Raw genomic sequence first — 72,089 nt, 5'->3', positions numbered from 1 at the left:
GTGTTATGATTGCATCATGAGTAGGCTACACAATCATTTATACTTGATTCTCATGACATGCTTAAAGGCCCATTCCCACTGGGCCAGAGAACAGATAAAAAAAACTCTTTCTCCAGATATGTTTCCATTCAAAGTGGATGGTAGATACAGATAAAAAAAATATTTGCCTCAGATAAAAGTATCTGTGGTAAATATCTGTGGTAGATATTCTTTTTATCTGTATCTACCATCCACTTTGAATGGAAAAATATCTGGAGAAAGAGATTTTTTTAACTGTTATCTGGCCCAGTGGGATTGAGCCTTTAGAATGTGTCATGATTATTGTTGCGACGGTAGGTCGCAGTTTTACTATGAGAACCGTCACAGCTTGTCCGTGTCCGTACGTCTGGACGTGTACACGTTTTTACGGTCTATGGGTTTGTCGCTCTGACATCATGCTCTGATGTCACTGTGATGTCAGGGGAACCACTCTTAACAGAATGGGTTTGCTGCTCTGACATCACGCTCTGGCTTCACTGTGATGTCACACTAACAGGGTAACACCTGACACTGTGGTTCCCCTGACACATCACTGTGACATCACTGGTGACATCACAGTGATGTCAGATACTCAGATCAGGGATCTCCATATATGGGCATAAACAGGTGACATCACTCAGATACTCAGAGCAGGGATCTCCAATATGGGCATAAAAAGGATTCTGTTAGGGATCTCCAATTATCCATACAAGCTCACAACAAATAAAATGCAACCAGCAACTATCAATGTATACAAGCAACTTTTCGGAAATCAAGCCCAGAATCGCTTATATTTAGCACACATGGCAACGGCACCACACTGTCTGACCACTTGCTGCTTAACCTCGCCTACCAGGCTTTCTGGGGGAAAGCCTGGTGTTCGTTCACAACAGGCCGCTTGGTTTCCACCCAACGTGGAAACCACTTGAAGCGGCGTTGCTTTGATTGGGTTCCCTCCGTTTGTTTCCCCAATCCCTATTAAAATGCTAGTATAGTCTTGCCAGTCGCTACGAGTTGGACTAAAATATGCATATACAAACTATTTTTTCAAAAGCAAAACTACTCCGCATCTAGGAGTTTATTAGGTAGGCCCTAAAAGTATGTCCTTGAGCACAGGGGAATTATTTTGGGTTAAAACTGTTTCCGGTGGATAGTTCCGGCCAAATTGTAGTCTTTGAGTACTACAACATGGCGTGTTGTGGTTTCCAGTGTTGGGTGTAACAGCGTTATAACTAACGGCGTTAGTTTATTTGGTCTGACTGAACGTAGCCTACATTACGTCAGAAGATAGTCGGCCCTTGGGTGATTTAATATGTGGCCCCCTTTGAAAAAAGGTTTGGACAACCCTGCCTGACATGAACAATCAACTGTACTGAGGAGACATTAGATGGCATTTACCTGAGGTGATAAATGTCTGTCTTGCTGACACAAGCATCTGAGCTACAAACGCATCTTCGATTCCAGTCCTCTCCAAGTGCAGGACTGTCCTGCCAGTGAATTCATCCTCAGGTTGTATCATATTCATTGTCCCACCTGTGTAAATAAGTAACAAAGTTTTTCATTAAAAAACATGTTTCATCTTCTTGTGTCACTGGACAGCCCTGCCCTATATACACATACACCTGACTGCTTTTTATTGCGACCAAAGGTCGCATTATACCCTGAAAAACCCTGTCGCTTGTCTGTCTGATTGTCCGTCCGGCTGTACAGGAAGTGATGTCAGTGTGATGTCAGTGAGTCACAGTGATGTGGTACAGAATGAATCATATATGGGCATAAAAAGGATGTCACGTGACATCTCTTCCTGTACTGACAGTCAGACAAGCTACAAGATTTATCAGGGTATAAAAGTCCATATATGGTCATTCCCAGAAAAATACATTATTAAAGGAGTAGTTCACCCCCAAAATGACTTTCTTTCTATTGATTAGTCACGCCATGGAGAGTAGAGTTCAATAATATTTTTTGGTTTTAGTCACATTCCTAAGTCAAAAATTTGATTTGAGAAAATTTACCCCCATTGATTCCGGATGGTGACCCGTTTCGAAACGGGTCACCATCCGGAATGAATGGGGGTAAATTTATTGTTATCACATTTTTATCTTAGGAATGCGACAAAAACCAAAAAATATTATTGAACTCTACTCTCCATGGCGTGACTAATCAATAGAAAGAAAGTCATTTTGGGGGTGAACTACTCCTTTAAGGATACCAGGGCGTCTAGTCGGCGCCCTGGGCAACTCGGGAACAATGTAAATAGGGGATGAATGCCCCGCCCTTTAATGCAAACCCCATTATACCTGTTGTCATAGGATCTGTATTGACCATCTGTTTGCGTGTGTCCATGTATGCCCATATATGGGGATATCTATCTGTCTACGTCCATTTTATGTCCATATATGGAGATCTCTGTAGGACCCGTTTTGACCATCTGTTTGCCTGTGTCCATTTATGCCCATATATGGAGTTATCTGTCTGTCTGCGTCCATTTTATGCCCATATATGGAGATCTCTGTAGGACCTGTATTGACCATCTGTTTGCCTGTATCCATTTATGCTCATATATGGAGATATCTGTATCTGTCTGTCTGCATCCATTTCATGCCCATATATGGAGATCTCTGTATCTGTTTGCCTGTGTCCCTTTATGCCCGTTATGGAGATCTCTGTATCTGTCTGTGCCTCCGACTGTGTTGCAGACACAGTGCTGGTTCCCCCTTTAATGCAAACCCCATTATACCTGTTGTCATAGGACCCGTTTTGACCATCTGTTTGCCTGTGTCCATTTATGCCCATATATGGAGATATCTGTATCTGTCTTTTTGCGTCCATTTTATGCCCATATATGGAGATCTTTGACCATCTGTTTGCCTGTGTCCATTTATGCTCATATATGGAGATATCCGTATCTGTCTGTCTGCATCCATTTTATGCCCATAAATGGAGATCTATGCAGACACAGTGCCGGTTCCGGAACTGCGGCGGGGAACGCGCGTGCCAAATTTGAAATAGGGAATGAATGCCCCACCCTTTAATGCAAACCCCATTATACCTGTTGTCATAAGAGCCGTTTTGACCATATGTTTGCCTGTGTCCTTTTATGCCCATATAGGAACATCAGAATACCTAACCATGGCATTTTTTGTTGACTCATGTGGCATACGTGATCTCAGAGCCTTTTATGATGTGATGTCACAATGAGTCAGCGCTTGCGGCGATTTCCTCCGGAACAGCCTGATGTCAACAATCAGCCCTGCATAAGGAGATTCCGAACGTTTCGCGCCGGTTCGGGAAAACCACACGTCGGGTCGGGTCGAGGCCCAGCACTTCACTCCGCGCCGGGAACGCGCATGCCGAATCTGAAGCCGGTGGGACGAACGGTTCTCGAGATACGTGGATTACAGACAGACAGACAGACAGACACGCAGAGACTTCTCGCATTTATAGATAGATATCGGCATAAAAGGGATTGTATGATGCCCTGTTAGGAGAACCACAGAATCCATATATGGCCAAGACAGATGGCGAAAGGGCGAGGTCGCTTTTCACCCTTAGGTGTCTTCAGGCGCGGACGGCTCATTAAGGCGAAAAGGCGGTCGCCTTACATTTATTCTGTAGAAAATGTTAAATATAGCCCCCAAAGCACCCCCAAGCACCCAAAAAGCCCTGCTAATTTAAAGAATGTCTCTCAACCCCCCTTGCCCACTCGCTGGGGAAGGCAGCCAGCCAGTTCATTGGGATGTAAATTGAATTCTGCTCGCCTTTTCCTCGCCTTTTGTTCCAGTGCGTCTTTTGTTATAATGGTGTTACAGGGCAGGGGAGGGGATTTTGGGCCATTATCACCTCTACCTGGCTGAAAGGTGGGCTACTGTAATAGAACAGGCTCTCAGACTAGCCTTGATTCATTACTGACTGAACTCCAACATGAGACCACCAGCTAAGAAGAAGTTCACCCAGAAGACGCTCCAGTTCACCGCCGCCAGCAAAAGCAAGCCGCCTTCTGAAGACCTGCCTGCCGCCGCTTTGGAGCCGCCTTCGCCGCACGCAACTCACCGACAGCATGGGCCGAGGCGGCCTGCTTCCCGGACACAGAACCAGGCTCAAGCGGCAGCAACTCACCGACAGCAGCGGGGACCGAAGCAGCCTGCTTTCCAGAGTCCAGCAGCCCACACAAGAGACCCCTTGAACTTGAACGTGGTTGTGACACAAGGTGGAGTTCAAGAGCTAATGCTGTTACTTAAGTGCATGAACTTTATGACGTTATACTAGACCTTTTGACTAATTATGTCACGAATCTAGGTCCATCATGTGAAGAAGCAAATGCATTGTTAACTAGGATACAAACAAGGAAGTTTGTTTTCCTTCTCGTTCTCTTTAAAAACCTGTTTTCTATTTCTGATGCAGCAACCAATGGCCTGCAGTCTAAAAAGACTACTGTACCAGACGCTATAGATTTAATTGATGGTCTCAAAAGACAGCTGTCAGCGATTAGGTGTGATGAAAATAGCTTGAAAGGATATAAAAGCATCCTGACCGAAACAAATGCTTTATGTATAGAACATGCTATTGTAAAGTGGGATAGATATCATATGCAGTTACAGCTCGAAAATGCTTTGTTCCCTCTAAATTCAAGGATAGTAGGCTATCATTACCACTACCCTGGGAAAACAATCAAGAGTCCAATGTGAAAAGGATTTACGCATCATGTTAAACCAGATCGTAGACTGTCAACTTAATGAGTTGAATACCAGGTTCCAACCCGACTCTTATGGTTTCATGACGTCTGCTAGTGTATTCTTAGCAACTGATGGTCTGAATTACGATGAAGTTATCGATATTTTCAAGCTCAAGTCCCGCCATCTCCTGTTTTGAGACATGTAGGCATATTTTAAGGGACACATGTTTACTTTGAACTAATTGAGTTGTGTTGTAATCGCAAATTGAAACGTGTCACTATTTGGGCATAATGTTTGCCTTGTTTGTAATGCTGTGCTTTTTGAGAATAAACATCCATACATTGAATATACTTGAATAGTGTTTTTATTTATTTATTCGCTTTAACGTATTTAAAATGTAAAATGAGTTTTTTATGGGCGCCCCCCTCCCCTGGGGGGTGGGCTTCTCGATGGGGGGGGGGGGGGGGGGGGCTGGGGGGGGCACCTCGTTGGCATTTCGGCTGGCATTTCGCCTATCCTGACCCTCATTCCTGGGTACGCCCCTGGGTGTCTTACTGGTAGTTATGATTACATTGTGATAGCCCTGAATACAGGACGGTCATGTATGACCGTCCTGGTACCTTTAGTAGTGGGCAATCGAGCCCTTAACGGTTTGAGCTAGGAACGTCAGATTTCAAAAATAAAGTGCTTACCTAAGCCAACTTTGATAACAATTTGACGCCTCACAACGTTCATTACACGCCGCTACCGGATTGTTGAATAAAAAGCATTTTTGTCCGAAATTATTTTGCTTAACATAGGACTTCCGCCTCTAGTGGACAGTCGCGTCATCTCCGGTTGATCATTGTAGTAACCTCGCATCACCAGGCTTTCCGCTGGGGGAAAGCCTGGTCTTCGTTTACTAAACGGGCCGTTTGATCCGGTCGGGAGCGGAAGAGCTCCTACGTTTTTCTGTAGTCCAAAACGGACTACACTTTGGCCGGAAACAACGACCGGAAACAGTTTCAACCCAGTTAGCGCATGCGCAAGTAGTTAGCGCATGCGCAAGTACGGGTTAAAACCTTGTTAAAACTGTTTCCGGTCGTTGTTTCCGGCCAAAGTGTAGTCCGTTTTGGACTACAGAAAAACGTAGGAGCCCTTCCGCTCCCGACCGGATCAAAAGCCCGAAATTGGAAGCCAGCCCAGGCTATCATTGTAGTGAACGGAGATGATGCGATGACGCGACTGTCCACTAGAGGCAAAAGTCCTATGTTAAGCAAAATAATTTCGGACAAAAATGCTTTTTATTCAACAATCCGGTAGCGGCGTGTAATGAACGTTGTGCGGCGTCAAATTGTTATCAAAGTTGGCTTAGGTAAGCCCTTTATTTTTTAAATCTGACGTTCCTAGCTCAAACCGTTAAGGGCTCGATTGCCCACTACTCCTCAAGTTGAGGCGGCACCAGGACGGTCATGTATATGACCGTCCTGTATTCAGGCCAGGGCTAACATTGTGAGTGCTTTTAACTGTAGGACAATCACAGTGTAGCAGATTACAATCATTTATAGGCCTATACTTAAGTCATGAAATGCTTCAGAATCAGAATGTGTTATGATTATAAATAATTCATCATGAGTAGCCTAGGCTTATTTGTGAGTTATAATAATTATTGCAGTAGGCCTATAGCAGATTTATAAACACATGTTATGTAAAGTAACCAGTAAAGTAACCTAGTGCATTATGCACATTCGTGTATAACAAACCTTTAATTAGACACATACCTATTCTGTATAGCTTGACCACAGGGTTCAACATCGTGGCGCGTTCACGTTGATGATGCTACAGCTCTGCTGTCCAGAAGATGTTTTCCAGTCCCTCCAGGGAATACACGGCTCCGTCGCTCGTCTGTTTGTTTGGTGGGTTTATTCAGCTTTAAATGCATCACCGTCATTAAATCCACCGGCGAACTGTTCAAAACACATAATGATGATGTATAGTAGTAGTAGGCAGCAGTGACAGTCTACACAATAAGTAGGCTACGCATTCATATTCACACATTCACAGGCTATCATCATCACCCTCTACATATTACTGGCGTACCCTTGCTGCTGCACTGCACACGACCAAGATGGAAGGGTAGTCCACTTCAACAAAACGTCTTTTAAAAACAGGCAACAGGCCTATATTGCTAAATGATGAGAAGATATTTTAAAGCAAGCATAAACATATTCCCGCGGCCGTCCCGCTTCCCGTAGCTGCTTCCAAACAAAGGCAGAGGGAACAGGGACAGGGAGCACTTCTTCTTCTTCTTTAAGTTTAATGGCGGGTGACAACCGGAAGGTGTATACCGCCACCTACTTTACCGGAGTATGTAGTGCACTCCTTGCACTTAAGGAGTCATAATAGTCATTATGCAGTACTTTATGCAGTACTTTTCAAGTCCATCCATTTATAAAACCCCCCCATTGTCTTCTTCCATATTCAGTCCATTCTGTCCCCAGACCCAGCATCCTGAGTTGGAGCAAATCCTTCCCTCAGTAGCTTGTCCAGGTCCTCTCCACTTATATCCTCTATTTTCAGAAATCTCTTGCCCGCGTCTAGAATCATCTTGATTCTTTCTGTTTTCCCTTTAATTTCCATTGCACAATTCACTACCATAGCGATAAACGCCATAAACTGTTTCCTGTCCATGCAAATTGTTTGCTCTGCTCTCTTTGATCTTTCCTCATGTCTTTCTTTCGCCCTTAATTCGTTTCCTCCCTCCATTTTCTTTACTGCCTCTGCGTACGATATTCCCTTTTCAACTCTAATCTTATTGACACTTTCTTCCCTTCTTCTTTTAGGGCACACTGATGCCCCTGCATAATGATTCCCTTTGCAGTGGATACATTTCGGCTCGCTCCTCTCTGTTGTGCACTCATCTTTACATTTCTCCTCCCCACATCTTCCACATTTCCTTGTTCTTCGGCAAACGGCCGCGGCATGTCCATATTCTTGACAGCAATAACATCTTAGAGGGCCCCTCTCAAATGGTCTGACCTTGTAGGTTACATACTCAACATAAATCCTGTTCGGCAAATCTCCATTGAACTCGATGTACAGTGACTCACTATCCTCACTCTTTCCTTCTCTGAAACGTTTCATTCTCTTCACTTTGTTTACCCCCAACAGGTCAAAAAATGGTTCCAGCTCCATTGTGAGTGGCACACCACTTATAACGCCAGCTGCATTTCTTCTCCCATGCCCAAGTTCATAGCACTCAACTCTGTGGCCATCAAACTTTGTGATGCCATGTACTGCCTTCAACATTTGCCTTTCTGACTTGCATTCTATAATTACCATCCCACTTCGAGCAATTCGAACCGATTTCACCTCTCCTAGTTTCTTCCCCACAAACATTGCAACACTGTGCCTATCACTAAATATTCCATCCACTTTTTTGACAGCTCTCATTCCTGCAGCATAACTGTCTTCCGTGTCATGTCCATCACTTGCTGAGCTATATACTTTACTCCTTTTCCTTTTGTTTTCATTCCCCCTCGAGTCCTCTGCTTGAATTTCGCTCTCCGAATCCACCATGCTTCCGCTCGTACTCGCCATCCTCCGACAGGGAGCACTCGTTTTGATTCACGTGACAGTGTATTCCTATCTGCAGAGTTCCATGTGCCATGCCTGCCCTCTACTGGACAAAGTTGGAAACTATTGTTTTTCTCCAAACCAGTTGTGTACAGTAGGCTATATGTTTGTTGGCAGCTTTATTCTTCTTGAATAATAGGGTCCAACACTCGCATGACATTTGCACGTGTTCATTCGGGGCCATGCTGTGAACATGAATCTATCCTCCTCTCCACGGAACACTCATAGGACAACGAACATGGAATTTGGTTAAAGTGTCTTAATTCTATCTCTGCCAGTCAGTCTAATTACAATTCATTGTAGCTATAGTGATCACACATAGGGCCTATGCACACAAGCACACACAAGTTGTAATAGTGCTATTTTTACACATTTCTTTATTCCCATTTGACTATACATAGCCTACATTGTTTTGATTGTTTTGTTCCACTTGTTTTTCTTTGGAAATCGTGCCAATTCAATGGAGCTATATTATAGCTCCATTGAATTGAACTGAATTAAATTGAAGTGAAGTGAATTCGGTTGTGAATGGAATAGAGAGGGGGGACTTACAGTAAGCAAGTAAACACATGTACATCAAATGCATAGACACAGCGTGTAGTGCCTCAGTAATCTATAGGATCATAGGGGCCTAAAAGAAACTGGCATCAGTCTAAACAGTAGGCCTATAAGGTAAAATAAGCTGTACATTGAAACTATACAAACGGATGCCAGGTTAACAAATGAACCCATATAAATATTTTTTTCATCCGAGCCACTCCTACATTATAATTTTCACTGCATCACCTTATATTTAGAGCATATTTTAGCAATTATGTTGCGAGGAAAATGTTGAGATAATAGCCATTTTGGTTAGAACTGACCGAAAATAACTTTATACTTCAAGTTTAAAATGATTATAAATATGTTGTAAGTGTCCAAATAAACTCCAAATATTATCAAATTATCTCGCGGCACCCCTGGACTGCTGTCACGGCACCCCAGGGTGCCCCGTCACCCACTTTGAAAACCCCTGGCATAAAGCTTAGGTCAAGTGCTAGGGGCTATAAGGTTGAGTCTGGAGAGGTGAGTCTTCAGATCAGTTGATTCCTCAGTTGACCGTTTTTGGGAGCAAGAAGAGGGAATAGTCTGGGACGTTGATGTTTTAGGGAAGGCTCAGACAGCTTCCCTGTGTTAGCTGATCCGAGTGAGAGTAAGGACGATTGATTGTTTGATACTTTGATTGATTGATTGAATACTTTATTAGCAGTTCGCATATATAGGAAAAGGTTCAGATACAATGTCTACTAATAGGATTTAAACCCAAGAAAGCACAATGGCTAGTTTACATTGGGGTCCTTTTGTTCTCAATTCATAGAGAAGGAGGACACTGCAGGTTGTTTTATTATGGAGATCAGATTGGTTGCAGGAATATTTTCAAAGTCGTGGCACTGTGGACCACAAGGCGCCTGGGGAACAAACTGTATAGGACCCTGGGAACACACTGTAAGGCCCTTGGAAAAGCACACATGTAGGCCTAGGCCTGAGGTACGTGGTACATAGGGGAAACCCAGGGAACATATGATACCACCCTGGGACAGGTTCTCAAACATTTTCATGTCAAGGACCCCCAGAATGATATGTATTCGGCTATGGACCCCCATCTCAAAAATCTTTTGTTCCCGGGATCTCCAGAAGCAAAGATTTGAGTTAAAAATGTTCAAGATTAAAAAATAAAAAATAAAGCATATCTATAAGGCTCTTAGCGTGGCACAAAGTGCCCCTGTGGGTCCCCGGACCCCACGTTGAAAACCAATGGCCAAGGGACACAAACAGCTGAGTCATGGCAACTGTACCCTATACATCACAAATTCCAAGGACATGCATATAGATTGCAGAGTTGGTTTCTGTCAGTCAATCCACAAGTTTCCAGGGTCCCATGAGCCCTTGTGTGAAACGTGGGCATAACTTTCTGTTCCTCTTAGCTGTTTTATTCTGAGGCTGCCGCCACACAGGCAGCTGCAAGCATAGTAACCCCCATCCACAACAATGCATTACTGGCAGTGATGGCACGCACACACGCACGCACGCACGCACGCACGCAGGCACGCACGCAGGCACGCACGCAGGCAGGCACGCACGCACGCACGCACACACACACACACACACACACACACACACACACACACACACACACACACACACGGTCAGTGTATTTGCAATTCTGTTTTAAATGTTTTAACTTTTAATTCAGAATACAGTCCAAAACAGTCCTAAACGGCCCGTTTCTGAATGCTGTTTGGAAGTGGCAAAACAAAACTTAGAATTAGGTATTGTAAGAACAAAATAAGACCCGGTTCGAGCTTCTCGTTGCTGTGGTTCAAAACAGAATGAAGAATCCCTGGTACTCCCTGCGCTGAAGGCAATTGGATTTGATACACACTGCTCCTACCCCGCCCCCCTCCCCCCCTCCCCTCCTTCCTCCTCCACCAGCAGGACCCATGTTGCCATGTCCGCTTATTATAAGCGACTTGTATTATATTATTATCACTATTATTATTACCCATATTAACTCTCCCACCGCTTTGAACGTTCACGTTCGCCCGATTGCGCAAGACCTCTCCGCCAATACGGCGCTCGTTCGGTTCGTTCGTCTGATGACTGTAAGCTGATGAGGGGTCGCGCGGCCGTCTACTGTAAACACATTTTCCGCGGTGATGGTGTAAAAAATCCATTATGCGTTAGATCAACGGAGAACAATTCACTTCCTTGTTGATTTCCTCCGGCTGTAAGGCTCTATGGCCAGTGACTGGTCTTCTTCTTCTTCAACACATAACAGGCAAATTCACATTCATTCTCGCATGACGCCGCCCTCTGCTGCCTGGCAGACCAAAGTGCACTATTGCACAACCCAAAAAAATAAAAATAAATAAATAAATGTCTGTCTGTCTATCTACTATAACGTCGCAAAGGTAAGCCGCTTTTTGATGGCACCAGACCCAATAAATAAATAAATAATCTGGCAGTGGGAAAGTTAATAGTAATTCTTCATCTCCAGAGGCGAGGGGCCGGCGCTGCTCCTCTCGCGGCCAACCGAGGGGCCTCTGGAGTCGGGGTCCGACCACCCGGGGACCCCCTGGAGCTCCGGGGACCCCCCGCGGACCCCCTGCTATCTAGCCCCATGTATTTGAAAAGTTTCGGCTCTACAATGGTTTCAATGGGAGGGCCGAACATTTTTTGGGGAAATCCGGGACTTAGACCGTGCGGACCCCCTCCAGGGGGCCCAGGGACCAGGGCAAAATTATAGCGCTGCCTAGTGGCGGCGCGCCGCCACTGCAGTGCACATAAACCTCCATAACTCGGGCTAGGAGCGACCGTTCGAGACGGGACCGGTACCCACGCGTCCGGCTCGGGGCCCCGGAGCCGGCCGTGCCACTGCGCCACCTGGCGGCCGAACGCTGGAACTGCAGGCAGGGAAAAAAGGCCCTAACTCGGCCCCCGTGCCACCGGGAGAGACGGGCCCGGCAGCGCGGGGGTCCCCAGCCCAAAAAATCGGTCAAAATACCCAAAACCAGCCGATCTACCAGCTCCGGCGCCACTCCGCGGGCCGAGCGCCCTGGCCCTGCCAGGGCGGGGAGGGGGGTTATTATTATTCAATATCACACACACACACACACACACACACACACACACACACACACACACACACACACACACACACACACACACAGGTAAAATGCATGCAATATAGGTACAGTAAAGGCCATTTTCTGGTCTCCTCGTTCCAGACCACATTCACAGCCGTTATTTTAAGTCTAGAATCCAAGAGGGTCCAGCTGAGAATCAAGCCATTCAAGATCCTGTTGATTTATAAAACAAACTATGTAAAGTATACATACAGTATGTATATTCGTTTTTCTAATTCTTTGAAGGAAATAATAATAATAATAACCGCCCTCCGTCGACCTGCGGGGCTCCGCGTTCCATACCTACCCGATGGTAGGAGTTTGCTAATACCGCCCCATAGAATTTCAAAGGAGTTTGAAATTCTCCGCCTGAAAAAAGACGGTCTCTTGCGTTTTGTTTTGGCCGGCCCCATCTCTCCCGGTGGCGCGGGGGCCGAGTTAGGGCCTTTTTTCCCCACCTGCAGTACCAGCGCAGCGGCACGGCCGGCTCCGGGGCCCCGAGCCGGACACGTGGGTACCGGTCCCGTCTCGAACGGTCGCTCCTAGCCCGAGTTATGGAGGTTTATGTGCACTGCAGTGGCGGCGGCGCTATAATTTTGCCCCGGTCCCTGGGCCCCCTGGAGGGGGTCCGCACGGTCTAAGTCCCGGATTTCCCCCAAAAAAATTCGGCCCTCCCATTGAAACCATTGTAGAGCCGAAAATTTTCAAATACATGGGGCTAGATAGCAGGGGGTCCGCGGGGGGTCCCCGGAGCTCCAGGGGGTCACCGGGTGGTCGGAGCCAGACTCCAGAGGCCCCTCGGTCGGCCGCGAGAGGAGCAGCGCCGGCCCCTCGCCTCTGGAGATGAAGAATTACTATTAATATGGGTAATAATAATAGTGATAATAATATAATACAAGTCGCTTATAATAAGCGGACATGGCAACATGGGTCCTGCTGGTGGAGGAGGAAGGAGGGGGGGGGGGGGGGGGACGGGGTAGGAGCAGTGTGTATCAAAACCGATTGCCTTCAGCGCAGGGAGTACCAGGGATTCTTCATTCTGTTTTGAACCACAGCAACAAGAAGCTCGAACCGGGTCTTATTTTGTTCTTACAATACCTAATTCTAAGTTTTGTTTTGCCACTTCCAAACAGCATTCAGAAACGGGCCGTTTAGGACTGTTTTGGACTGTATTCTGAATTAAAAGTTAACAAATTTAAAACAGAATCGCAAACGGCCGAAAAATACACTGACCACACACACACGAGAGAGAGAGAGGAGAGGGGGGAATCCCATTATGTACCGGTATGCACATCATGGACACTGCAGGCTTCGCGGGACTCTTAATGAAATTAACTCATAAAAAGCACCGCTCACTTTACACTGGGTGTGATTTTTAAAACAACTGTCATATTTTCTATAGCCTATTACCGCAAATAGAAACAAAAGTAAAAGCTGTATAGGAGTTTATTGGGTTTATGAGCCCCTCTCTCCCCCCTACAGTCGAGTCCACCTTGCTGCAGTGTCCCCTGGAATTCAAAATCCACAGACATCAGATAAGTGTGCTAAACAAAAGTGACAAAATAGTCACATTCTCAGTGTACTGTACCTACTGTACATTTTGTTTGGTCTCATAATCTGTGAGTTAATCATCTGGTATTACAGGTTGTTTGAGGTCTTCGAGGAAGATTATGGATCTTTTTCAGTTCCTTAGTTTATTTTTTATTTTTCTCAGTTCTCTTTTTGGTTTGTCCTCAAGTTCTCTTTCGTGCAGTTCTTGCTTATCACTTCTCCCTTACTTTACCCCCACCCCCCTTTTTTCCATACTCTGTCAGATACTTGTGATGATATTTGAATGTTTTTAATTATACTTTATAATAGTTGTTGATGAATTTAATCCAAGGACCGCAACGAAAACAAGACAGCAAGGACTTTTTTGGTGTGTTCCTTTTAGACTAAGTGTTTTGACTGTACTTGTGCTGTACTACATTGTTGTCTAATAAAATATTCAATTAATCGATCAAATACTTGGAATAATGATGAGAGAGCTCATAATCTGTGAGTTAATCGTCAGTATTACAGGATGTTTCAGGTCGACGAGGATGCGATAAGTGCCCCATGCACTCTCTCTCTAATTAACGACTTTGCATGCACATATCCAAGAAAGAAGTTATTCTATGTTGCTGTGTAGTTGCTGTGTTGAGCGTAATTCAGAGCCCACTGCTGACGTAAGGAAATGTACAAGGAAATGCATATTAGATTGCGGGATCATTTCCCGTTAGACTAGTCTTGTCTTGTGGTATATAAGGTCGAGATCATAGGATTCAAGGGCACCTTGCTCATTTTGGCTGACAGCCTAACCCACACAGAGAACATGGCAGAATCGGTAAGTTATTTTATTTATTGCAGCAATTATAGTGTTATAAAAGAAATTGCGGTAACCAGGGGTCATCAGCATGCCAGCTTGTGATGGACATTTTGATAAATATTTTTTATTTTTGTCACGGACATACAAAATAACTGGTCAATACTTTTACCAGAAACCCAAGTGAGGGCTAACTCAAGAAGGTTAGAACAAAAGAGCACCATGGGATTTTCTGCTCTGAGCCCCAACAGTCTCATTGTGGGAATGACTTCTATTTAGCCACTGCCTTTTCATCTTATTATAGACCACTAATTCAAATAATGCAAAGAGAATAAGTCAATAGTTACATACGTAAAATTATGGGGGCGCCCGCTGGCCTGGTGGTTAAGGCGCATACCACATACTAAAGGTAAGGTAAATTTATTTACCGTATAAAGCGCCTTTCAAAACATATGTCACAAGGTGCTAGGCTATGATGCCTGCTGGCGTCGCCGGTTCGATTCCCGATCCGGACGACCTTTGCCACATGTCATTCCCCATCTCTCTCCCCATTTCCTGTCAGTCTACTATCCTATCAAATAAAGGCATAAAAAGCCCAAAAACAAATCTTAAAAAAAAAAAAAACGTAAAATTATGAAAAGGGAGTAGTGCACATCAAACAATAATAAATAAAAATACCTTATGACTGATGATAACAATTGACTTGATATTTTTTAAATGGCAGTAGGAAGTAGGACAGTAGGAATTTCAGTTCCTTAATTTAAAAGGTTTCTCAGTTCTCTTTTTGGTTTGTCCTCAAGTTATCTTTTGTGCAGTGCATGCTGATGAGTCAGTCCTGAAAATTCACCTTTCAGGAGGCCAAAGTATACGTGTGATGATATTTGAATGTCTTTGATGATACTTCATTGATTAATTGAATCCAAGGACCCGGAAAGAAACGTCCTTTTAGACTTATAGTGTTTTTACCAGGGACGTGCTGGCCATTGGGAAAAGTGGGACAACTCCTGAACGGCCGGTTCATTCCCGGCCAGTCCAGGCCGGCCATTAGGAAAAAAATTAAAATAAAATGTCGGCCTTCGTTCCATTTTGGGGGCTGTGCGGCCAACAAAGTAAATCGTCACTGTTGGGCAGAAACCTTGTATCTCCAAGTTTCAAATTTGTAGATTTTTTCAAAAGTAGTGAAAACAGCAGATCTACAAGCACATCGCGAGGCGTTGTGAAATCATGTTAAATAATTTTTAACATGCAAAATACAAAACAAACGGTTTTGGGCAAACAAGGTTTCCACCCGACGACGACGAAAAAAATAAAAATAAATTGGGCCTCCAACTCTTTTTCCTGGGCTGAATCAGGGGCCCAGCACGTCCATGGTTTTGACTGTACTTGTGATAAATTTTGGTCTGATAAAATATTCAATAATCGACCACAGACAAATACTTGGAATAATGATGAGAGCTCTGTGCAGTTCCATGGTACACAAATACATACATATAGATTATATTCTAAATCCGGAAAAAGAAGGCAAGGTACACAAATACATTATGGCTGAGATTCACTTTTTCTCAGTTCTGTCTGCAGGAACGAAAATGTGTGCAAATCTTTGAATATATGTATTTTTTAAGCAAACATTTGTAAATTTTGCTCCTGGGGGGTCCATGTGTCTTACCTAGTTGCCTTTCTTCATTATAACTGCATAGTTGTTGCAATTCATCTATCAAACAATATTTGTTGTATACATGTTTTTTGTCTCATGACATCTGTTCCAAAATGTATTGAACTGATTTAATAGTAACGTAATAAACAGGTAACACACCTGTACCGTTGATATGCTGCCACTGTCAATCCTGTGTTCAAATAATGTGAATATTTAGGATGAAGATACAAAATGTGCCACTGACATGGACATTTTATGGACAGATGTTTCATTAACGCTTTGCATTTATAATATTTCTTTTTTATTTTTGAAATTCCTTGGAAAGTTTTTTGTACCTTGTGGATACAACTAGAAAACTAGTTATAGCGTGAAAAGACACACACACACACACACACACACACACACACACACACACACACACACACACACACACACACACACACACACACACACACACACACACACACACACACAGTACCTGAAAAGGTATAAATATTCAATGTTATTATAATTTCGTTTTTTAATATCAAGGTGAGAATTGGTCATTCTCTGAATGAGGCAGAGAAACAGTATGTCACCAGTCGAAGAGCCAGAGTTCAACAATGCCTGAAGAACAACAACATCCCCTGCACTCTGGTAGGAGCCCTTCGGCTATTTTATAGCATAGTCTGTGCTATGCATTGAGCATGCAGTACATCTTGTGGGAGATGTTGATTGATTGATTGATTTAAACTCACTTAATGGACACTTCCGTGGTGTGAAAATGTAAAAATAGGATATACCAAGAAAGTGTTGGAACGTTTTGTGGAACAACTAATATTTAGCTATAATCTTTCTCTCTAAAAGGAAGAGGTTCCCAACATCGCTTTGATCGCCTCAGGGGGAGGAGAGAGAGCCATGGTGGGCCTGCTGGGATCTCTGAAACAACTGAGGGAAGAAGGACTGCTGGACTGCATGCTGTACCTGGCCGGAGTCTCGGGATCTACCTGGTAGAGAGAGAGAGAGAGAGCGAGAGAGAGAGCGAGAGAGAGAGAGAGAGAGAGAGAGAGAGAGAGAGAGAGAGAGAGAGAGAGAGAGAGAGACTCGCTTATCAAAGTCTGTAGATCTGCTATTTTCACATATTTATCTGTGGAACCGAACTAAATAGAATGCCTACATCAGGGGTGTCAGGGTCCGCAGTTCAAATATGATTATTTTGGGGTGTCATTGGCCTGAAAAGGACATCTGCTCTACCCTACAATATGAGTTGTGAATATTTAAATAGCTAATTCATACTGGATTGGATAATTACACAATAATCAATGAATAGGTTAACAACATACATACATGTGCATGTAGATACATGTATAATTTAGATACATGTATAATCTCTTCAATCTTTGTCAAAGAGAAAAACCCTACTGATGCTTTATTTGTCTGTTGCTGTGATTTAACCCATTCAAACTGGGAAAGTGCCATTTTAGATTTGAGCAAAAAAGCATTATGTTATATTCAAAAAATAGCAGATCTACAAGCTCAGCGCTTCACTTCAGGCCACGCTGTGAGCTGGTAGAGCTGATATTAAAAAAAAAATCGTGACCATTCGGGTAAATCTTTGAATATCTGTATCTTTTTAAGCAAAAACTCAAATTATCATATATGTTATTAATATGTCGATTAAATCATGTATTTTCCCCTCTCTCGTCCTCCCCAGGTGCATGGCCTCCTTGTACCAAGAGCTCCACTGGTCCTCCAAACCATCAGTGACAGAAGCCATAGTAAAAAGCCTAGGTCTTTGGGACATGCCCTGCAGGGAGGAGATGAAAGCCAAACTGAAAAAGTACTACAGCCAATATGACAACTACTCTTTGACTCATTTCTGGTCTGCAATGGTTGTCCCCACCGTCGTGAAAGAGGTCAGCCAATTAAGTACACAGTAAATCCTCTTTAGGTCACATTGTATTCAACTATAGTCTCCGAAGTCTCCTTGTTACATATTATTATACTGTATATTTTGTCATGAAGCTTGCAAAACATACGATAAAAATGATATAACATGAGTAACGAGAGGCAGCATTCAGCCAGTTGTGTTGTCTCTTCAGATAGATGAGCATGTGCTCTCAGCCCAGAGAGGACGAGACAGCCTGGATCCCTATCCCATCTATACTGTGATTGACAAGAAGATCAAACAACAAGACGGCAACGTTTCAGACAGTAAAGTGTCATTGCTCTTTTCACTGTGCGTGTGCGTGTGCTGTGTGTATGTGTGCGCGCAGTACTACATAACCACAGAGTCATTGTTTCATCATCAACTTATTGTGAGAAAAACCCTAAGTAGAGTTTTCCTTGGCAGACATGTGGTTCGAGATGACCCCCAATGAGGCCGGGTACTCTCTCACTGGGGCCTTCGTGGACCAGGCCCACTTCGGGAGTCAGTTCAACAAAGGGAAGCAGATAAAGCAGCAGCCAGAGATGGACATGAGCTACGTGCAAGGTGACTTCTAGTTAGAGACTCACTCCACCGTTAATATAATACTATTACAGACACGCTATAATGCTAGACACACTGTATATAGACACAGGCGAATCAAGATTATTTTTCTGCATTGTCTATTTTTCAAAACATTTTGGATAAGAGACTAATACGTTTTCATCAACATTCTTTAGTGTACTGTTTAGTAGGTGAGATTGTTTACTGCTGGGCTTATTGCGACCGCAGTTTACCATGAGAAATGTCACAGTTTGTCTCTGTGAAGCCGTGTGTGTACACATTTTTACAGTCTATGGGTTGGTTCTCTTGACAAATCACTGTGACATCACAGGTGATATCACAGGTGACATCACCTATGTAAAAGTCCATATATGGGTATTCCCCAGAATCCCTTTTATGCCCATATATGAAGATCCCTGATGTCATCGATATATATCACTGGCCAGATGGCCAAGACATGGCCCATATCTGTGTGGCTGGTTCAGATAGGGATCTCCATGTATGGGCATAAAATATATTGTATTTCTTTTTTTTTATATATAATTTTTATCCCACGATTTTGCAACCCATTTTTCACCCAGTGCCAATTGCCTATGTAATCCTGGGCTCTGCTCTCCCTCTGCCGCACCTGGGGAGACAACGGACTGACCTCATGCTTCCTTCAATGCATGAGGAGTCCAAGTAGTTTCTTTTCACCTGACAGGGGGGATTTCCCCAGGATGGACGTAGCGCGTGGAAGGAACACGTTATTCCAACCAGTTCCTTTCCCCTCCATCAAGCGCCCCGGCTGGCCAGGGGGAGGCATTATTGAGACCAGGATTACTGCATGTTTTTGTGAGGGTATCAACCCTAAGAGACACGGGGAGAACATGCAAACTCCACACAGAAAGGCCCTATCGCCAACCCCACCCAGGGTGTGGGCGCTGATGGCGCGGAGGGAGAAACACGCCCCCAGCACCCACAGCGTCCCCCGGCGGGAATCAAACCCAGGACCTTCTAGCTGTGAGGCGAAGCGCTAACCACTGCGCCACCGTGCAGTTTTTTTATTGTATTTTGTGATGTCATGGGAACCACTCTAACAGAATCCCTTTCATGCATGATAGTCGACAATGTTATGAAAACATGCCCATATATGGGCATTACCAAATATGGGCATTCCCAGATATGTCTTTAATATTGATGACATTGGTCCTGGGATCTCCATATGGGTAACTGGTCCGATATACATCACTGGCCAGATAGCCAAGAATTGGCACGACCGTTGCATGTCGCCCTGAGGCGTCTTACTAGTAATAATATGTGGGCTAAGCACAAAGCATTGCATCACAACACATTGTGAGCCAGACATCACTATCACATATAAAGCCTTGTTTTTATGTTTATTTCAGTTGACTAAAAAACTGAGAAAAAAAAGAACCCTTCTTCTTTCTTCTTTGATATTTTGTTAGCTTTCTTAACTATAATAACCCTGGCTGTGTGTTGATCTATCATTGGTAGGCATGTGTGGCAGCGCCCTAGCTGACAAGAAGATACTACTGGAACACATAATGGCCTTCTTAAAACGTATGAAACTATTCTTTTATTAATATCTGTATTGGTCCAAGTGTTCATCTGAGCATTTACTAAAATACACACATGTACTTTTCTTCTAGATTTGAACTGCCAGTGCCAGCGCTGTGACGTGCTCCATACCATGGTGGAGACACACATTCGGGTCTTGGAACTTAAGGAACATTCGGATCTTGCTGAAAAAATTAACACGCTGCTTGAAGGTACACTTAAATGTAGCAGTCGTGTTCTGCCAGTATTATAGTCATCTATTCCCATGTAGAGATTTGCACTTTGCACTGACCAAAGTAATAGTAATGTGTGGGATCACTGATTGTGTGACATTGTGTCACTGAATGCTGTGATGTTCATTGTTTTACAAGTCCCCCAAAGGTTTAGTGGCTCAGGAGGTTATTTTCTCAGTTCAGTAGCGCCCACAATGTCATTTTTGGAAATTTGGCATAGGGGACTTCACTGAAGTTTTGTTTATTTTCATGCATGGGAAGGCATATTTCCTGATTGGAAGAAGAAGAAGAGTATGCATGTAATGCACTGGCCAATTGTATTCTTACCACGAGCATACTTATTCTAGGTTGACAGGTGCGTGCAGTACTTAAATAGTAAAGGGCGTTCCATTGAGCGCATATGTCCACAAGGTCCTATTGTTGAGCCTGGGCTGTGTAGGACTAGCCTGGGGCCAACCTAGATACTAATGCATTTAGCTAACTAACTGCAGTATCATCCCTACCTTGTTTTAACATGGCTGGGATGTCTAGCTCAGCTAGGCTAGTGTAGGACATAGGTTGCAGCCATCAGGATGCGGGGAAGCATTTGTGTCGCCCCCTATGGGTCTAAGTGAAATCATGTTTGTCTCTGTTGTTTAGAGTAGATGGCGGCCATGTGTGATTCAAATTAGGGGTAGACTGTATAATTGATTGTTGCCATTTTTGGTCGAATGCAGGGCATGGCCTGCCCTACACAGTATATAGGGAGTGTCATGATTGATTTTGAGACCTGCAGTTCAAGAGTTCTAGGGCAAAACATAAATCAGCCTGGTATATCGCCACAAGGCTGACTGAGTGTGTGTACGCAAAGATGCTGATCAGTACGCGGTGCAAAATTAAATGTGCACAGACACAGACACAGACACACAGACGGTGGTCTCAGATTGAGTTCAGTTCAGTTCATCTTGTGTATTATAAAATAATTTTAAATATTTTGCTCAACACAAACTGTCTCAACCCACATTAAAAGACAATGCCTATATAGGCGATGTACAGAATGCACCCATATTGATATTGATTATATTGATCTGATATCAAATCCAAACATGCCTTGTTGTTCCAATAAATCTGGAAGGTAGGCCTACCGTATCAATCCACATGATTATGTTCCCCAATTAAAATCGTCTCAATTCCTGCCAAAATCTTATTTTGTCTGCAGACTTTTTGAAGCTAATATAAATCCCATCTGTTTCCCTGTAGGCAAGGTGGACAAGACAGGCAAGAAAGTGTTTTTAGACACAAACGATGAGATGCCTTTGGAAATGATTAAGGACAAGCTCAAGGATCACACGCTGAATGTCTCTGAATGTTTCCTGGACTGGTTCCACGACTTGACCAAAGACTGTGTCACTGATACCAGTGAGTGGTGCTGTTCCCTGATTCTACAGTTAGACTATTGTTTGGGGAATTTGTTAAGTCATTTAATTTTGTTCACTTGATGTAACAGTTTAATAACAAATCCGCTCTAAACTTTGCTTCATTGCTTGATAGTATAACAGTACTGTCTTAGATACTAATCCGATGCGAATCAATACCTCTCAGTTTTCAACGCATCACACACGATGGATCTCCCCGACACCTTTTCCATTCCACAGTGATAAAAAAACAACACAATGATGTATTATTTTGATATAAAATTATGCCATAAACCACAGTAGGCCTATTCTGTGTTTGGCACTGTAATGCATGCATCCATTTTAAGAAGCACCAGATACATGTTTAGAATAAACCACTTGTTTCGTACCAATGTACAGCGTACTTCTAATTACAGTATGGTTGGAGATAATCTGCAGCACCATAAAATGTGCAATGCATTGGACGTGGGGAACCTCATACAACTTCCTGTACAACATGCCAGCCTTGCCAGGTAGGATCAGAGCCAGGGGCTTCACAACCTCTCTGTTTTTTTTTGTTTTTTTTTGCGTGGGGTCTCCCCCCCTCCCCTTACAGAGTTGTTGGTTTTCTGGTTTTCTCCAGCAGAGAAAACAAAAGCAGGTGGTCGGGCAAAAAGCTGGGGCGGAAAATTACGTATTTGGGAAAGTGGGGGTGATGCATCCCCTTCAACATGAATGGTCGAGACTCCCATGATCCGAGCTTACCCATAATTCCAAAAGGGCAGCATTTTAATAGAGCACTGAAGTCTGACCTATACCTGGGTCATGCCCCCCCCCCCATTCTAAATTTCCACAGACAAAGTGTTCTGGCTATATGTAAATAAGTTTGTATGCATTTTTCTAATATCTTTGTACCGCTAAAGAAGCTGACAAAATCCTGGACACAGAAACGAGGGACTATGAAGATGCCGGGCTGCTGCTGAACTCTCCCTACTTCTCCGCCCTCAGAAAAGCGAGAGACATCGACCTCATTATCTCCCTCGACTTCAGCAGTGGGAACCCTGTAGAGGTAGCGCACTTACTGTACTGTATACAGTAGGTTGTTTGAACTTTTGAATAAAATCTGAATACTTAGATCGTTGGGTAATTGGCTAGCATAATCACACTGAAATCAAAATACTTGTTGATACCATATCATATACTTTTAATAATGCTAAGCCACATCATAGTCAGGTCGGTTATGTAATTTTGTCGGATTTTTTTGAGGATTTGCTAACCAATACATTTTTGGAAAGGTTATTGTCTAAGGAATCAGAAAATCAATGTTCCCATTTGCCCAGATGTGTTTATGGCGGCCATATTGGAATTTACAAAATGGCCACTATAAAATTACGTGTTGTAATATATTGGCCTCTAAATAAGCTGGAACATTCATATTTTAACTGCTAAACCTACATTTTCAGGGTCAAGGAATCCAATGGTGGTAGTTATAAAGCTCAAATAATTACAACATTAACCCTTAGATGCATGACTGAGTCCAAAACGGCCTGGTGTGGTTGTTTTCTTGCAATATTAGTTTCACTATGTAATTTTGTTGGATTTTTTTGAAGATTTGAAAAACTATACATTTTTGGAAAGGTTATTATCTGAGGAATCAGAAAATCAATGTTTCCATTTGCCCAGATGTGTTTATGGCAGCCATAATGGAATTTACAAAATGGCCGCTGTAAAATGTATGTTTTGTCATATCTTGGCTTCTAAATAAGATGGAACATTGATTTCAATGGCTAAACCTAGCTTTTCAGGGTCAAGGAATCCAATGGTCCAAGTTATCATTCAATCTTTTTGTATCATCTCCATCTTAAACATCATGGCATGTGTAGCCTAATCATAGACAGTATGCAAAATCATAATCATTATCCTCACTTTCGTGCATCACAGCTTGGGAATCATCATTCTGGTACTGGTTGTTGCACTGACACATGTCAGTACAGGCTTAGCTTTGCAGGAACATCTGCCAGAGGAACAGTCTGATTTACACTTGCATTGGACCACCTCAAGGATGGCCTTTGGGGCTGGGAGGACCTTTGTGCTTGTTGGTTTCAGCATGCCAATAAAGTGTTTGAAGTACCAATTTTGCAGGGGATCCAGCAGTTGGATCCTTCAGAGCAATGGCTGCTTGTGTCCATGCCCTTGTTTGGACATGGACTCTCAAGATGTGCTGCTTCAGAGCTCCAGGTGTTGGAGGGAGCCTGTCACTTTCTGCCCTATGTTTGCAGAACAGATGCCATCGCAGGTCAGGAATAGTCATGATGTTGTTACCCTAGGGTGAAAAAGCTGCACATACAAAGGACTCCAGTGTTGACAGCATTCCTTCTATCACATCTGCTTCATCCAAAAGCATCTATAGAGCATTGGTTGCCTTGCATATACAGGAGAACCTCCCTGTGTTGTCGACCCCAGCGAATGCATGGAAGGCTGGCAAAGCCTTTGCTCTTTCTTTACCTAGAGCTTGCCACAGTGGTTCAATCTGCACAACACCAGAGGCCATAGAAATGGATGTGTTCTTCAGCAAGAGGCCACAGTTTGCTAAAATGTCCTTATCTGGGTAGGGAAATACAAACTGTGCATTAGGTGGGTTTTGCTGTGAAGCCAGCACAGCCTGGTGGATCAGCAGTGTGTCTGCTTCTTCGTGGTTATTTTCTTCAAAGACCAGGTCTTTGTTGCTCTAAATGTATCTAGAAGCAGATGTGATGATCAGCTTGGAAGATCCCCTGTTGTACTCCACCAACATCAGACACATAACACATTATGTGTTTGATGTTGGTGTCATCTCTGACTTGATACTTAATAGAAGCTTCTCCTTGTCTTTGTTTATCTCTGGTTGCCCTCTTCAGAGAGTCTTTCATCATAATCTTGTGTTAGTTGCATCAGTCTGTCATTGAAGAAGCCACTCAGATCCTTGACTGTCACTACAGTCACTACTACTCACTGTTTTGCTCAGCTTCTGCGCAAGCACCATGCCATCCACTAGTGCTGTCTAATGACTGTAAATCCTTTATCTGTTGCATCTTGGTGGGTAGAATTTCCAGCTTGAGGTGGCTGGTCTTCATGGGGCATATCTTCTCTTGTCACACAGGGAGGTTCTCCTGTATAGGCAAGGCAACCTAGCTACAGGGTCTACCTCAAAACAAATGAAGATGTTGACAATGCTCTGCAGAGATGAAGCTGAAATTATGGAAGAAATGCTGTCAACACTGGAGTCCTTTGTATGTGCATCAAACTCAATCCCTGAAATTCCATGGCATCTGTTCTGCAAACATAGGGCAGAAAGTGACAAGCTCCCTCCAACACCTGGAGCTCTGAAGCAGAACATCTTGAGAATCGATGTCCAAACAAGGGCATGGGCACAAGCAGCCATTGCCACAGCTGGATCCCCTGCAAATGGGTACTTCAAACACTTGATGGATGGCATGCTGAAACCAACAACCAGAGAGGTCCTCCCAGCCCCAAAGGCCATCCTTGAGATGGTCCAATGATGACGATTCCCAAGCTGTGATGCGTGAAAGTGATGATGATGATTATGATGATGCATAGAGACTGTATATGATTAAACTTGTCATGATGCTTAAAATGGTTACACAAACATCCAAAGTTCACAGCTACATCTCAATAAAAAACTGACTGCCTGAGCTGTGCCATTTTTACCCATATGGTGGATTATGCATTTCAATGGGATGATACAAAAAATGAAATGATAACGCGAACAATTGGATTCCATGACCCTAAAAATGTAGGTTTAGCCATTGAAATCAATGTTCCAATTATTTAGAAGTCAAGATATTACAAAACATTTTACGGCAGCCATTTTGTCAATTCCAATATGGCCACCACAGACATCTGGGCAAATGGAAAATGTATTTTCTGATTCCTTAGACAATATCCTTTCCAAAAATGTATAGTTTTGCAAATCCTAAAAAAAAGAAAATTACTGTAAAATATTGCAAGAAAACAACCACACCAGGCAGTTTTGGACCCAGTCATGCATCTAAGGGTTAATGTTGTAATTATTTGAGCTTTACCACCATTGGATTCCTTGACCCTGAAAATGTAGGTTTAGCAGTTAAAATCAATGTTCCAGCTTATTTATAGGCCGAGATATTACAAAATGTAATTTTATGGTGGCCATTTTGTAAATTCCAATATGGCCGCCATAAACACATCTGGGCAAATGGGAACATTGATTTTCTGATTCCTTAGACAATAACCTTTCCAAAAATGTATAGGTTTGCAAATCCTCACAAAAATCCAACAAAAGCATAAGGGACCTGACATATCACTGGAGAGTGTCCTCTCTCTCTCTCTCTCTCTCTCTCTCTCTCTCTCTCTCTCTCTCTCTCTCTCTAAAAAAAAAATCCAGGTGTTTTTTTTATTTTATCTAAAAAAGCATTATTGTCCATTTCGGCCTCAACCATATACAGCCTACAACGGCAGCAGTGGGCATTAAGCAAAACCGCTTAATTCCATCGCTTTACAATCCACATTTTCGCTACTTCTCGGCTGTTAATAAACACATAGACAAGCTAACATACAAAAATATCACCATGGTTACATCTTTCTACCCATTCCACCGTAAAACGCTTCACGCGCTTTCGAAATCTCGTCTAGATTTAGAACGTGACTGAATTGTTTTACGACCAATTCACAACAATGATGTAAGCCTGGACAACATCAGTGACGTAAGTACAATGTTATTGCTCTAGTGTGTGTATTAAGGGGCGATATGAGTAAAAAATGTGGATTTTAAAGCAAAGGAAATAAGCAGTTTAGCATAATGCCCACTGCTGCCGTTGTGGGCTGTATAAGGTTGTCGCGGCTTGGCCGAAAAGGATGATAATGCTTTTGCTGGACCTATTTTTTGGAGGCTAAATAACAAGAAAACAAGGTAAAAAGGTGACTATTATAAACAATTTTAAATATTCTTTTAAGAATTAAGACTTAGGTGGTTTTGCTTTTGTTGCTTAATTATACAGACACTGGAACAAGCTTCACACATGTCCAAGTCGATGGGCATACCTTTCCCATGTGTTGCCCTACCTGGCAATGCTGGTGGCACACCACAACCCTACCATGTGTGTCCAGGAGACGGCAACATCCCAACTGTGATCCACATGCCCCTATTCAACATGAAAAACTGCGGAGGTAACTGTAATACTTTTCTATGAAGAAATACGAATTAGTATTAGTATAGAAACGTGCGATACACGCTGTGACACTTTGCTCTCACACGTACCTCTGACATACTTTTGCCTAGCAACGTGATTTCAACTTTAAAACGCTCACATGACTTGGGCCTTTTTTCCACCAATAGGGACGAGCTGTAATTGTTTTAAACTGAAATCATTGCTTCTGGGAGGTCCCTGGAACAAAACATTTTGAGATGGGGTCAAAATAGGCCTTCATATAATTTTGGGGATCACCTTAACATGAAAAAGCTTGAGCGCCACTTTAAATGTAAAACAAACAAACAAAGGAGATCGTCTTTGATCAAAAGACCTCCATTGCTTAGACAAATCTTCTGAGACAATAAATAAAGGCTAATTCAATTCAATTCACACATACCGGTAGCAACATACCGGTAGGTTTTTCTGAAAACCTACAGCATTTAGAAGACATTTTTAGAATCGACCTCAGGGCTTGATGGGTTCATTTACAACTGCTCACTCACTCTTCAAACCTTTCAGACCGCAAGGGTATTGAGGAGAATGAGAAGAAATATACCACCTTCAAACTACCGTACAGCCCAGAAATGATCTCTGACCTGATGGGAAAAGCTGCCATGAATGTGAAGCTCACCAAGGCCACACTGCTTGAGGAGATTAAGAAGGCCAAGAAGGTCCCAAAAAAGCAAGGCAACTAAAGTGAAACGTGGAATACTTGCAGTATACTTTAATGTTACCAATATGTTTATTACTTTTATTATGCCTTTCCTCAAAATGTAGCCTACTTAAATACAAATTTTAGGTACTTTTACTTAACTTAGGTATGTTAATTTTTCTGCCCTTTATACTTCAATCCATTATATCTCTGAGGTAAATATATTGTACTTTTCAAAAATGTATATGACATTTTTCAAAATGTCAAATTACTTAGCAGATTGCTTACATCTGCAAACAAAACATTGCAATACATATACATTAATCTTTTATTAGCCCTATGTTATACTTAAGCTATCAAAAAAAGGGGGGAAACAAGCTCACTACCTATATTCTTTAAACTTTTTTATACATATTTTGATTACTAGTTTTGCTTAAAGGGGAGGCCACCCATTTTCAATATGTCATTAATATAACTTAGAGGAGTTGTGTGGAAATTAAAAAAAAAAAGTTCCCCCTCTTCTGTGTTGCCTAGAACTGAAAGATTGATTTGGGGCTTTGTATTGTAAAGTACAACGGTGTATTGTCATCACATTGTGATTTGCAATACAAACCCCAACATCAATCCTCCAGTTCTAGGCAACACAGAAGAGGGGGACGTTTTTTTTTATTATTATTTCCACACAACTCCTCTAAGGTATTAATGACATAGATCAATATTGAAAATGGGTGGTCTTCCCCTTTAAGTAATTCATCCACCACAGAATCAGAATAAGAAATGCTGACTAGGACCATAATCACTATGTCCATATAATCTTGAATGATAGTTGGGGTTGTAGTGTAATTGACATCTTTGTGAGAATTGGTGAAACCTTCTTAAAGTGATCCCTGACTAATATGACAAATATGCCTCAATACATTATAATTGTCCTCTATAACTACAATGTAAAATTAAAAACACCTCAATTATTTTATTTCTTCTAGAAATAGCTAATCTTTCACTCTATAGGGGAAATGCCCGTCGCAAGTTGATGATGTCATAAATGTCAAGTGTGATCTATCCCTATGGAATTTATGGCATGCATGTGAAAATAAAAACAAACTTAATACTTCCTATGGTTAATATGAGCATCAAATCAATATTTCAAATGTGTTTGTGTTTTGTTTTTCTGCACATGCATGCCATAAAAATGACACATGACATTTATGACATCATCAACTTGCGACAGGCATTTCCCCTACTGAGTGAAAGATTAGCTATTTCTAGAAGAAATAAAATAATTGAGGTGTTTTTAATTTTACATTGTAGTTATAGAGGACAATTATAATGTATTAAGACATATTTGTCGTATTAGTCAGGGATCACTTTTAGTTTAGTGATCATTAGTCTTTATTAACCTGTCAGAATTAGTATGTTCTTCATTATCATAATGTTAGCCATTATTCTGTCATAACATGTATGTTCTTGGGGGAAATGTTCAGTTATGAATAAACTACGATTAGTATCATTATCGTATTCCGGAGCTGGGTGATTCCAAGACATGCTTAGTTTTGCTCTTTTGGTGACTGTAACTTAGATAAAACAATTACTCTGCATGTGATATATGGTGATATTTGTCCTTTATCATTCATAATTTCTAGGTCATTTGAACTTGAATAAAATCTGAATACGTAGATAATTGGTTAATTGTGTAGCATTGATAATTGCCCTGAAATAAAAATACTTGTTGATATACCTTTCTATGTGGCTAAAGCCACATCATATATCACTGGAGATTTTCTTAAATAAAAGTGTAATTAAAAAACAGACCCCATAACAACATAGTGATTGAAAAAAATGCCACTTTATTGCAGGTGGAATGAGTTGACATACTGCTTAGAACACATTACATAGACTAGAATGTTATTTCCTAATACCCTGGCCTGCATCATCTAGGGCAGTGGTTCTCAACATATAGGTCGGGATCCCCAGGGGGGTCCCCAAATAATTTTGGTGTTCCCCAGATGATTTGCTTAAAGGACAACTTTGTCTTTTTACAACAAGGGTTCATATTTTAGATTGTAATCAGAGAAAAGAAAAGATGAGTGTTAAAATGTTTTCATTTACTGCTTTCTTTCGTTTTAACCATTTTAGCGATTTTGATTTCAGTGGGTGGGCATGCGTACAAGTGGCTAAATGTCTTTTTAGACACAATAATACCAGTTTTTGTTATTGTACACAACATGCTAAAGGGATACCACAAAAAGGGCTTGTTTCCATAATTCGTGTGGTCCTGAATGTATATTAAATTCAGACATTAATACATTTAAAGAATACAATACAATATCAACAATATCAAGACATTATCAACACTATAGTTGCAATCATATGTACAGTAAAAGTAAAGTGTGTACAGTATATGTACAGTGTATATGTTTGTTGGCAGCTTTATTCTTAAACAATAACATGTGGATTACATGTGGATAACACTTGCATGACAGTTGAATGTGGTGGGTGTTCAGAGACGCACATCACCCTTTCAGGGCCATGCTGTGAACATGAATCTATCCTCCTCTCCATGGAACACTCATAGGACAATGAACATGGAATTTGGTTAAAGTGTCTTCTGTCTCTGCCAGTCAGTCTAATTACAATTCATTGGTAGCTAGTGATCACACATAGGGCCTATGCACACAAGCACACACAAGTTGCAATAGAGTTATTTTTACAAATTTCTTTATTCCCATTTGACTGTAGGCTACATACATTGTTTTGATTGTTTTGTTCCACTTATTTTTCTTTGGAAATCGTGCCAATATAGCTCCATTGAATTAAATTGAAGTGAAGTGAAGTGAATTCGGTTGTGAATGGAATAGAGAGGGGGGGGGGGGGGGGGGGGACTTACAGTAAGCAAGTAAACACATGTACATCAAATGCATAGACACAGTAATGCGGATCATAGGGGCCTAAACCAAGAATCTGGCATCAGTCTAAACAGTATAATGTAAAATAAGCTGCACATTGAAACTATACAAACGGATGCCAGGTTAACAAATTAACCCATATAAATATTTTTTTCATCCGAGGCACTCCTATACATTATATTCATAATTTTCACTGCAGCACCTTATATTTAGAGCATATTTTAGCAATTATGTTGCGAGGAAAATGTTGAGATAATAGCCATTTTGTTTAGAACTGACCGAAAATAACTTTATACGGTACTTCAAGTTTTAAATGATTATAAATATTTTTTAAGTGTCCAAATAAACTCCAAATATTATCAAATTATCTCGCGGCACCCCTGGACTGCTGTCACGACACCCCAGGGTGCCCCGTCACCCACTTTGAAAACCCCTGGCATAAAGCTTAGGTCAAGTGCTACGGGCTATAAGGTTGAGTCTGGAGAGGTGAGTCTTCAGATCAGTTGATTCCTCAGTTGACAGTTTTTGGGAGCAAGAAGAGGGAATAGTCTGGGACGTTGATGTTTTAGGGAAGGCTCAGACAGCTTCCCTGTGTTAGCTGATCCGAGTGAGAGTAAGGACGATTGATTGATTGATACTTTGATTGATTGATTGAATACTTTATTAGCAGTTTGCATAGGAAAAGGTTCAGATACAATGTCTACTAATAGGATTTAAACCCAAGAAAGCACAATGGCTAGTTTACATTGGGGTCCTTTTGTTCTCAATTCATAGAGAAGGAGGACACTGCAGGTTGTTTTATTATGGAGATCAGATTGGTTGCAGGAATATTTTCAAAGTTGTGGCACTGTGGACCACAAGGCGCCTGTGGAATAAACTGTATAGGACCCTGGGAACACACTGTAAGGCCCTTGAAAAAGCACACATGTATGCCTAGGCCTGAGGTACGTGGTACATAGGGGAAACCCAGGGAACATATGATACCACCCTGGGACAGTGGTTCTCAAACATTTTCATGTCAAGGACCCCCAGAATGATATGTATTCGGCTATGGACCCCCATCTCAAAAATCTTTTGTTCCCGGGATCTCCAGAAGCAAAGATTTGAGTTAAAAATGTTCAAGATTAAAAAATAAAAAATAAAGCATATCTATAAAGCTCTTAGCGTGGCACAAAGTGCCCCTGTGGGTCCCCGGACCCCACGTTGAGAACCAATGGCCAAGGGACACAAACAGCTGAGTCATGGCAACTGTACCCTATACATCACAAATTCCAAGGACATGCATATAGATTGCAGAGTTGGTTTCTGTCAGTCAATCCACAAGTTCCCAGTGTCCCATGAGCCCTTGTGTGAAACGTGGGCATAACTTTCTGTTCCTCTTAGCTGTTTTATTCTGAGGCTGCCGACACACTGGCAGCTGCAAGCATTGTAACCCCCATCCACAACAATGCATTACTGGCAGTGATGGCACGCACACACGCACGCACGCACGCATGCACGCACGCACGCAGGCACGCAGGCACTCAGGCACACACGCACACACGCACACACGCTCGCACGCACGCACGCACGCACGCACGCACACACACACACACACACACACACACACACACACACACACACACACACACACACACACACACACACACACGAGAGAGAGAGAGGAGAGGGGGGAATCCCATTATGTATGCACATCATGGACACTGCAGGCTTCGCGGGACTCTTAATGAAATTAACTCATAAAAAGCACCGCTCACTTTACACTGGGTGTGATTTTTAAAACAACTGTCATATTTTCTATAGCCTATTACCGCAAATAGAGACAAAAAGTAAAAGCTGTATAGGAGTTTATTGGGTTTATGAGCCCCTCTCTCCCCCCTACAGTCGAGTCCACCTTGCCGCAGTGTCCCCTGGAATTCAAAATCCACAAACATCAGATAAGTGTACTAAACAAATAATCAGGGGATATCTTAAAAAGTCCTGGAATAAATTCCTTACCAAAACATTTCTTCACCAATGTGTTTGTAAAGGTGTCTAGTAACACATCTCACAAAGACTGAAATTCAGTTTCCCAAGGAAAATCTATTAGACCCTTTGTTAGCCTCCTGGTTGGTCCCTGACTGACCAACCAGCAGGCTCTATCTGCCTTGTCCCGCCTTTTTTATGTTGAATTAGCTAAAACATATTTTTTTGGAGAAATAAAAACATTTAAAAACATGCTGATTCACTATGCTGCCACTGAGCAGCTCCAATTGACTGAAACAAAGTTTGAAATTAGAATTGAGCACACAGAATAACAATATGAAGCAACTGAATTAACATGGCAGTGCAAGTCCCACTGAATGTCCCTCCAAGACACAGCAACCAATGGGTGTGGAGAGGGGCAGGACAATGGGCGGGACTTGACAAAGGGTGAATTCTGGGTCTCATTCACTCACTATACACTATACTATAGGGGAAAAAATCACTCCCAAAAATATGCTTTAAGTGGGATGTGAGGGGTCTAACTAGGTGTTTTTAATTATTCTGAATCCATTGCAAGCATTTGTTTTGCGCAAAAAAACATTAATTGGGCTAAAAACAGCCCATAAAATGATGGTTTAGTGATGAGTCATCACTTTTCACAGTGGTATGGGGGTCCATTTCTAGCCCAAGGAATGTTTTTGGTGCAAAACAAATGCTTACAATGGATTCAGAATAATTAAAAACACCTAGTTAGACCCCTCACATCCCATGCACTTAAAGCATATTTTTTGGGAGTGATTTCTTCCCCTATAGTATAGTGTATAGTGAGTGAATGAGACCCAGATCGAATTACCCTAGCTGTATGTCAAAGATTTTCCTAGGGAAACTGAATTTCAGTCTTTGTGAGATGTGTTACTAGACACCTTTACAAACACATTGGTGAAGATTTTTTTTGGTAAGGAATTTATTCCAGGATTTGACACTATTTCTAAAGATATCCCCTGACTAAAAAGTGACAAAATGGTCACATTCTCAGTGTACTGTACCTACTGTGCATGCTTTTTGTTTGGTCTCATAATCTGTGAGTTAATCATCTGGTATTACAGGTTGTTTGAGGTCTTCGGGGAAGAATATGGATCTTTTTCAGTTCCTTAGTTTATTTTTTATTTTTCTCAGTTCTCTTTTTGGTTTGTCCTCAAGTTCTCTTTCGTGCAGTTCTTGCTTATCACTTCTCCCTTACTTTATCCCCACCCCCCTTTTTTCCATACTCTGTCAGATACTTGTGATGATATTTGAATGTTTTTAATTATACTTTATATGTTGTTGATGAATTTAATCCAAGGACCGCAACGAAAACAAGACAGCAAGGACTTTTTTGGTGTGTTCCTTTTAGACTAAGTGTTTTGACTGTACTTGTGCTGTACTACATTTTTGTCTAATAAAATATTCAATTAATCGATCAAATACTTGGAATAATGATGAGAGAGCTGTGAGTTAATCATCAGTATTACAGGATGTTTCAGGTCGACGAGGATGCGATAAGTGCCCCATGCACTCTCTCTCTAATTAACGACTTTGCATATCCAAGAAAGAAGTTATTCTATGTTGCTGTGTAGTTGCTGTGTTGAGCGTAATTCAGAGCCCACTGCTGACGTAAGGAAATGTACAAGGAAATGCATATTAGATTGCGGGATCATTTCCCGTTAGACTAGTCTTGTCTTGTGGTATATAAGGTCAAGATCACAGGATTCAAGGGCACCTTGCTCATTTTGGCTGACAGCCTAACCCACACAGAGAACATGGCAGAATCGGTAAGTTATTTTATTTATTGCAGCAATTAAATTGCGTAACCAGGGGTCATCAGCATGCCAGCTTGTGATGGACATTTTGATCAATATCTTTTATTTTTGTCACGGACATACAAAATAACTGGTCAATAGTTAAATACATAAAATTATGAAAAGGGAGTAGTGCACATCAAACAATAATAAATAAAAAAACATTATGACTGATGATAACACTTGACTTGATATTTTTTAAATGGCAGTAGGAAGTAGGACAGTAGGAATTTCAGTTCCTTAATTTAAAAGGTTTCTCAGTTCACTTTTTGGTTTGTCCTCAAGTTATCTTTTGTGCAGTGCTTGTCCTGAAAATTCACCTTTCAGGAGGCCAAAGTATACGTGTGATGATATTTGAATGTCAATGAATGATACTTCATTGATGAATTGAATCCAAGGACCCGGAAAGAAACTTCCTTTTGTGTTTTGACTGTACTTTTTGGTCTGATAAAATATTCAATCAATCGATCACAGACAAATACTTGGAATAATGATGAGAGCTCTGTGCAGTTACACAAATACATAAATATAGATTATATTCTAAACCCGGAAAAGAAGGCAAGGTACACAAATACATTATGGCTGAGATTAACATTTTCTCAGTTCCAAAACATATTGAACTGATTTAATAGTAATGTAATAAACACACCTGTACCATTGATATGCTGCCACTGTCAATCCTGTGTTAAAATAATGTGAATATTTAGGATAAAGATACAAAATGTGCCACTGACATGGAAAGTTTATGGACAGATGTTTCATTAACGCTTTGCATTTATAATATTTTATTTTATTTTTGAAATTCCTTGGAAAGTTTTTTGTACCTTGTGGATACAACTAGAAAACTAGTTATAGCGTGAAAAGACACACACACACACACACACACACACACACACACACACACACACACACACACACACACACACACACACACACACACACACACATTACCTGAAAACGGTATAAATATTCAATGTTTGTTATTATAATATCTTTTTTCAATATCAAGGTCAGAATTGGTCATTCTCTGAATGAGGCAGAGAAACAGTATGTCACCAGTCGAAGAGCCAGGGTTCAACAATGCCTGAAGAACAACAACATCCCCTGCACTCTGGTAGGAACCTTTCAGCTATTTTATAGAATAGTCTGTGCTATGCAATGAGCATGCAGTACATCTTGTGGGAGATGTTGATTGATTGATTGATTGATTGATTGATTGATTGATTTGCTTATTTACATTATTCAAATGCTTGTTGCGTCCTTAGGTCGCTATTTAGTATGAAAACTTGCAGCTCATGTCCATCTGTCTGCCTATCACACCTCATATATGGCCATTGGCCAAGACACTTGCAAATTGACGTGTGACATTATAGACGTCTGACGTCATAGAACACATGAGAATGACACAATATGTCCATATGTGGGCATTCACCATAGACAACATGAGATTGACTGACACAATGGGTGCGTTCGGAAACCCGCACCGGGTGTGTGCTCGGTGTAGTGAGTGCAGTGGGCGTGACGTTGGAGAGTGCGTTCAGTGTGGCTTATTTACGAACGACCAGTTTTAAGAGGCAGCTGTGTGCTTTTTCACTCTGAACTCTGAAGGTAAACTTTCTGAAAAGCAGCAGTTGCTGTATGCTAACGTAACGTTGCTATTAGGAGATGTAGGCCTAGGTCTAATTCACAACATTTGGCACCTGCTGTTAATTTACATGTTGATGTGTGTGAATGTGAAACTATCAAGACCAAATGACCAATTAAGCTGCAAGTGCTGTATTTTGCGGTTATTTCCATCATTGTTCACAGCTGAGAAGCATTCGAGACACGGTCATGAAAACCAACCAATCAGAACACCGCACCGACGCACCACACCGCCAAACCCCATCTTCTGAGTAGGGTTGGTGAGTGCGTGCACTCAACACACCAGTGCGCCGCGCACTGGATTTCCGAACGACAACGCACCAAGTGCACCGAATAAACTAACGACAACATGGCACACCAGTGCGTTGAGTGCGCATTTCCGAACGCACCCTATATGTCATGGAATCCCAGATGATGCCCTGTTAGGGCAACCACAATAATACAATCCTTTTATGGAGATCCCTGATGTCATCAACACTAAACCTCATATGGTCTACAACGTTTTGTGTCAGTCTCATGATAACCAGTGAGGTTGCCGCGACGCAAGTAACACTTGCAAATGAATTCTGTCCTTGTCCCTTTTATGCCCATATATGGAGATTCCTGATGTCATCAATATTAAGCCTATATCTGGGAATGCCCATATATGGACATATTCTGTCAATGTCATGTGGTCTATGACCCAGTCATCTCCATATTTGGGAAAATATCGCCACATTTTGTCCCAACGGCAGACTGCAGTGCTCACCCAGCAGTCTGCTGTCACCCAGGCGGATGCGTTGCATGTGCACGCACCCATGTGCGCGACCTCGCCACTTCTCGCCCTAGGGTGTCTAACTAGTTAAGTCTACTGATGTCTGGAAGTTGTCTCATAATCCGTTGTCCAACAACAATTACCAGTGCTGTTTCTAGCATTTAGGGGCAGTGGCCATCACCATACCAGCTCGTGATGAAAACCTTCATCTGTATTCCATGTTTGCCACGTACAAAATTAGAGGTCAATAATATTGGCATGATCAATTCCGTGTTTGGAATAATTGGGTGTTAGCAGTACAGACAGTACTTCCACTACACATTACATACAGTATTAAAGGTAGTTGACAGTAGGCCTTGGGTGAACTATCCCTTTAAGCAAAAGGGCCACTTAGCTGCAATGGTGAGTGCTATTATAGAGACTAGAAGCTCGGCCGCCCGATCGTCTAGTCGGCGACCTGGCCAACTCGGGAACAATGTAAATAGGGAATGAATGCCCCGCCCTTTAATGCAAACCTCATTATACCTTTTGTCATGATCCGTTTTGACCATCTGTTTGCGTGTGTCCATTTATGCCCATATATGGAGATATCTGTCTGTCTGCGTCCATTTTATGTCCATATATGGAGATCTCTGTAGGACCCGTATTGACCATCTGTTTTCCTGTGTCCATTTATGCTCATATATAGAGATATCTGTATCTGTCTGTCTGCATCCATTTTATGCCCATATATGGAGATCTCTGTATCTGTTTGTCTGCATCCATTTTATGCCCATATATGGAGATCTCTGTATCTGTTTGTCTGTGTCCCTTTATGCCCATTATGGAGATCTCTGCATCTGTCTGTGCCCCCGACTACCTGCTGCGGTGGGGAACACGCGTGCCGAATTTGAAATAGGGAATTAATGCCCCACCCTTTAATGCAAACCCCATTATACCTGTTGTCATAGGACCCGTTTTGACCATCTGTTTGCCTTTGTCCACTTATACCCATATATGGAGATCTCTGCAGACAAAGTACCGGTTCCGGCCCTACCCTTTAATGCAAACCCCATTATACCTGTTGTCATAGGACCCGTTTTGACCATCTGTTTGCCTTTGTCCACTTATGCCCATATATGGAGATCTCTGCAGACACAGCACCCCTTACTTTACTTACAGAGCGCCCGGGAGTTCCCTAGCCCCTGGGCTCCTTATTCCCCTTTATTATTTAAGTTTAGCGTGAGGAACTGCCCGGGCTTATCCACATTATTCACCTGGTTCTCTTAAAGGCACAGCCCGCTAATTCCCCTGAACCCAACCGCTCTGAAGAGCACCCTGAACTTTGCTCACCTCGGAGTGAGAGGAAGAAAGACTATAGTTTATGCCACACTCAGAGATTTTTTGTTGACTCATGTAGCGTACGTGATGTCAGAGCCTTTTATGAAGTGATGTCACAATGAGTCAGCGCTTGCTCCGGAACAGCCCGATGTCAGTCATCTCCGCATACGGAGATTCCAAACCTTTCGTGCCGGATCCGAAAAACTGTGTATCGGGTCGGGTCGAGGCCTAGCTAAGATCGTAGGCAAAGGTCTGAGCTATCTGTGTGCGAAATTTGGAGTCTGTAGCACCAACCATGTGCTTTCAGGGCTCATCCATGCGATTCGGGCCAATTTGGATTCGGCGTCCATTGGCTTCAATTAGTAGTCAGGACTCTGCATATGGAGATTCCGAACCATTATTCACCTGGTTCTCTTAAAGGCACAGCCCGCTAATTCCCCTGAACCCAACCGCTCTGAAGAGCACCCTGAACTTTGCTCACCTCGGAGTGAGAGGAAGAAAGACTATAGTTTATGCCACACTCAGAGATTTTTTGTTGACTCATGTAGCGTACGTGATGTCAGAGCCTTTTATGAAGTGATGTCACAATGAGTCAGCGCTTGCTCCGGAACAGCCCGATGTCAGTCATCTCCGCATACGGAGATTCCAAACCTTTCGTGCCGGATCCGAAAAACTGTGTATCGGGTCGGGTCGAGGCCTAGCTAAGATCGTAGGCAAAGGTCTGAGCTATCTGTGTGCGAAATTTGGAGTCTGTAGCACCAACCATGTGCTTTCAGGGCTCATCCATGCGATTCGGGCCAATTTGGATTCGGCGTCCATTGGCTTCAATTAGTAGTCAGGACTCCGCATATGGAGATTCCGAACCTTTCGCGTTGGTTCCGGAAAACCGCATATCGGGTCGGGTCGAGGCCTAGCTAAGATCGTAGGCAAAGGTCTGAGCTATCTGTGTGCGAAATTTGGAGTCTGTAGCACCAACCATGTGCTGTCAGGGCTCATCCATGCGATTTGGCCCAATTCGGCCTCGGCTTCAATTAGTAGTCACGATACCTCTCTAGGTGTTAGTGAGGTGTTGTATGGAAAGGTTGCTTCAAAGTTGTGGTTTTCTATGTTGATGAGAAATAGACTGTGTAGGTTGTAAGGTATGCTGTAAGGTATGGACCGATGGAAAAGTCGAAATAGATACCCGTACATAAACTACGAGGAGATTAGTGAAGGGCATGCCAGGATTGAAAGGAATATACAATAATGTTACACTCTTAGTTTGATGAAGGTGTGGTTTCATTGTAGTGAAACATAAACTCACTTGATGGACACTTCCGTGGTGTGAAAATGTAAAAATGCATATACAAGAAAATGTTGGAAAGTTTTAAATATTTAGCTATAATCTTTCTATTTAATAGGAAGAGGTTCCCAACATCGCTTTGATCGCCTCTGGGGGAGGAGAGAGAGCCATGGTGGGCCTGCTGGGATCTCTGGAACAACTGAGGGAAGAAGGACTTCTGGACTGCATGCTGTACCTGGCCGGAGTCTCAGGATCTACCTGGTAGAGAGAGAGAGAGAGAGAGAGAGAGAGAGAGAGAGAGAGAGAGAGAGAGAGAGAGAGAGAGACTAGCTTATCAAAGCCTGTATATCTGCTATTTTCACATATTTATCTGTGGAACCGAACTAAATAGAATGCCTACATCAGGGGTGTCAGGGTCCGCAGTTCAAATATGATTATTTTGGGGTGTCAGTGGCCTGAAAAGGTTGAGAACATCTGCTCTACCCTACAATATGAGTTGTGAATATTTAAATAGCTAATTCATACTGGATTGGATAATTACACAATAATCAATGAATAGGTTAACAACATACATACATGTGCATGTAGATACATGTATAATGTAGATACATGTATAATCTCTTCAATCTTTGTCAAAGAGAAAACCCTACTGATGCTTTATTTGTCTGTTGCTGTGATTTAACCCATTCAAACTGGCAAAGTGCCATTTTAGATTTGAGCTAAAAAGCATTATTTCATACTTCTTATGTTATATTCAAAAAATAGCAGATCTACAAGCTCAGCGCTTTGCTTCAGGCCACGCTGCAAGCTGGTAGAGATAATATTTAAAATAAATCGTGACCATTCGGGTAAATCTTTGCATATCTTTATCTTTTTAAGCAAAAACTCAAATGATCATATATGTTATTAATATGTCGATTAAATCATGTATTTTTCTCTCTCTCTTGTCCTCCCCAGGTGCATGGCCTCCTTGTACCAAGAGCTCCACTGGTCCTCCAAACCATCTGTGACAGAAGCCATAGTAAAAAGGATAAGCCTAGGTCTTTGGGACATGCCCTGCAGGGAGGAGATGAAAGCCAAACTGAAAAAGTACTACAGCCAATATGACAACTACTCTTTGACTCATTTCTGGTCTGCAATGGTTGTCCCCACCGTCGTGAAAGAGGTCAGCCAATTAAGTACACAGTAAATCCTCTTTAGGTCACATTGTATTCAACTATAGTCTCCGAAGTCTCCTTGTTACATATTATTATACTGTATATTCTGTTATGAAGCTTGCAAAACATACAATAAAAATTATATAACATGAGTAACGAGAGGCAGCATTTGATAGATAGATACCTTTATTATCCCACAGGGGAAATTCAGTTGCCCAGAGGCAGCACAGCAGTTAAGGTTACAAGTTACAGAGAATTAAGAAAAAGAAAAAGAGTACTGTAGTATACAGTCCAAAGAGCAAGCACAGTGCAAGCACAGCATTCACCCAGTGGTGTTGTCTCTTCAGATAGATGAGCATGTGCTCTCAGACCAGAGAGGACGAGACAGCCTGGATCCCTATCCCATCTATACTGTGATTGACAAGAAGATCAACCAACAAGACGTTTCAGACAGTAAAGTGTCATTACTCTTTTCACTCTGCGTATGCATATGCGTGTGTGTGTGTGTGTGTGTGTGTGTGTGTGTGTGTGTGTGTGTGTGTGTGTGTGTGTGTGCGTGCGTGCGTGCGTGCGTGCGTGCGTGCGTGCGTGCGTGCGTGCGTGCGTGCGTGCGTGTAGTAATGCATAACCATGGAGTCATTGTTTCATCATTGACTTATTGTGAGAAAAACCCTAAGTAGAGTTTTCCTTGACTGAGTTTTCCTTGGCAGACGTGTGGTTTGAGATGACCCCCGATGAGGCCGGGTACTCTCTCACTGGGGCCTTCGTGGACCAGGCCCACTTCGGGAGTCAGTTCAACAAAGGGAAGCAGATAAAGCAGCAGCCAGAGATGGACATGAGCTACGTGCAAGGTAACTTCTAGTTAGAGACTCACTCCACCGTTGTTCTAATACTATTACAGACACGCTATAATGCTAGACACACTGTAGAGACACAGGCGAATAAAATTATGTTTCTGCATTGCCTATTTTTCAAAAAATAATAAATATGTTTTCATCAACATTCTTAGTGTACTGTTTACTAGGTGAGATTGTTTACTACTGGGCTACCATGTTGAATACGGGAGAACTAAGCCCAACGATGCATTGCATACAGCTGTGGTTCAGGGGGGTTTGAGTTATGGGACTGACTGTACATTTGGTACACTCTCAGAGTTACGGTTTTACAGAGTAGATTGCAGTCCAAAAGATAGAACGTTTTATCAAACAGGGGTCCGTGGCCTGACGTAAACTGGGGGTCCAAGGTTTGAGAACCACCGGCATGCGGCACACAGCCCCACCCTCTGGCCGGAGTGTTTGAGGGATCTACAGTAGATGCGTTGTGAACACATTCAGTGTGTCTGTAGCATGAGGTAGGTATTAAACATGAGCTCTGTGCAAGGTTATTATCCTTTTGATTATATATATATATATATATATATATATATATATATATTTTTTTTTTTTACTTCATGTTTCCAATTAGTTTTTAAAGCAGGTTTGCTAGTTTGGTTTAGTGTTTATTGGTTTTAATGTTAGTTTTAGTTTTTTTATATATATATATATATATATATATATATATATATATATATATATATATATAATAAATGTTATGTCCCAGGGTCATATTATGTGGATTTCTGTGTTGCCCTGTCCTTTTCCCATCATTTTGAGTGGTGAGGAGTGACTGTGAGTATTGACTGGTGTGAATGGTGTATTCGGTGGCTGAGTGTGATTGGATAACTAGGTGGAGCATGCTGCTGATTGGCACCTGTGACCAGGTTGCATGGAGACTATAAAGAAAACAACACCAGTTCTCGTGTAGTGGTTTTAGCTTTGTAGTGTGTTTTGAGTGACTATTTTTAACAACAATTGGTATGGTAGGGGTGGGTGGCCTTGGTTTTGGTTTTGACCTCTGTCTTTCTGTTTGCCACTGAGTTTTATGTACAGTTATTTGTTATTATGACTGTCATTGTTTATGATTGTTTATGATGTTCGGAAGCCATCAAGGAGAGCACATTAACACTTCCCCAAGCTGCTTTCCTCCACACTGGGAAGACATAGAAAACTCAAACTGAATTGGAAAATTAATAGAAAATAAATAGATATATTGGCTTGTAATGTAGCACTGGGCTGATGGCTTTGTAAATGTGGCATTTCATAATTTTACCCATGTTTTTAACCGTTTGTGAATAAACCACTGTAGTTTGGACTTTTTAAACTGGTGTTGATGTCGTTGTTTTGGGACAGGGAAGGAGGGAGTCCATTATTTTTGCCGTAAGAATAATATGCGGGTTAGTCAGGGGCGAGCTAAAAAAAAGAAGATCTAAGCACAAAGCATTGCATCACAATGCATTGTGAGCCAGACATCACTATCACATAAAGCTTTGTTTTTATGTTTATTTCATTTCACTAAACTTTTTTTTTCTTATTTTGTTAGCTTTAGTTAACTATAATAACCCTGGCTATGTGTTGATCTATCATTGGTAGGCGTGTGTGGCAGCGTCCTTGCTGACAAGAAGATACTACTGGACCACATACTGGACCACATAATGGCCTTCTTAAAAGGTATGTAACTAGGCTATTCTTTTATTCATATCTTTATTGGTTGAATTGTTCATCCGAGCATTTACTAAAATACACACATGTACTTTTCTTCTAGATTTGAGTTGCCAGTGCCATCGATGTGACGTGCTCCAGACCATGGTGGAGACGCACATTCGGGTCTTGGAACTTAAAGAACATTCAGATCTTGCTGAAAAATTGAACACGCTGCTTGAAGGTACACTTAAATGTAGCAATCGTGTAGCTGCCAGTATTAGTCATCTATTCCCATGTAGAGATTTGCACTTTGCACGGACCAAAATAATAGTAATGTGTGGGTCGACTCAAATCCCGCAGGTGGATCACTGAATGCTGTGATGTTCATTGTTTTACAAGTCCCCCAAAAGTTTTGTGGCTCAGGAGCTTATTTTCTCAGCTTCCGTAGCGCCCATAATGTCATTTTTTTGGAAATTTGGTATAAAGGACTTCACTGATGTTTTGTTTATTTTCATGTATGGAAAGGTATATTTCCTGATTGGAAGAACAAAAAGTAATAATAAGTGTGCATGTAATGCACTGGCCAATTGTATTCTTACCACCGAACATAAATATTCTAGGTTGACACATTCGTGCAGTTCCAGATTCTCTGCCAGGGTTTTATGATTTTTGTAACTAAGTTCTGCCCAAAACGGAGATCTCCGTTTTAGCTTTTTGTTTTTTCAGCGTATTAAGATCGCCTTTGTGCATCGTTCGATCAAGCAAGTTACGAAATAACCCGGAAACTAAACATCCGTTCCCCAACCAGTCCCATTTAACTGCAGAAAAAGAAATGCGCTGTAACTCTGCCCCTAGGTTTCGAGAGGGGAAAATGGCCCCGCCCACATGAATTTGTGCACTTGTCACACAGAGTACTTTTAACAGGGAAGCGAAACCACTGCACGCTCAGACACAGCAAGCAAGGGTGTAGAAATCACCGTAACCAAACAGAGAAGACGCACGACACCGTGTACACGCGCAATTGCGTTTAAAATCACCCAAAATACCTGGCATAGAAGATAATGTGTTAACTAGTAAAGGGCGTTCCATTGAGCGCACATCTCCACAAGGTCCTCTTGAGCCTGGGCTGTGTAGGACATCAGGGTTGCAGCCATTAGGATGCGGGGAAGCTGCTGAGCTTCTTTTGGAGGTCCACTCAATAGACCTTATTCACACCACAGCCATCTTTGATCACATGACATAGTGTGGCAGCCTGCATGGTCCCAAAATATGAGTTCTGTTCAACCAATTCCTTTTGACCAAATTGACAAATGGGCAGATGATAACTTCAACATCCCCAAAGGGATTAAATAGAAGGGCTACAGTAACTGGATTGATATATCCACAGTATATAATGATATTCAAGGTGAAGTTGCAATATTAGTGTGTACAAAGACTTGCTATCTGTGTGCAGTGCTTGCTCCACCATCATATTAACTATGTAGGTCATTTACCATGAGAGGGAGTGGGTTGTTGGCTGATTTACCACTGTTTCAGGGTTGTGGCACAAGGCGAAGCCGAGTGCCAAACAACCTTGGAATCAGCCAACAACCCACGACCCTCAAATGGTAAATTGCTTTTCTACCACTTCTACCATATAAATGAAAGAAAACACAGTTGTAACTTGCAAGGTTATTTAGTTACAATCATTAATTCTTTCAGAAACACAACCCATGAGCCAACTCAAGGTTGTTGACTGATTTACCATTGTTTTAAGCCAATCAGAATCCAGTATCTGAACATGTGACCACAAAAAGTGGTAGAATTGTTGTTAGATTGTTCCTGATTAATATGCAAAAATCAGGATACAGTAAGTTAATATGATGGCAGATTAAGCACTATAGTCTGCACAGATACTGTAGCAAGTGTTTGTACAGAGTAACATAACTGCCATAAATATTGTGGATATTTAATCCTTTTGGGGGTGCTGATGTTGTCATCTGCCCATTTGTCGATTTGGTCAAAAGAAATTGATTGAACAGAACTCATATTTTGGGACCATCGCTCCATGCAGGCTGCCACCCCATGTGGTCAAGTGATCCAAGATGGCCGCGATGTGAATAAGGTCTATATAGAGACCCAACATTCCAATTTGGATGATCATTTGCACCTATTGTGTAAAAAGCATTTGTGTCGCCCCCTATGGGTCTAAGTGAAATCATGTTTGTCTCTGTTTAGACTGAGGCCATGTGTGATTCAAATTAGGGGTAATTTGTATAATTGATTATTGCCATTGTTGGTCAAATGCAGGGCATGGCCTACACTGTATAATTATAGGGAGTTGTGTCATGATTGATTTTGAGACCTGCAGTTCAAGAGTTCTAGGGCAAAACATAAAGCAGCCTGGTATATCGTCCACAATGGCCAATTTGAAATGAAAAGGGATGCAGTGTCTTCCTTGGCCGACTGGGTGTGTGTACGCAAAGATGCTGATCAGTCCATGTGCACAATTAGCTGTGCACAGACACATACACAAGGATGGTGGTGCAAAAACAGTTTTTGCCACCGTCTCAGATTTAGTTCAGTTTAGTTCAACTTGTGTATTATAAAACAATTAAATATTTTGCTCAACACAAACTGTCTCAACCCACATTAATCTTCTGATATCAAATCCAAACACCCCTTGCTGTTCCAATAAATCTGGAAGGTAGGCCTACCGTTTCAATCCACAGGATTATGCGCCCCAATTAAAATCCTCTCAATTCCTGCCAAAATCTTATTTTGTCTGCAGACTTTGTGAAGCTAAACAAAAATCTCTGTTTCCCTGTAGGCAAGGTGGACAAGACAGGCAATAAAGTGTTTTTAGACACAAACGATGAGATGCCTTTGGAAAGGATAAAGGACAAGCTCAAGGATCACACGCTGAATGTCTCTGAATGTTTCCTGGACTGGTTCCATGACTTGACCAAAGACTGTGTCACTGCTACCAGTGAGTGGTGCTGTTCTCTCATTCTACATTTAGACTATTGTTTGGGGAATTTGTTAAGACATTTAAATGTTTTCACTTGATGTAACAGTGTAATAACAAATCCGCTCTAAATTTGCTTCATTTCTTGATAGTACTACAGTACTGTCTAGATACCAATCCGATGAGAATCAATACCTCTCAGTTTTCAGCTCATCACACACGATGGATCGCCCCTGCATGTAAAAAAAAATCAGGGTGCCTTTTCTGGTACCTTTCCCATTTAGCACAATCCACGGTGATCAAAACATAACACAATGATGTATTATTCCGATATGAAATTATGTACTAAATTCATATGCCATAAACCACAGTATTCTATGTTTGGCACTGTATGTATGTATGTATGTATGCATGCATGCATCCATTTCAAGAAGCACCAGATGTACAAACCACTTGTTTAGTACCAATGTACAGTGTACTTCTAATTTCAGTATGGTTGGAGATAATCTGGAGCACCATAAAATGTGCAATGCATTGGACGTGGGGAACCTCATACAACTTCCTGTACAACATGCCAGCCTTGCCAGGTAGGATCAGAGCTCTGACACAAATCACAGATCATAATTATTGATTAATCTGTGTATTCAAGGTTTCCCATAACTCCAAAAGGGCAGCATTCCAATAGAGCACCCAAGTCTGACCTACTGTACCTGGGTCATGCCCCCCCCCCCCCCCCCTATTTTTTGCACTGCTAAAGAAGCTGACAAAATCCTGGATACAAAAACGAGGGACTATGAAGATGCCGGGCTGCAGCTGAACTCTCCCTACTTCTCCGTCCTCAGAAAAGAGAGAGACATCGACCTCATTATCTCCCTCGACTTCAGCGTTGAGAACCCTGTAAAGGTAGCGCACGTGCACACACTACTGTACTGTATACATGTAGTAGGTCGTTTGAACTTTTGATTAAAATCTGAATACATATTTGTTGTGTAATTGGCTATAGCATTGGTAATTGCAATGATATTACAATACTTCTTACATAAAATGTAATAAAATAACACTAGCCCTTACCCGTTCAAAGATATGAGCTCTGAAATGATGTGCAGTGTGTGGGTTATGGGGTGTGCACTGTATGAGGGATGGAAAGTAACTTTAACTGATGCTTACATGCATCAGTTAAAATATGTAGGAGCATCAATGTAAGAAATACCCGTTTCGTTTAATGGCTACAGAGATACTGTGTACCGATCTGCATGATTTTTGGACAACATCTGTAACAGGGCCAGACACCCCACCCCCCACCCCCTCGCCTGTGTGCGCGTGCACACACACACACACACACACACACACACACACACACACACACACACACACACACACACACACACACACACACACACACACACACACACACACACAGCTGGTTAAACATGTTGCCTCATGCTAGATGCAGAATAGATAAGCCTCATGCTAGATGCAGAATAGATAGTAGATACACCATAAAAATGCTATATACTGTACAGCATACGATTTGTGAAAGTTACAAACGGGCTTCACAGTTATGTCAGGTGTGTTAATATGCTAATGGTGATGATGCGATTTCAGATCAATTGCTCCAGCCACTGAGGAGAAACGCTGTGACAGAGACTCAGACAGACTCAGACATGTTTGATATCCCAAAATAAAATAGTGATCAAAGAATGTCCTCTTACACGCACGCACACACACGCGCACGCACGCACGCACGCACGCACGCACGCACGCACGCACACACACACACACACACACACACACACACACACACACACACACACACACACACACACACACACGCACAGTACAGACTCTCTGCATGGGCATGATTTAAATTACTTCCAGATTGATGTCAATATGCTAAAAAACTCGCAAATGTTCTTTCCAACAGTTAGATAGCACTCCTCCACACATTGGGAAGGTGTGGAGAAGCACTATCTGTTGATAAGAATATTTGCAACAGTATTCTATTTTAGCATATTGTCATTTAAATCAGTTGATATATAAAAATGTTGCAATCTTGTCCTCTACTATATTATGTAGCTCCATCACCATGTTGCTAAATGTAACATTTGGCTTTTACACTTTAACTGCAGAGGAGGAAAGGATGGTTGCTGTATTTATTGATGTATTTATATTTACACAGGAGTTCAGATCTGGGGTAGGACAGGAAATGTGCATTGTGCAGCTTTAAAGCACACATAACTAATTCAATCTAATATGCCTCACCCTTGTATACTTGTTTTTCCAATCTCATTTTGAGCGGTGAAGATATATATCATTAGCAAACAGCTATTTTTAATACAGCATGAAAAGATTTAATTCATCATTTTAAATATTCTTTTAAGAATAAAGTTTTCCTTTTGTCGCTTAATTATACAGACGCTGCAACAAGCTTCAGACATGTCCACGTAGATGGGTATACCTTTCCCGTGTGTTGCCCTACCATACAAAGCTGATGGCACACCACAACCCTACTATGTGTGTCCAGGAGATGGCAACATTCCAACTGTGATCCAAATGCCCCTATTCAACATGAAAAACTGTGACGGTAACTGTAATACTTTTCTATGATGAAATACTAATTTTACAGTCGATTCCAAATTATATTCAGAAAACACGTGGGATCTTGAAGGATCATGCATTTTGCTAAATTAAAGTGTTTGTTTGTTCATGCTAATGAATCTAATTTAGTAGACCTTAACCACTTAAACCCCTGTGCTTACCGATCAGCTATTTTCATTGAAAGCTTTCTCTACAATAATAGAAAACTGAAAATACACTTGTATAGAACTCTGAGGGACTCTGCTCTCCCCTGCTCAACCATGTGGGGTTTAATTGTTTAAAGCACCAAAAACTCTCCCAATATTGGAGGCAGTGGCGGCTCCAGGGGGGGGGCTAGAGGGGGCTTTAGCCCCCCCTGATGAAGGCTTAGCACCCCCTAAGCCCCCCCACCCCACAAACCCAATACTGATGAAAAATATTGAAGGAATAAATAAATAAAATGCATATGAATATGTGAAAGACAATTGACTGACTTCTATGTAAACCCTATAAAATCATACTTTTTATGTTGGAAAGCATCTTCTGCCACACAAAAACCCTATCCGATCACCTACAGTCCTCAGATTTGGAGCTGGAAACTGCCAACGATCTGGTCTGTTCATGTATCCATAACCTAGGTGAGAGTGAATCTCGTTTGTCATATTAGTAGGGGAGAGTGGGGTAAACTGAGACACTTTTTACATTTGCTCCCCTCTTGGTGAACTAAAAGATAAATCAGTAAAAATGTACACATTTCCCTGTCATTTGGGATGTTTCCTAACAATGGAAGTTATCAGAAAGTATTCAAGACAAAGGGCAGTGAAAATATGATTGTTTAAAAAAAAAAAAAGTGGTCTTGTGTCTCACTTTACCCCAACACCGGGGTAAACTGACAGACCAGATAAATCAAGGGGGTAAAGTGATCCACTTACTTTTTTCTCTTTAAAACTACCATAAAAACACAAAAACCTGGTTAACCAGGTTAAATATGCACAATACAAAAATGTACATAGAAGAAATTATTTTAATAGTGTTTGTCCTGTCATTTCCACCCATGTGTCAAATAATATGACACATGAGCAGAAAGAAAAAAGAAAAATCAAACCTCGGTTCGAAGTGAAGCGGTGAACCTTTATTCTATGTGTTCTAGAGTTATGAACTCTGTGATCTATACATCTATACAGTTATGGACTCTGTGATCTATTCATTCTTTATATATTCTGAATTCTACATTCTTTATATATTCTGAATGAATATATAAAGAATGGAGGGCCAAATTATCATGTGAAGCTTATATTATATTCTGAATTCTACATTCTTTATATATTCTGAATGAATATATAAAGAATGGAGGGCCAAATTATCATGTGAAGCTTGACCAATCCTCAAAGTATCCATTCATCAGACCGGGAGGGACACTACACACATATTCTGGACGTAGAGGACAGATAAAACCTGTTCATTCTGAACTGAAATGGCCATATATGGACATGGGACTTTTTGAAAAAGCCTATTCATTCTGGACTGATATTCTGGACGTACGGGACAGAAAAAAAACTATTCATTCTGGACTGGAGTGACCATATATGGACATGAGGTGACATAATGTGTTTTTGAAAAACCCTGTTCATTCTGGACTGAGATCACCATATATGGGCGTGGGACACACAAAGCCACTCATAGGAAGCGGTTTTCACCGCTTCAAAAAACCCCATAAGAATATTATAAAAGGGTTTACCAAACATTTCTCAGTTTTCCTTATGTAATTTTTCCTGTAGAATCCATTTCTGCAAAGTATATTGCCTGCCTGTCTGCCTGCCTGCCTGTGTGCATTTGTGTGTGCGTGCGTGTGTGTTGTGCTGGGAAGTCTCAGAAGCCACTAAGTGTCCAGAATGCTACCAGCCTCCACCTGAGGGGTTCTACTGCCCACAGTAAAACCCACTCACCTGACACAAAGTCCTGGATGAAGAGGTGAACGTCTCCCACACTTACCCAGGACCCCAGAGGCTCTGATTTAGTCAAATATGCTAATTATCTCATGAATTATGCAATACAACAATATACTTTGCAGAAATGGATTCTACTATACTCCTCTGTGTTTGTCTGTGTTCAAAAATTGAAAAAAAAAACAAACAAACAAAAATAAAACAGGGAAGAATAAATAGGAATCAATTGAGAAAAGTTTCTCCCTGTCTATCATGTTGGGGTAATGTGTTATCTTTCTTTATTCTTTTTTTTTTTTTAATGATTTTCTTTGTAGCATGATACTGTTGTGTTGCATCAGGATAAACATGAAAGTAGTTGTGACATTGCATTCCATGCCATGACAGTCATTTTAATCAGTGTTCAAGTTTCTTCCTCCGATGTTCCATTACTTAACTAGAATGGAATCAAAATAATGTTCCAAGCCTTTCTCATCAACAGAATACCTGTCCTTAATGAAAACCACAACTATTAGCTTCCATGCCAAGAAGAAAACTAGTTTAGCTGGTAGAATCTGATCTCCTCTTGTCCTCAAGTAACACTCTCTTCAAAGCCAGCAGTCTCTAGTCCATACATGGGCAACTGGCGGCCCGGGGGCCACATGCGGCCCCCACCTTCACTTAATGCGGCCCGCAGGTTAATACTGGAATACCGATATATTATTGATTTCAGCGGTTACAATTCCAAACATGACCTGCTTTAATTCCTTCAGTCTATATTAGTAGCTTAATGACTAGTATTAAAATGTGTTTTTTTTATGTCCAATGTATTTATTTGTATTTAAGTTCATAAAGTTAACATGAGTATATAACTAAATGTGTTTGAAATGGATTCAAAGGATTCAATTAAAACATAATACAAAATAATAATTCAGGACTCCAATTCAAAACGCATCGCAGCGCGATGCGTTTTCAGCTTGTAGATCTGCTATTTTTGCTTCTTTAGTATGAGATACTATACAAAGTAGGACGTAGCGATATGCAATGTGGCCCTCTGGAGTGAAGTTGGAAATATAGTGGCCCTCTCCATCATCAAAGTTGCCGACCCCAGCTCTAGTCTATACTGTCACTCTGAAAATAATTGTGCTAAATGTCACTAACGCTAAAGGTTACTGTGTTTTATTCATCTTATTTCAAATAACACAACACAACGCTAGGGGGAAAAAAAAAAAATATTGTGTGTGGTGGGTCTTTGAAGGGAGAATAAGCAGGGAAAAATACATAGGAATCAATTGAGAAAAGTTTGGTAAATCCTTTAATCAGGTTTTTACAGTGTTCAAGTTTCTCCCTCCAATGTTCCATTACTTAACTACGGTATATGGAATCACAATAATGTTCCAAGCCTTTCTCATCAACAGAATACCTGTCCTTAATGAAAACCACAACTATTAGTTTCCTTGCCAAAAAGAAAACTAGTTTAGCTGGTCTGATCTCCTCTTGTCCTCAAGTAACACTCTCTTCAAAGCCAGCAGTCTCTAGGCTATACTGTCACTCTGAAAAGAATTGTGCTAAATGTCACTATAACGCCAAAGGTTGTGTTTTATTCATCTTATTTCAAATAACACAACACAACGCTAGAAAAAAAAAATGATTGTGTGTGGTGGGTCTTTGAAAGGAGAATAAGCAGCTTCCTTCTTTATTTGATATAGATTTTATTTTTCATTTTCAAAGTTACAGCAGCCAGCAGTATGGAGACAGAGATGGTGTACTTACTACTTGCCATTAAAATATAAATAAATAAATACAATTAAAAAAAAAGCAATGCTGTGGGTTTCTGGTGTCACCCAGGCAAAGACCTCCCCTATCGGTACTCCCAGGTCCATTTCTGAAACAGTTGTGCGTGCGTGCGTGCGTGCGTGCGTGCGTGCGTGCGTGCGTGCGTGCGTGCGTGTGTGCGTGCGTGTGTGTTGTGCTGGGAAGTCTCAGAAGCCACTAAGTGTCCAGAATGCTACCAGCCTCCACCTGAGTGGTTCTACTGCCCACAGTAAAACCCACTCACCTGACACAAAGTCCTGGATGAAGAGGTGAACAGAGGCTCTGAATTAGTCAAATATGCTAATTATCTCATTAATTATGCACAATACAACAATATACTTTGCAGATTCTACAGGGAAAAATACATAGGAATCAATTAGGAGAAGTTTGGTAAACCCTTTAATCAAGTTTGTACAGCTTTCTCCTGGTCTATCATGTTGGGGTAATGATGTGAGATAGTGTCTCACTTTACCCTGAAGCAATTGTCTCACTTTACCCCACATTTTGGGATCAATTCAGGGTAATGTTTAGCTAGCATCAATCACATGGATTTATAAGTTGGTACTTCATCAACATGTATGATATAAAATGTTCTCCCCGATTCAATTTGCTGTGACACAACAGCTGATTATGTTGACAGCAAGAAAATGTACTTTTACATGCAAAACACATATTTTTGTGAAAAAAGCATGTTTTCAACAGCACTATCAGGTCCTCTCCTTCATGGCAAGGGGAAAATTCCCAAGGGTCTTGATAATATAATGGTCACATGACCACAAATGTGTTTCAATGCCTAGATCCAGGGGGTGTTTCAGTTTACCCGGTGTCTCAGTTTACCCCGCTCTCCCCTACTATTCATTATTGTTTGTTGCCAAAATGAATTTGCCTCCGCTCTAAAAAAGCCAGCTCCCCCATAGCCCCCCCAGTCACAATTCTCTGGAGCCGCCACTGATTGGAGGGGTTTGTGTCAATATGCGTTGATTAGAAATTGACTTACATTGCATGGTGAAGCAGGTCTCCAAGTCACTGGCCCAGCATATAAACACAATAGAAAGCAGACTATGCCAATATAACATCACAAAGGAAGTTGTTTTTCCTTTTCTTTCTTTTAGTTTTATGATCTTATTGCGACCGTAGGTCGCATTTACTACCAAAACCTCCACCGGCTGTCCGTCTGTCTGTCTGTCTGTCTGTCTGTCTGTGAGTCACACTTTTGCCCTGCTCATATCTCCACAACCGTCGCCCCCATCCATGACAAATTTTGCACACATACTCCTTACCTGCCAAACTACAACCTCCAAGGACCCCCAGAGCTCCAGGGACCCCCAGGTCCCTGGGGGACCCCCAGGTGTAAAAAAATGTCCCTCCGTCAGTGACACGTCACACGTCACACGTCACACTTTTGCCCTGCTCATATCTCCACAACCGTTGCCCCCATCCATGCCACATTTTGCACACACACTCCTTACCTGGCAAACTACAACCTCCAAGGACCCCCGGAGCTCCTGGGGGAGCTCAGGTCCCTGGGGGACCCCCAAGTGTAAAAAATGACCACATGTGCCAAAATGACCAAATGACCACCCCAACGGGGCTGCTCACGGGGAATTCCTGGGGACCACCCACTCCTGCTGCTCCAGAACGGATGCAAAAGTGGTAGCGCCCCCAGTGGAGGACCCCCTCCACTGCAGCTCACATAAAATGCCGTAACTCGGGCTAGGAGCGTCCGGGAGAGCCGGGGCCGGTACCTATTCGTCCGCCAAGGCAACGCGGAGACCCCACCCCTCATTTCTCACATGGCCCTCTTCTAGCGCCACCTGCAGGCCGATTTTTAAAACACATTTTTGGACACTGCTCCTACAGTTTTTGCCCTAAAATCACGCAAATCGCTACACAGTATGTCTACACTCATCCCATCAACATGAATCTGTCCCATATAGCGCCACCTTCAGGCTGATTTTTAAAAACACATTTTTGGACACTGCTCCTACAGATTTTGCCCTAAAATCACGGAAATCACTACACAGCATGTCTACACTCATGTCATCAACATGGATCAGGAAGATTTTGGAAAAACCCATTTTTGCCCTATTTGTGGAGATAAGCCACCTACGGTCGCTTATCTCCCGATTAGGGAGTCTTACTGGTTGCGACCGTAGGTCGCATTTACTACCAAAACCTCCACCGGCTGTCCGTCTGTCTGTCTGTCTGTCTGTCTGTCTGTCTGTCTGTCTGTGAGTCACACTTTTGCCCTGCTCATATCTCCACAACCGTTGCCCCCATCCATGCCAAATTTTGCACACACACTCCTTACCTGCCAAACTACAACCTCCAAGGACCCCCGGAGCTCCAGGGACCCCCAGGTCCCTGGGGGACCCCCAGGTGTCAAAAAATGTCCCTCCGTGAGTCAGACGTCACCCGTCACACTTTTGCCCTGCTCATATCTCCACAACCGTTGCACCCATCCATGCCACATTTTGCACACACACTCCTTACCTGGCAAACTACAACCTCCAAGGACCCCCGGAGCTCCAGGGACCCCCAGGTCCCTCGGGGACCCCCAGGTGTAAAAAATGACCAAATGTGCAAAAATGACCAAATGACCACCCCAACGGGGCTACTCACGGGGAATTCCTGGGGACCACCCACTCCTGGTGCTCCAGAACGGATGCAAAAGTGGTGGCGCCCCCAGTGGAGGACCCCCTCCACTGCAGCTCACATAAAATGCCGTAACTCGGGCTAGGAGCGTCCGGGAGAGCCGGGGCCGGTACCTATTCGTCCGCCAAGGCAACGCGGAGACCCCACCCCTCATTTCTCACATGCCCCTCTAGCGCCACCTTCAGGCCGATTTTTAAAAACACATTTTTGGACACTGCTCCTACAGATTTTGCCCTAAAATCACGAAAATCACTACACAGCATGTCTACACTCATCTCATCAACATGGATCAGGAAGATTTTGGAAAAACACATTTTTGCCCTATTTGTGGAGATAAGCGATTAGGGAGTCTTACTGGTATATATTGCCAGAAGTCTGCTTTCTTTGTGTACATTTTTGTGCCAATTGAGGTATACATATCCTGATGAAGACAAGTGGATCCAAACATGGCTTTTTTGTAATGAATAAAGTATGCCCGACCTCTTCCTTTTCACTTCGTGCCACGCTACGAGCTTGTAGGTCAGCTATTTTGGAACATCTTGAAAATTTGTGACAATTCTTTGAATACACATGTCCTTTTAAAGCAAACATTTTTAACAGAAATATTTGCTACTGGGAGGTCCCTGTAACAAAATATTTTGAGAAGGGGTTCCACGGCCAAATACATATCATTTTGGGGGTCCTTGACATGAAAAGGCTTGAGCACCACTGATATATCTGAAAACTGTTAGGATTTAGAAGATCTTTTTAGAATCGGCCTCAGGTCTTAATGGGTTCATTTATAAAGGTTACTCTCTAACTCTTCAAACTTTTCAGACCGCAAGGGTATTGAGGAGAATGAGAAGAAATATGCCACCTTCCAACGACCGTACAGCCCAGAAATGATCTCTGACCTGATGGGAAAGGCCGCCATGAATGTGAAGCTCACCAAGGCTACACTGCTGGAGGAGATTAAGAAGGCCAAGAAAGAAGGTCCCAAAAAAGCAAGACAGCAAAAGTGAAACGTGGTGGAATACTTGCAGTATACTTTAATGTTACTTTATATTAATTACTTTTTACTCACAACCGGTATACTTTAACTATATTTTGATTACCAATACTTTTAAGTAAATATTTACTTAGAGGACTTTTAGGTGCAAAATATTGCTACTTTTACTTAAAGGTCGGGTGACATGGCCAAAACAGCTAATTATGGCTATCAAATTAGCCATTTTTTTCTGCTGGCTCACCGGAGCACAGCGGAGGACTGAGGTCCGTGGCTCATACACTCTGTGTGTGTAGCCTGTGTGTGTGTGTGTGTGTGTGTGTGTTCGTGTGCGCGAAAATAGCCGTGCGGTGCGGCGCGGCGCTAGCCGGGCTACAAGCTAACAAGCATCACGTTGTGCGCGGCACCGCACAACGGACGAAATATACATTCACTACTAACTGATACGGCCCTGCCTCCTTTTCAGACCATTTGAAGAAAGACCACGTGACCTACTGTATCATAATGTTAATCTTCTTTGGCTGTCATCATACCTTTAAGCAAAATATTTGAGTACCATCCACCATAAAATGAGAAAAATAAATGCTGACCAAGACCATAATCACTATGTCCATATAATCTTATATGATAGTTGGGGTTATAATTGACATCTTTGTTAGCCTAGTTCCAGACCCTGAATCGCTAGCCACACCCCTTTAAATTTTTGTTTTGGCACCGGTCTAGAATTCCTCTCATTGAAGAGGCCTGCCTCGTTCGAAAATCCGTACGGCGAATCAGCGTTGTGAATCAGCGTCTTGTGATCAGCGTGGGTGGGGGTTTCCCAGAACTCATGTGCGTTTCCAAGTAAACCTGCACCGCCGCCGGACCGTACCAATTTACTGGTAAAATGCGGTAAATTGCGGTAAAATGCGATCGTATCAATCTCGCTATGAAGCACCAGTAGCAGGCATGTTATGTTGTATTTGATTACTAGTTCGTAGTGCTCCTATTCTGCCTGTTTCTTTGGTTAGCAAGTAGCACTAGCAAGCAACAGGCTAGCCACTAGCCACACATAACAACACTACTAGTAGAGGAGCCTATCAATTTCCGTAATTTTGGAATGATAATTTTTGGATTATCAGAATGCCAAAAAAACATGTCTCCAATTTTTCTTTTGGAGTTTAGCATGTGTAATTAGCATAATTAGCCAATTAATTGCCCAAAACTGGAAATGGCAATAATTTTGCTTCTAGGTAACTTATAAAGGTGATCTAAGAGTCTAAGTCCATGTTTGTGAGGTCCACAAATTCATCTGTTACCATTGTGAAGTCATACAACCTTTCCTAATTAGCATAATTAGCATAAACTATGCAAAAACGAGGTGAAAATGATCAAATTGCTGCATTTTATAGGTTTTAGTCAACTTTGAAAGCATCTCTCAGATTCTAAGTTTACAAGTAAAGTTTACAAGTTTACAAGTCCTCCATTATCATCATCCTAAAAATAAATCATGCAACCCTTTGTCTATGTAATAATTATGTAATAATCACACTGAAACCAGAAATAGCTATATTTCTTTGCTTTAAGTTAATTAAAGATGGGGTGCCATGATCCCCCCCCCCCCCCCATAAAACATGATTATCAGCTATTATGATTATACTAGGATGAAGACTTTTTCCCCAAAAGTGTACAGAAAGAGTTAAAATTAGGTTTTTATGTGGCCACACCCACCAGTTCATTAAGTATGCCTGGTTGTCATAGTGGGTGGTAACCCAGTTGAAGTTAGCCACACCCACAGTGAAGGGTCTCCATCTTCGTCATCGTCATCGTCAATCCCCAACAGATGTGCATCTTATATTTACAATTGGCTTAAAGCCGCATCCCACTTCCAAGCGGTAGGTAGGGAGAACGTCCGATGTAGGTAGAATGTAGGGAATACCGCCCATAACTCTATCATTGGCCCCCACCCTATGTCGTCCACTCATTCACTAGAGAGCAAGAGAGAGAGAGAGAGAGAGAGAGAGAGAGAGAGAGAGAGTGTCTCAGGTTACAAGAGGGAAGGGGGGGGGGTCAGTTGCACAGGGAGAGAGAGAGAGAGAGAGAGAGAGAGAGAGAGAGAGAGAGAGAGAGAGAGAGAGAGAGAGAGAGAGAGAGAGAGAGAGAGTCTCAGGTTACAAGAGGGCACACACACACACACACACACACACACACACACACACACAAACACACACACACACACACACACACACTCAAAATACATGAAGAAACAGTGCTTTTTGTGGGCAACATGGCTTGGAGCAGTTGTGCGTGTGTGTGCATGTGAGCACGCGAAGCGTGCGAACTCTAGGATTCGCCCGCCAAAGGCGGGCGATATTCTAGTTGCTTACATTACAACACACCTATTCATCTGCCCAACACATGCACATCTCAACATTGTGACATGCACTGGGATTTCTTGCAGCCACATTTTTCCCTCAGCCTACCATCCATATTCAGTTGCTGGTGGCATCTGTGGGTTATGTACGTGGTCCTTACTCCTCATACCATACCATTGCCTGGTAATAGGCACGGGCAATGGCTTGATGTAATGCTCATTGTGTAGGTGGCAGCTTCTCGGCTTCTAATGGCTTTTGCAAATCCCGCCCCATTCTGCCCTGTTACTATGGTGGGACATTTGACCCTGGGCAGATTGTTTTTATAGTGGCAGTGAATGGGACAAAGGTACAGTAGTTACATTGCAAAACAGGGGGTTTCCCCGAAAATACATGTTTTAATTTGTTTAATCCCAGTGGGACAGAATCATCCATTGCAGATTCTTTTATAGTGGAAGTGGATGGGATTTTTTTTATTTTTTCATAGCCTCATTACATCTATATAAAGTACCAAAAAAAAACACATCTACGTGATATTAATAAAAAGGGAAGAAAAAGGTACAGTAATTACATAGCAAAACAGTAGTTTTCCCCCGAAAACATATGTTTTAATTAGTTTAATCCTCTGGATCAGAGAGAGAATAGAAATAGAAAGAGAAAGCGCATTGCATCTTGGGTAGGAAGAGGAGAGCCAGATTATAGAAAAACCTAGAGTAGCAAATGCAGATACGACCTCTAAAGGACACCGGTGTAGGGCTTGCCAACAGGTTAACTTTCCCTTGCCAGAAAAATGGCCTGTCTTGTCAGCTCCAGAGATGGCATGGAACCCTGGTAAGGTTGAAGTCCTTGTTTTACTCAGTGCACTACTGGCTCCAGTGAGATGATATGTATTTATTTACCCCACACCGGTGATGAAATAGGTATCTTTGTACATCTGATGGTACCGTTGGATTGCAAGAACAAAGATATCAGTGTCTGGGGACTCAATGTAGAGCTGTGTTGCCCTATCTGTGTCCAGGAATTGTTCAATTGTCTAAAAAACATACTACAAAAATCAGTAATGCTTTTGCCTTGCTGAACAAAAACATACTACAAAAATCTGTAGGCTACACCTACACTACACTCCCCTTTTCTGTGGAATACACTGACTCCAAGTTAAATTCATGTTAACTGACTCATTTCCTGGTGACTTCACCCAGCCAACACTCCCTCTTCTGTGGAATACACTGACTAACCAAATTAAAATGGGCACATTTCCAGATGTCTTCACCCAAGCCACACTCCCTTTTCTGTGGAATTTCTTGACTTCTGACTGCCCCCTGTTTCCCAAACACTAGGTCGGGACCCATTTGTGTATCGTCAACACATTTTTATGGGTCCCTTCATTTTTTGGTTTCCTACTTTTTGTTTTTAATTATTATTTCTGTAATTTAATTTTAGAGAATTCTTTAAAGAAATTCCATAAATTAGAAAACACGTTGAAGAAGTAGTGAAAATAGACAATCTCCAAGTGACGTGTTGTGAGCTTGACTCTTGTAGACACAAGACATGACAAGAAAGAGACACAGGTGTCTACTGTCAAGAAAGAGAAAGAGGAGAAAGTGGTACAGTCAGCTGGGGCATTAAGGCCACTGTGACATAATTGATAACTTGTAAACATACATCTTAAAGTCTGAGAAGCTTTCAAAGTTGACTAAAACTCGAAAAATATAGCAATCTGCTTATTTTCACATCATTTTTACATAATTATGCTAATTAGGAAAGGTTGCATGACTTCACAATGGTAACAGATGAATTTGTGGACCTCACAAACATGGACTTAGACTCTTAGTTCACCTTTATAAGTTAACTAGAAGCAAAGTGATTGCCATTTCCCGTTTTGGGCAATTAATTGGCTAATTATGTTAATTACACATGCTAAACTCCAAAAGAAAAATTGGAGACATGTTTTTTTGGCATTCTGAGAACCCCAAGAATCAAGATACATGTCTCCAAAAATTATCATTCAATTATCATTCCAACAGAATCTGACTGTTTGGCTCCCCCACTATACGTCATGTGTTGGTCAGACGGTGAACCAATCACACAAGACTGCCTCTTTTTGGCAACGCCCATCCCAGTAATCGCCCTCGGCGGGAGCGACCTCAGACTGAATAATGAAGTGAAACGAAATGTCAATTCAGGCTGAGTGTCAGGCTACATCTTTGTGCTAATGGGTTCAAACCTTAAAGTTTAGTGAACATAATAGTCAGAATGATTCAGGGTGAATCTTTATTACCCTGTCAGAATTAATATGTTTTTCATTATCATAATGTTCTCCATTATTCTGTCAGAATATAAATGTTCCTGGGGGAAAAGTTATTTTTAGAATAAGATAACATTAGCATCATATAATCACAAACAATTATACCATTCCGGAGCATGGGTGATTCCTAGACATGCTTTAGTTTTGCTCTTTGGGTCATACAAAACTGTAACTTACAGTAGATAAAACAATTACTATGCATGTGAATCTATGGTGATATTTGTCCTTTCTCATTCATTGGGTAGCATTGGTAAATGCACTGAAATTAAATTGCCTGCTGGCCTACTGGTCCAGGTGCATACCACATTGCCACATAGGCATTGATGCCTGACGGCGGCGCTGGTTCAATTCCTGATCTGGACGACTTTTGCCACATGTCACTCCCCATCTCTCCCCCCGTTTCCTGTCAGTCTACTGTCCCATCAAATAAAGGCATGAAAGCCCAAAAAATACATCTTTAAACTAAATAAAAATACTTAAAATTGATATACCTTATAAAGTATGTCCCCTTTTTTTCTTCTTCCAGCATTTTAATCTTAAATCTTTTTTATGCTGCTTTGATAGCCACTTGTCTCATTGATTGCCTTAACACGCACACGCACGCACGCACGCACGCACGCACGCACGCACGCACGCACGCACGCACGCACACACACACACACACACACACACACACACACACACACACACACACACACACACACGCACCCCTGCCAGGCCCCAGCTCAAACCCAGTCAATCAGCAGTAGGTTACAGCTCAGCCCAGCCTCCACCAGGTCCCAGCTCAATACCAGTCACGTCAGGCTCCAGCTCAAACTGATTGTTTATTATTTGTTGTTACATAATGTGGAATTATCTTTACACTTTTTAATGTTGTTGCCATGCATTCTTGTGTCTTCACACAGCACGGCTTATGTTCCATGTTATCTACCGACAACTTCAGATGATTTTGTCAGCTCACCTTTGGTGTACAGTACTACTACTAGAATACTAAGAATGTAATAGAGATGTAGATAGGAACATGTGGTCACTTGGAGAGGTGGGCACCTGGACAACTGGGCACTGGGGACATGTGGGCACCTTTTATTTTTTTAATAGAGATAGAGATGTGGCTACAGGGACGTGTGGGCACCTGTTTTTTTTAGTTTTAATAGAGATAGAGATGTTAAATGTGGGCACTTGGAGAGGTGGATACCTGGACAACTGGGCACTAGGGACATGTGTGCACTTGGAGAGGTAGGCACAAGGGACAACTGGGAACTAGGGACGTGTGGACACTAGGGACATGTGGGCACCTGGACAACTATAGGGACATGTGGCCACCTGGCCACTAGGGACAATAAGTGGGCAGTAGGGACATGTAGGCACTTGGGGAAGTGGCCACCTGGACAACTGGCCACCAAAACCATCTGGGCCCTAGGGACATGTGGGCACTTGGAGAGGTGGGCACCTGGACAACTGGGCACTCGGGACATGTGGACACTTGGACCTGGTGACTCAACCAGGCAACGCTCCCTTATGTGGAATATACACTACACTATACTACCTACACTACACTCCCCTTTCTGTAGAACATATTCCACGGTTTCTCAACCACTGTCTACGTGGTTGAGACCTTTGAGATGCTTTGGTGTGCCCTTTGAAATTTGACAGTGAAGTCACAATTTAAGGACTTTTAAAAACTTTAATACCTCAAGAAAGAAAAAAAAATACCATTATTGCATCAAAAGTAATCAACTGGTAAAAATAAAGATTTTTTTTTTTTTAAAGACCAAATTGTTAAATAATAAGGAAGAGGCAAACATTTTGAAAATAGCCAGTTGCCACACACACCGTATGTCTGGTGCCCTGGGATGTTTTGGCTATAAAAAATGTGCCTTGGTAGAAAAAAAGGTTGGGAAACACTGCACTCTACTACTTACTTACACTCCCTTTTCTGTGGAATACACAGACTCCAAGTAAATGGGAACATTTCCTGGTGACTTCACCCAGGCGACACTCCCTCTTCTGTGTAATACACTGACTAGCCAATTAAAATGGGCACATTTCCAGATTACTTCACCCAGGGGCATTCATTCCCAATTTACATCGTTCCAGAGTATGCCGGTCTCCAACCAGACGATCCATCCAGATATTACAGGATGTTTCAGGTCAATGAGAAAGCTAGAAGTGCCACATTATCTCATTACAGGTTTATTTCATATGGATCTATAGTGATTTTGCATGCACATGTAGGCTTATGTTGCTGTGTATTTTTATTTTGTATTATTATTTTTTTATTATCTGCAATAGCTATATAATAGCTATATAAGATAATGTATACACCATCCATTGGCCAATCATATGGTTCACTGCAGCTCAACAGTCAGTAAGTGTGAGGGGTGGTCAGGAGATGTCTATGAACTCTGCATTTAAAGGCTTGAAGGCCATTGTCTGTGATGGAGTCAACCACATGCTCTGGTAGGCTGTTCCACACCCGGACAGCAGTGTGGAGAAAGGTTCTGTCCAGTGTGCGTGTATTGGAGCCTGGGGGGCTGAGAGCATGTTCTGGCATGGCTGTGCATATTTGGGTGGTTCGCCGTCTGACGTATGGGGGAGGGAGCATATCCTGGAGGTCCCTTGGGCAGTGGGGTTTGTGCATTTTGTACAGCAGTGTTTCTCAATCTTTTTTGGCTAGAGTACCCACTTTCGTAGATTTTTTAATCCAAGTACCCCCTTTACCCGACAACAACATTTTCCCAACTGCAATTAAAACCATAACTAGCGGTATATAACGTTATAACCCCCCTTTTCAAGAATCTAACATCACAAAAAGTAAAAAAAAGGGAGTGAGAGTTTCAACACTGTGGCCATAACATCTTAGTCGGGAGTTAGACATGACAAAAAACACAACAAGCAACCAGGTCTATAAAAATAAGCCAAAAATAAGCAACTAGGGCTTGTGAAATGTGAAAGAATTGTGGTGTTTCTCTGGAGGAGAGTTTCGCAAAATACCTACAATATCTCAGAATAGGGAAGAACAGAGAAACACAACCCACAAGTGCAGATTCAAGTGCAGATAAACAGCTACTTTCATAACTTTTGTCTCGTCAATGGTTAAGAATCCAGACACAATTGCACAATTTCTTTCACAATTTTTGTCTCACAAACATTCAGCTATCAGACACATTAACATTTACACCCTTCCTGTCAATTTGTCTGCAGTTTTGTAAGCTAAGCCTCTCTTCTAACTTGAATCTCACACCTGCCTTAAATACAATTTGTACTTTGCCTAATTTGACACTGACTACTGACAAACTACTATTAGTCCCATTTAAGCTAACTGTTCTGTCATGCTGATCTCACTCTGCTCATTGATACTTTTAGTATAACGTGAGTACTTTTTCCACCACTGATTTCACACGTGTTACCGTGTTCTCTTTCAACATCACTGCAAATGAAACGGCAGCTTTTAATCTATGCATAAGGATAACAACTTTTTACAGCGAAGCGCCCGCAAAATTCTAGTAAATTACATTCAAACAACATTCAAACATACCAGTTGCCTGGTAGCCTAATATGTAAGTTGGGTTGGCAACTGTCAGGCTCACAACAAGTTTCTCCAAGTGTCATCATTAAACATAACAGTAAAAGTTTTTTTCTCCTTCTAATTCAATTGTAGTTAATTATTTAACTATGAATAATAGTATCATGGTTTATACTTCAATTTTTATTTTTGGGGGCCATTATCTTGAGTACCCCCTGCAGTACCTCCGCGTACCCCTAGGGGTACACGTACCCCCATTTGAGAAACACTGTTGTACAGGACCATAGCGGCAGCAACCTGTCTTCGTAGTTGCTGTGTAGTTACTGTGAATTCCCTATTTATTCCCTATTTACATCGTTCCAGAGTATGCCGGTCTCCAACAAGTCGATCCATCCAGATATTACAGGATGTTTCAGGTCAATGAGAAAGCTAGATTTGGATCTAATTAATGATTTTGCATGCACATGTAGGTTTATGTTGCTGTGTAGTTTTTTCATTTATTTTTTATATTTTTTTTATTAGATGCAATTGTGAACAATAGCCATATAAGATAATGTATACACCATCCATTGGCCAATCATATGGTTCACTGCAGCTCAACAGTCATTAAGTGAGGGGTGGTCAGGAGATGTCTATGAACTCTGTGATGGAGTCGACCACATGCTCTGGTAGGCTGTTCCACACCCGGACAGCAGTGTGGAGAAAGGTTCTGTCCAGTGTGCGTGTATTGGAGCCTGGGGGGCTGAGAGCATGTTCTGGCATGGCTGTGCATATTTGGGTGGTTCGCCGTCTGACGTATGGGGGAGGGAGCATGTCCTGGAGGTCCCTTGGGCAGTGGGGTTTGTGCATTTTGTACAGGACCATAGCGGCAGCAACCTGTCTTCGTTGTTGCTGTGTAGTTACTGTGAATGTAATTCAGAACCCTCCGCCTTATGTTTCAACACCACAAACCGACTTGAGTTACAAGCATTTCTTGTTAGACTAGTTTTTTCTTGTGGTATATAAGGTGGCACAGCCCTCAAGCTCAAGATCTCAGGATTCAAGCTCACCTTGCTCATTTGGCTGACAGCTCACGCAGAGAACATGGCTGAATGTGTAAGTTATCTTATTTATTGCCGCAATTATAGTGTTAAAATAAAGTGCGCCAACACTTTGCATTTTCAACAGGCTAATTAACTACAGTATATTGTTAATGGTCTGCTCATTTGTGGATGAATATGGGTAAATAATGATAAAATTATACAGCAATAATGTTTATATAACATACATTACTCATTTGTCTAAATCAACGTTTCCCAAACCTTTTCAGCTCAAGACCCAAAAGATAAAGTTGGTGTCTCCTCGAGACCCAAACGTTCAAAAATATATTATCAATTAATAACTTAATTTCAATAAAAAATAGATGATCTACACTCTCAAACTTGCTGGTGCAGTATGTGTGTGTGCGTGTGACACACACACACACACACACACACACACACACACACACACACACACACACACACACACACACACACACGCACACACACACACACACACACACACACACACACACACACACACACACACACACACACACACACAGTACCTGAAAGGTAAAAATATTCAATGTTATTTTGTATTTTTTTTATGTAAAGGTCAGAATTGGTCATTCTCTGAATGAGACAGAGAAACAGTATGTCACCAGTCGAAGATCCAGGGTTCAACAATGCCTGAAGAACAACAACATCCCCTGCACTCTGGTAGGAGCCTTTCAGACTTTGTATATGAAGCATGCAGTACATTGTGAGATATTTGTAAGGCCAATATTGCCTGACTGACTGACTGACTGACTGACTGACTGACTGACTGACTCACCCTATGTCTTATAACACTTGAAATCCATTGTCCAACAACAATTACCATTTCTAGCATTTAGGGGCAGGGGTCATCACCATGCCAGCTTGTGATTAACATTTTAATCAGTATTCCATGTTTGCCACATACAAAATAAGAGGTCAATAATATTGGCATGGTCCAAATCTATTCTTTGTTTTGAATAAGGGTGTTTACTTAGGAGGTGCTTCGTTCGCCCCAATTCATGGATATTTATTCGTTTTTGTCACATTTCATGGCCAATAATTTGATAACCAGCAGTGGGTTCCCTATGGAGACACAAAGAGTCTCCTCAAATTATTTGCTTAGGAATGTGACAAAAACTAAAAAATATATCCATGAATTCAAGTCTCTATGGGGTGAGTAATCGATAGAACACTTTGTGTGGCATCTAGACCTACTGCACACACAGTATAAATTAAGCTGCTACCTTTAAACACATTTTATGATACTATTGAAATCATATCGACAAAAAAATAAATGCTGATATTTGTTCCAAAAAGCGTCATACCCTGCTCCTGTACATAACGACAAAATGTGACATATAGCTCTTTTACACAATGCTGTATCCCCTCCAAGTGTGCAGTATACATGTTCCCCATTTTCAACCGTTTTCATTATATTTTGACACTTGCTTTGGCAATGAAGTATGTTTTATCATTCCAATAAAGCTCCTTTGATAAAGCTATTATAGAGATTGCTGGCTTGTCAAAGGACATGAGTCATCAAGGTGTTACTTGAGGACAGCTGGAAATCAAGTTCTACCAGCATAAATATTTGTTGTTGGATAGGTTGCTTCTAGTTGTATGTTGATGAAAAACAGATTGCGTAGGTTGTAAGGTATGCTGTAAGGCATGGGCTGATGGAAAAGTCAAAATAGATAACATAAACTGTATGAACAAAAAAGGGTTTTCAAAGAAGTGCTGCTTAACTCCCTAAAGGTGTGGGCTGCAGACTTGTCAGACCCTAGGTCGATACGGTTGGTCATATTTGTTGCCTTTATATTTTTTCCAAGGATCAAAAGATGGACCTTGGAATTTTTTTCTTTGTAAGTCTGCAACCAAAACCTTTAGGGAGGGGTCGTTTTTTATTGAGGGGTGTTACTGGAGGAAAATAGGGGAGGGTCATGCTATTTCAATTTCAGTCCTAGGGAGGGTCTGCTGATTTCACTTTGAATTCAAGGGAGGGTCATGCAATTTTTCAAAAGCAAACAATGGCTCCAGAGGTACAGGCACTTACGCAACCATTGTCAACAGCCTTCTGCTTCATTTAATGACAAACCCTGGGTGCCATCCCTGGAAATGCCCCACAGTCACTGCAGTTAGTGTGAATGAACTGAAGTGGTTGTGTTTATACTACAATGTATTTTCCTAAAACAATGGAGAGCTGTGTAAGGCAGCAACAATGGTTGTCAGAACTGTATCCCACCTCCCTAAAGTAAAAAGTGAAAAGGTGCTAAAAAGAATTAACGACCGCTCGTTGAAAATGCGCATTTGACCCAGATTTGACGACAGTCAATCAACAGCACAAAATGAATGGCAGCAGTTACAAGCCTTCTCTGTGTTGTGCACATGTGTCAACTGTTTAATCTGTAACCTAGATGTCAAATAACCTGTTCTCAACCTGTGAGAACTTCTCACCTTTTATGTGATGTCCACGTTGACTTTTACACTAGCAGCACTATAGGCTACTCACTGTGTGTTACTTTAGTTTGGAGGGTGTGTTAGTTTATATTTGGAAATGTGTTTTGGGATGAAGTGCAGCTGGGATCTCAATGCATTATATTAGCCTATTCCTTATTGTTCATTGCTGCTGCCGCCCGCTCCCGTTTTTAACCATAAAAAAAAATCCTAATTATTTACAGTAAAAAAAGAAAGAAAGAAAAAAAATCTCTGTTCTGTTCTCGCCACTGGTTAGGAATATAATAATATAGGTTTTATAGGCATAATTTTACTGTGGTAAATGCCATGTTGTAGGGGAGGGTCAATCTTTTTTATTTTAATGCTTGGGGAGGGTCACTGATTTTTTCCCCAATTGAGAGGGAGGGTCATGGCATTTTATAAAAGGGCTTATACATTTTCTCCAGTAACACCCCTCAATAAAAAACGACCCCTCCTAGGTAGTTAAGCAGTACTTCTTTGAAAACCCAGTTTTTTGTTCATATGTTCCTACCTGTATTGCCAAAGAGCACTTATCTATCAGAGCCACTGACTGATCCCTGCAGCTTATTTTTTCTCTTTTTTTCTCTATGAGGAAGTCAATGAAGGGCATGATAGGATTGAAAGGAATGCATGTGTTACAATATTCGATGCAAAAGCGTGCGAGTGAAGGCATGTGGGCGCAGGTGTAGATACTGTACATATTATTCATTGTAGTGAAACGGCAACTCACATAATGGACACTTTCAGTGGTGTAGGCTATACTAATATAACTTAGATATATATTTAATATCCAGAAGATTTGTGGAAGAACTAATATTTTGCTATAATCTTTCTCTCTAAAAGGAAGAGGTTCCCAACATTGCTTTGATCGCCTCTGGGGGAGGAGAGAGAGCCATGGTGGGCCTGCTGGGATCTCTGGAACAACTGAGGGAAGAAGGACTGCTGGACTGCATGCTGTACCTGGCCGGAGTCTCAGGATCAACCTGGTAGATACTAAAGCCTCTATCATAGTTCAAGGTGAAGAGATATCACCTCACCGCAATGTAGTTTTCCAGCTATCTCCTAGGCCTTGTTATACATTTTTAGGTGATAGCTAGAAAACTACACCGCGGTGAGGTGATAGCTCTTCACCCAACATGATAGAGGCTTTAAAGGAGTCATCCAGACCAAAACACATATAGGGTTAAATCTGTCTTTTATCATACCCCTTTATACCTGCTTTAGTCCATTTTTTTCATAGCTGCCCCTGTTGCTAGATTTCGGCTGCCCCTGTTGCTAGATTTCGCAGGCCCTCTCATAACTAACAGAGTAGATAGACTTTATACTAGTGCGGTTATTTCTTCAGCTTCAAAGTTAGTATTTTTTTATTGGATTGTGTTTACACAACGTCCTGAGACCAACCACACCACTGTTTTGACCTCACAGGCACCCTTACTTGTCAAACCAACCCCTCCCTCCCCTCCCTTTCTAGCCTCTCCTCTCCCTGCTCTGGTGCAGAGCAGAAGCCGTTTGACAAGTAAGGGTGCCTGTGAGGTCAAAACAGCGGTTTGGTTGGTCTCAGGACGTTGTGTAAACACAATCCAATAAAAAAATACTAACTTTGAAGCTGAAGAAATTACCGCACTAGTATAAAGTCTATCTACTCTGTTAGTTATGAGAGGGCCAGCAAAATCTAGCAACAGGGGCAGCCGAAATCTAGCAACAGGGGCAGCTATGAAAAAAATGGACTAAAGCAGGTATAAAGGGGTATGATAAAAGGCAGATTTAACCCTATATGTGTTTTGGTCTGGATGACTCCTTTAAGGAACACACACCGGCTGCGGACGGCACACGTCAAATGACAATTTGATGTTGTCAGATGACAATGAATTGACACATTTTGGGGTCCTGAAATTGGTTTGATCACCACTGATATACCGGTAGCAACACTGGGTTTTCAAAAAGACTTTTGTTAGGATTTAGAAGGCACTTGTTGAGGCACAAGTTGATTCAATCATGTATTTCTCTCTCTCTCTCTTATCATCCCCAGGTGCATGGCCCCCTTGTACCAAGAGCTCAACTGGTCCTCCAAACCATCAGTGACAGATGCCATAGTAAAAAGGCTAGGTTCTGTCAGGAGTGTGCCCTGGGAGGAGATGAAAGCTAAACTGAAGAAGTACTACAGCCAATATGACAACTACTCTTTGACTCATTTCTGGTCTGCAATGGTTGTCCCCACTGTCGTGAAAGAGGTCAGCCAATCAACTACACATTAATAGGTTACATACAGTATGAGCCCCTTTTCCACTGACATGGCCCAACACCACACCACTCCACACCATCCACTTGTGCGAGGTTTCCACTACAAGAACCTGGGTAGTGCTGTGGAAGTGGTACTAAATGTGGTACTAAAAAGTATCCAATCCAGAGTAGGTATGAGCTAGGCCCAACAGGGCCAAACACTTCATAATGACCACTCACTGACTTTTCATTTAGACCACCAGGATTGTAATTCATGATAATAGATTATATTGTGTTATAACCACTATTATAATCTATTATAGTGTATTATATTTATCATAGTAATACATTCATAGTTTATAGTGTATTATAATTAGAATAGTTCTAATACAAATTTATATGGTACCGGTATTATAACAGTTAAGAACACAGCAGGTGCCCATGATTATTAAAGATTTAATCGTCAGTTACCATGGAAACCTGCCATTATTTTACCTGTTTCTGCAGCTCAATGGAAAAAGTAATCGGAGTAAATGTAATCCGAGTATGTCATGTTTATTTTCACAATAGTATTTTCTTTCACAAAAATTACAATCGCGGGCCTCATTGCTTTTGTAACGGCCGGTAGAGAAGGACGCGTTTTAAACATGAACGTGATTTAAAAGTTCGATTAGAAGATAAATGCAGTTTTGTGCAGCAGCATAACACTGCTGCCTACGAGGGAAGCGGACCTCCCGTTCACGTGATACCCCGTTGCATTTCGGGAATTGGAGTGTTTCTCTTCACAGGCGGTTGCCTCGTACAGTAAACTTCAGTTTACTGTAAGACCCCCATTCTCATTGGTATTGTCTCGTTGGTATTGTGACTTTATTTAATGTCAGATTCAGTCATTATATTATCACCTCTTTACCCAAATTCAGCTCAAGTGGAGTTATAAGGTTTTTATCTATCATTGATAGAACAGCTGACAATGGATGTCCAACCTCAAATGCATCACAACGTGTGAATTAATGCCCTGATGTGTCATGACAATGCTTATATCGGCTTAAACAATAATAAGCAGGAATATTGCAATAATGTCTGAGAGTAAAGTGGGGTTCACATTTTCCGTAGAACTAGTGAGAGAAATGCTTTTTATGCCACGCAGTGAAGAGGGGGTGGAGCTGCATGGTTTAGCCAACAGTTTGACGAACCAATGGAGTTAGCTGGTTTTGTCAGGAACCTTTTACTTGGTTCAAATGTGTTTAACCCACTCACATACGTACGGGGTGTTCAATGGCGTTGATTTACAGTATGAAAAGAAAAGTAGAACATTTGAGTTACTGTAGTTTGTCTCTGTCCAACAGCGACTTATTATTATATATTCCGTCATGAAGCTTGCAAAACATACAATAAAAATGATATACAACAGCGTTCACTTCAACGTTTTCAGGCCAAACGACCCCTTAGTTGAGAGAGAGATGAAGCAGCACAACCCCCACAACACATTGTATAAAATTGTGTTTTGTGGATTTTCATAGATAGATTCATAGACTTGTTTGACAGCACTGTCATCAGTCTATGTTGGATTCGTGTTAATGTGTTTTATCAGACATTTAACTACTTAAATCATTTTTTAACCTCTACACCAAACCTATTTGCCAAAAATAGCCAATCTACAAGCTCTCTCAACACCTCGTGCTGCGAGGCGTTGAGAGCTTGTAGATCTGCTATCTTTGTCTAAAGTTCTCCTCAGAATAGGGATGTGAGGGTTAAAGTTGTTCATTTAAAATAATTATCCTATCACAAAGATTTGTTGGACCCCTTGTAGTACTCTGGGTCCTGGACCCCCTGTTGAAGACCCCTGATATACAGTATCATGAGTAATGAGTAATGAGTCAGTTGTGTTGTCTCTTCAGATAGATGAGCATGTGCTCTCAGCCCAGAGAGGAAGAGACAGCCTGGATCCCTATCCCATCTTTACTGTGATTGACAAGAAGATCAACCAACAAGACGGCAAAAAAGTTTCAGACAGTAAAGTGTCATTACTCTTTTCACATTACTCTTGTGTGTACTTGCGTGCAGTAAGGCATAACCTTGGAGTCACTGTTTCATCATCGACTTATTGAGAAAATAAATAAAGATGATTGAACACGTACAGTTAGTTATATATTGTGGCCATTGAATTTGATACTGGTAGATTCAAAGTTTGACTGAGTTTTCCTTGGCAGACGTGTGGTTTGAGATGACCCCCGATGAGGCCGGGTACTCTCTCACTGGGGCCTTCGTGGACCAGGCCCACTTCGGGAGTCAGTTCAACAAAGGGAACAAGATAAAGCATCAGCCAGAGATGGACATGAGCTACATAAAAGGTGACTTCTAGTTATACACCAACGTGGTCACT

At 41.8% G+C, this 72,089-nt stretch overlaps 2 protein-coding genes across 2 annotated transcripts; both read left to right on the top strand.

The window, feature by feature from the left end:
• Positions 1-14,309: 14,309 nt before the first annotated feature.
• Positions 14,310-18,332, top strand: LOC308282997 (cytosolic phospholipase A2 gamma-like; the record flags this gene model as incomplete). Its single annotated transcript, XM_080723384.1, has 5 exons — positions 14,310-14,339; positions 16,504-16,608; positions 16,819-16,961; positions 17,666-17,867; positions 18,054-18,332. Exons 1-5 carry the CDS (start codon positions 14,328-14,330, stop codon positions 18,330-18,332), a joined length of 741 nt encoding a protein of 246 aa, XP_080579510.1. The 5' UTR covers positions 14,310-14,327.
• Positions 18,333-19,941: 1,609 nt separating this feature from the next.
• LOC308282996 (cytosolic phospholipase A2 zeta-like) lies at positions 19,942-55,784 on the top strand (the record flags this gene model as incomplete). Its single annotated transcript, XM_080723383.1, has 17 exons — positions 19,942-20,005; positions 20,095-20,214; positions 21,475-21,633; positions 22,046-22,141; positions 22,532-22,677; positions 26,642-26,810; positions 27,353-27,504; positions 34,087-34,164; positions 35,201-35,305; positions 39,310-39,452; positions 40,149-40,356; positions 40,696-40,801; positions 41,059-41,199; positions 42,817-42,894; positions 45,677-45,835; positions 46,572-46,717; positions 55,608-55,784. The coding sequence occupies 17 exons, from the start codon at positions 19,942-19,944 to the stop codon at positions 55,782-55,784; spliced, it is 2,247 nt and encodes a 748-aa protein (XP_080579509.1).
• Positions 55,785-72,089: the final 16,305 nt, after the last annotated feature.

Source organism: Nannobrachium achirus (genome assembly GCF_963921795.1).
Source record: "Nannobrachium achirus genome assembly, chromosome: 4".
NCBI classification, from domain to species: domain Eukaryota; kingdom Metazoa; phylum Chordata; class Actinopteri; order Myctophiformes; family Myctophidae; genus Nannobrachium; species Nannobrachium achirus.
Note: the sequence above shows the minus strand (reverse complement) of the source record. Positions and strands in the feature narration are given on the sequence as shown.